General features: G+C 34.3%; 5 protein-coding genes across 5 annotated transcripts; all 5 read left to right on the top strand.

Moving 5' to 3' along the window:
- Positions 1-9,632: 9,632 nt before the first annotated feature.
- Positions 9,633-12,800, top strand: LOC132283272 (glycerol kinase-like). Its single transcript, XM_059785205.1, has 4 exons — positions 9,633-9,915; positions 10,001-10,222; positions 10,756-11,722; positions 12,382-12,800. The coding sequence occupies exons 1-4, from the start codon at positions 9,782-9,784 to the stop codon at positions 12,625-12,627; spliced, it is 1,569 nt and encodes a 522-aa protein (XP_059641188.1). The 5' UTR covers positions 9,633-9,781; the 3' UTR covers positions 12,628-12,800.
- Positions 12,801-15,235: 2,435 nt separating this feature from the next.
- On the top strand, positions 15,236-16,063 carry LOC132281621 (uncharacterized). Its single transcript, XM_059783315.1, has 2 exons — positions 15,236-15,619; positions 15,686-16,063. The coding sequence occupies exons 1-2, from the start codon at positions 15,236-15,238 to the stop codon at positions 16,061-16,063; spliced, it is 762 nt and encodes a 253-aa protein (XP_059639298.1).
- Positions 16,064-35,482: 19,419 nt separating this feature from the next.
- On the top strand, positions 35,483-36,725 carry LOC132286033 (VQ motif-containing protein 11-like). The gene has a single exon (XM_059788287.1). It carries the CDS (start codon positions 35,626-35,628, stop codon positions 36,217-36,219), a length of 594 nt encoding a protein of 197 aa, XP_059644270.1. The 5' UTR covers positions 35,483-35,625; the 3' UTR covers positions 36,220-36,725.
- An 18,204-nt stretch (positions 36,726-54,929) lies between these two features.
- LOC132281620 (protein ALP1-like) lies at positions 54,930-55,577 on the top strand. Its single transcript, XM_059783314.1, has 2 exons — positions 54,930-55,032; positions 55,129-55,577. Exons 1-2 carry the CDS (start codon positions 54,930-54,932, stop codon positions 55,575-55,577), a joined length of 552 nt encoding a protein of 183 aa, XP_059639297.1.
- Positions 55,578-55,926: 349 nt separating this feature from the next.
- LOC132281619 (uncharacterized protein At2g29880-like) lies at positions 55,927-56,918 on the top strand. Its single transcript, XM_059783313.1, has 2 exons — positions 55,927-56,235; positions 56,403-56,918. Exons 1-2 carry the CDS (start codon positions 55,927-55,929, stop codon positions 56,916-56,918), a joined length of 825 nt encoding a protein of 274 aa, XP_059639296.1.
- The last annotated feature ends 4,030 nt before the right edge of the window (positions 56,919-60,948 follow it).

Genomic DNA, 60,948 nt, shown 5'->3' with positions numbered 1-60,948 from the left:
TCTCTAAAGTTTTCATTTTCTCTCTCTATATCTCTACATTTATACCTCCATGCTTTCAAGCTTCCATTTGGGTGAGTTAGGTTAGGATTTTGGTGAAACCATAGAAGGAAAAAATGAAGAGCATAAAAAAGGCTTCCATTTGGCACCAATCTTGCTAGGGCTTGGAGTGATTTCGAAATTAGGCTTGGCTAAGGGCTTGTTTGGTTGCACCAAATTGAGATAGGGGTTGTTTAATGCTTCATATGCCTTTATTTGAATATTGTTCTATGATCCCTCTTGAGTTCATTCTTGTGTACAACTTTGTGAATTAAAATGATGGCGTATTGAATCGATGAGAGCATGCTCGTGGTTAGTGCAAAGATTTGCTTCATTCCATGTTAAGAGTGTGTATTACATGACTTTGGTGTAAAGTTGCTTAAATTGTAAATGCTAGCATGATTTGTGTTGATATGAAATTCTATGATGAGCATGCTTGTATTCATTTCCAAAAGAATGGCATATTGAGACTATGTTGTAAAAAATGCCATGTTTATACTATTTTTGTTATATCAATGAAATTAAGGCATGTGTGTGACATAGTGGAAGAAAGGGAATGAGAAAGGGGGTGAAAAAGAATTTTATACAATAAACTGTATTTCGCGAGTCTGGTGCTAACTTGACCTAGAGGAAGTGCGGTCTGGTGTAGGACGTGAAAAAGTTGTTATTAGTCCCCAAAATGGTTGCCGAATTTGAAACCAAGAATTGTAATCAATCTCGCTTCGATAAAGTCGGTTAGCGGTTTTCAAAATGTAAGTTTACGGCCCATAGAGGTCAAGTTTGGGTTGGTTGAGACCGAAAAATATGGGACATTACATTGCATTCTATGCATACTTGTATTGAAATGCCTAAACACCATTGTTGAGATTGATTTATAAATTAGATGCTGTGAAATCCTCAAATATGATCTAGGTTTTTTTCTTATCCATATTGTGTGCTCGGGAGTCCAAAGTCGATTCTATGCTTTCCATTGCATTCTATGCTTTCCAAAAAGAAAAAAAGAAAAGTTTGCTTTTGAAAAATAAAAAAGAAAAGTTTGCTTTCAAAAAAGAAAGGAAAAAAAAAAAAAAAAAAAAGTTTGCTTTCGAAAAAGAAAAAAAAAAAAAGTTTGCTATTGAAAAATAAAAAAGAAAAGTTTGCTTTTGAAAAGGAAAAAAAAAAAAAGAAAAGAAAAGTTTGCTTTTGAAAAATAAAAAGAAAAGTTTGCTTTCGAAAAAGAAAAAAAAAAAATAATAATAAAAAGAGACTGATTTTACTTAACAATTCATTAATCTTGATTCATTAAAAAGAGACTGACTTGACTTAAAAAAATTTAATATGATAATGAAACCTTATCGAATTCATTAATATATATATATATATATATACATGATTTTGTTAGGATTCAACTACGTGGTCTATTTGTTTTGGTACAAGTTCATGAGACAAATTAAATGCGTTGAACGACAAATTGATTGCAACTTTGATTTTTATTTTTATTTTTTTAGTTTGATTACAACTTGATTTGAGGGTGTCAAATCAATCCACACACCTTTTTTTTTATATTTAAAGCTCAACCTAAACTAATATTATTCGGAAACAAATTTAAAAGTGATTTAAGTATTAAAAAAACACTTTATACAATTCATCACCAAATGTGTAATATTTTTTTTTTATTGATAACAGGTTTGTAACAATTTTACTAATAAAAATACTTTCATCTTTCAAACAATAATTTTAAATGGGCACTAATTATAAAATAACTACTACTACTAATGATATATATTGAGTACATTAAGACATGTTGCTAAAAAATCAATTTAATTTAAAGTAGAAATTGATCAAATTAATCTTAATTCCGAAAAGCATTGATTGTTTAAGTGAAGCATTAACAAGTTCATCCTTTTAGTGGGAAGGAGATACGTGTGTGTCCATATATATATATATATATATATATATATATATGTATGTATATATGGACTAGATGCATTGGAAGTTACCGTATGCCAAGCCGACGACATTAATGAAATAAGGCACACATTTCAAGTGTGTCCGTTCAAACTGAATACGAGTTAATGTATCTTAACATATTAATTAGTAACGTATTTAATGCTTTTCAGATATTTTTTAAGTATTTTCCGTGCGTATTCAACACTTTATTTCATAACATATTTTTACAAGTTTGAACATTAAAATATAACTTTTTTAACAATAATAATATAATATAATTGTTAAAAAAGTATAAATTTTATAAAGTGATAACAAGGGATACTTGTTTTATGTGTGTAAAACGAATTTCTATAATATATTAATGATTTTTTTTTTTTGAAAGGTATGTTATATTAATGATTGAATTTAGATTCATAACATTTTTAAATATATATTAAAAAGTTGACCAAAATTAAATTTATATGTATATAAATTAAATTTATTATTTTGTATTGCCATATCTCATACCCGTATCTTGGTTTTTTGAGATTTTTCGTATCATCGTACCTATATCCTGTTGTATCTGTATCTTGTATTCGCATCTGTACTTCATGCGATATAATGATTCAAGCACAATCAAAAATTTGAACCAGAAATCAGCCTCTCGAGTCTTGACAAAGCTCAATTACCTCTATCGAACAAAGCTCAATTTAATTTCTTTTTGGTCTTGAACCTTTTTCAAACGAAGCCATTAGTGATTTTTTATTCTCAAAAGAAAGCAACTGCTTCATTGCCTAAAGTGACCAATACTACTCCAAATGAGCAGAGGTCAATATTTGTTTTTGTTAAAATGTGATATCTAAATGCATTTTGAAGTTTTTAGCAAACAAATTTGACATGGCTCAAAATGTCTTTGTTAAAGGAGTCTACCAATAGGTGATAATTATTCTCGCTGCTCAATAACTTTTAAGAGGGTATTATATAGATATGATTGTATAGGGTGATATTATAGTGAGAAAGATTGTTACAATAGATAATACGTCTAACATGATGACTAAGGTTATTTTTATTGTCAGGTTCAAATAATTTGTGAACGTGTTCGATGTTTGCAGTTGTTGAGGCCCTTTGGAACATGCAGAGGAGGCAAAAGGAGAAGTTGATATTTTGGAGCTATATTAGGATTTTGTGGATATAAACATAGACTTCAAAGGAACGAAAAAAAAAAAAAAAATCAAGAAATCAAGAAAGGGGTTAAATGTATGTCCAATTCCAGGAATAAAAAAATGAATTTGAATAACTGCTCCAGTGCCTAACGTGACCAATAATAGGCCCTTTGTCAATGCCTATTAGAAAGAACATAAAATTTTAAGATGAAACTAATATGGAAAATTATAAACAAAATTAACATAAACTAAGCAATGAATTATATAATATGAAAAATCATTGATGGTGCAAAAAATTTTGAACGCTGTGCTTTCCATCCTAAACAAACATACTGCTTTGATATCATAAACTGTAAATCTAACATAGATAGAAGATTTTCTCAGTTGTAGAATGAAGAAAGGGTTAAATAAGATTGAGAAAGCGTTTCGGGTTCCAATTGGGGGCAAAAAGACCTAGGATTCAATCCGCATATAAACAGATATATGTATGTAAGTGTCCACAGTGAGCAGAGCAAAATCACCTGGAAGAACAAGGTCGGAGTTTCAATCCACATATAATCAGGTATTAGATCCGTCAAATGGTTCAGTGCCAAGTTTATTGACAGAAAAGCCGAACAAATATAGCAAAGACAAAATATTATCTTCTTAACACCTCCATCTGCTCCTATTTGAACAATTAGGACATCTCTAATTAATATTATTGTATCCTGGAAGTGTTTTGCCAAGTATCGATAGCAAACTTAGATTGAGTGAAAAGTGATTCTACACACCTCAAAGTCACAATTTCAATTTATTGTTTTCCACCATGTAGCAGCTCCATCTATTTGAATTTAAGTAATTGTTCAAATTAACGGATATGACCATTAATCCAAAACCCACATTTGGAAGATATGAATTTAACTCTCTAAAGTCACCATTTGAACAATTAATCTCTATTTAATATTACAATCTCCATGGTTTTGCCCTCACAATCTTCATAAATTGTTTCATTTCATGCTAAGAGTGTGTATTACATGACTTTGGTGTAAAGTTGCTTAAATTGTAAATGCTAGCATGATTTGTGATGATATGAAATTCTATGATGAGCATGCTTGTAGTTGTTTACAATAAAATGGTATGTTTGAATTCATTTCCTAAAGAATGCCATATTGAGACTATGTTGTGGAAAATGCCATGTTTATACTATTTTTGTTATATCAATGAAATTGAGGCATGTGCGTGACATAGCAGGAGAAAGGGGTTGAAAATTAATTTTACAAAATAAACCAGAGGGAGCGCGGTCCGGTGTAGGACGTGAAAAAGTTGTTACTAATCCCCAAATGGTTGCCGGATTTGAAATCAAGGATAGCAATCAATCTTGTCTCGATAAAGTCGGTTAGCGATTTTCAAAATGTAAGTTTACGGCCCGTAGAGGTCAAGTTGGGGTCGGTTGAGACCGAAAAAATATGAGACATTGCATTGCATTCTATGCATACTTGTATTGAAATGCCTAAACACCATTGTTGAGATTGATCTATAAATTAGATGTTATGAAATCCTCGAATATGATCCCTGTTTTTTTCTTATCCTTATTGTGTGTTATGTGGCTCAAAGGAGTCCAAAGTGAAAGCCTTAGGCAACTTATACTGAGTCTCCGTGCTCACCCTTTCCATTAATATTTTTTAAGTTAAGGCAATGATGCGGTTAAGGACGGACCCTCACAAGTATAGTTAGGGTTGACGAAAACACCATTTTGTATTAGATGCTTAAATTGATATAAATTCTTGTAAAACATTGTAATTTTGACCGTAAGGGTCCAAACTTATATTTGTAATCTTTTGAATTATTTTTTTTATTAATTTTGGATATGTAAATGATGAAACTATGACTATTTTTATACATTGAAGTTTTGAAATGAAAAACGATTCAAAAATGTGTTTCGATGTTTCACTTTTTGCATTTATGATGCTTGTGAGATGGGACAGGGGCAAGGAGGTCAAAAATGACTAAACAAGTGTTCGGGATCACGAACGGGGGCGAAAAACCCATTACTGGGCTTATCCGAGCGCTCCCTGCTCTACTGCAAGCGCTCAGCGCAAGCACTGTGGTGCCCAGGACACACCCTTAGAGCCCTCAGGGTGCCTATCGAGCGCTCCAAAGGTGTCCACCGAGCGCTTGGGTTCTCGTGGCACCCTCCAAGCATTCCGAGGACATCGACGGAGCGCTCCGTATTAGAAATTAGGCCCTTTTTTTTTTTTTTTTTTATAAAGTTTTTTGTTGGCCCCGAGCTTTAACGTATAGGTCCCACAAGGTATTTAGGGGGCTTAGATCACTATGGACCAACCGGAAAAACATTTTTACCCTTTTAAGCCCTAAAATGGGTGACCACGAACCAAGTTGTTTTCTTCCATTCATTAATGACTCTAAGTGACTAGATATGACCTAGATGACACTTGTAAGGTTCCCAATGCGTCTCATGGTCCAAAAAGACCTATTTATCTTTGTAACCCTAAGTGGGCCGACTTGAGGACGGAGTTAATTCTTTCATCCGTAAGTGAACCAATTTGATTAATAGTGACCATTATGACATTATTATGGCCTTTAGTATACTATATTGGTCAAAATGACCATTTTACCCGTTGATTTTCCCGGGTCGGGTTTGGACCTAGTTAAGGATCCGAATCCTGGGTTTGGGTCGTTACAAGATCCTTCCCAATCACCAAACCACATTTTCGGCGTCTGTTGATTCACACGCCTGTGTATTTTCAAGTAATGCCCAAATTACCCTTTTGAATGATTATTATACCCCCGGCAAAAGTGCAAAAAACACCCATAGACTATCAAGAAAGTGAAAAATAACCCCTTGAACTATCTAGAGTTGCAAATCAAACCCTAAACTATACAATATTTTATTATTATTATTTTAAACTATTATTATTATTACTACTATCACCACCACTACTACTATTATTAGATCTTATTATTATTATTGCTACCACCACCACCATTATTATTATTATTATTATTATTATTATTATTATTATTTTATTATTATTATTGCTACCACTACCACCACTATTATTATTATTATTATTATGTGAACTATTTTTTTTGATAATTTATGAGCTTCCATAAACCGTTTGTAGGTATATAGATCCATCAAGCAACTAATTAAGTAATTTATTTTTGTTATTATTTTAAATAATAATAATTATCACTATTACTACTACCACTATTATTATTAGTTATTACTACTATTATTATTTTTTGATAATTTATGAGCTTGCAAAAATTGTTTATAGGTATATGGATCCTTCAACGAACTAATCAAGTAATTTATTTTTGTTATTATTTTAAAATTTTATTATTGTTACTACTATCACTACTAGTATTATTATTGTTGTTGTTATTATTATTATTATTATTATTGGCCCCTGAAGGGTATTATGTGTATTGCATATTTCTGATATTTTATAACTTTTATATAAATTAATAAGTGGAGGCACTTTGATAATTTTGACTCTATGGGTGGTAAAATGTGATTTGATGACAGAGAGAGTCGTTTTTCACAACTTTTTATGTACATAAGAGGTTGATTTACAATCGAGATAATGTAGGAGTTATTTTTTAATTTTGGTGATTGTATATGATTTTTTGCACTTTTGCCACAAAATTTAGTAGGGTAGTTTGGGATTTTATCTTTAAATCATCATTTGATTCCTTATTAAAATTCCAAACTTCTCAACATCAAATCGGCCATAAAGTCGGGGGCATCTACGCACGTAACGCACGGAACACGGATCCACGGAACACGGATCCTCTCCATAAACCATCTTTCTCCGGTTCTTTCCAAACTAAATCAAACGGTTGATATTGTTCACTTACTTATACTATACCGTTTTGGCATCAAACGAACCAAACGTTTTGTGCTTTTTTTCTCTCTCCTCCTCCTCCTCTTACTTTCTCTCTCTACACCCCCTGCCATCTCCCTCGAAAAACCCAACCTATCTGTCGCCTTCTTCGCCGGTAGCGACTTGGTCTCCTCATGCACAAGAAGAGTATGCCGGAATTAAATAGGCATACCGAAAATGACATCATAAATAGATAAATGACAACCCTAAAACCTCGCCCAAAGATCTTGAACTGAATCAAGTGTGTCTCACTGGACAAGGATCCTCTTTATTTGCACAGTAGTCCATTTCTTCTATTTTTGTGAGTAAAAATGCATCTCAATATTTTTTTACGGTGCATCTCAAACATAACTGGTGTGGCCATTCTGAACCACTCATTTTAAAATAGAAGAAATGACACACTATTTTGCTGGAGGTGATTTCACCGTCTCACCATCCAGATTGACTCCCATTGTACATGGCCCCCACCTAATAAACCCAATCTTAATACGGTCACAGGGAACTGCTATTATTGCAAAGAAAGTGTGAGAAGAAATATTAATATATGTTATCCATTGCATATGGATGAAGTATTTTTATTATTTTTTAATTTCTGAATAATAAAAATAATTTATATAATTGAAGAAGTAAATTAATGTGTCTTAATTAGATATTGATTAGATCAACAGTCATTTATTTTAATTAGATATTAATTAGATCAAAAGTCATTTAATTTGGATACCGTTTAAATTTTATATGTCACAATAGACCACCCACAAAATTTAAAATTTGTGCTGGCGTAGTGTGACTGTACAAAAAATATATATTTTTAGTAATTAAAATTGGATAAATTTGAAAAAGGAAAATGTCTATTATTTTTTTTTAGTGATTTAAATTTTGATAAATTTGAAAAAGAAAAATGTATATATATTTTTTCCAGTAATTTAAATTTGGATAAATTTGAAAAAGAAAAATGTCTATCCACATGTTTTTTGGTAAGTTTAATTTGGATACTTACTATCACACAATATATAATTGCACCTTAATCATCTTAAAAAACAATAGTAGTTAGAAAAAGAAATATATAATTTAAATATTTACACTGGTAAATTTTAATGGCATTGGATAAGTTTCACGGGTTATATGGGAATTTATTTATTTACTTTTTTTGTATTCACATGATTAAAGTCAAAGTGATGGTTAATATCGTTATAGAAATTTTAATACCAAGTGGATGAGCGACAATGAAGTGTGAATGTAATTTGATCTACATTTGAATTCGATAATCCGTTAGCTTAACGAATTGAATATGAATTTAATTTATTCAATCCAAATTTGATCTCTTTATAGACCTAGTTCGAAGTCCTGTACTGTTACGGCCTTGGGGTATGCACCACATATATTAATAAAGTTTTTCATCTTATTATTTACTTAAAAGAAAAAGAAACAGTATTAGTTTGGAGAAAGTTGGATGGTTCGGGAGAGTTTTGCACAATTTAATCAAAGATTTATTGTCAAATTTTTGGGACATTGTTGTTGAGATGAAAAATTAGAGACTGGTTTAATTTATATATATATATTACTTAAAAAAAAATTACATCTTTATCTCTCTCAGTCTCTCTATATTTTTTTTTCTTTTGTCTTTATCTCCGTATATATTTGAGATAACGCACATTTCACTATTTGGTTTCTTATTTTTTACTACTGAAATTTTATTTTTCGCACAAAAATTGAAGTACTACAATTTTTTATACTATTGAAAATTTATTTTTCGCATAAAAATTGAAGTACTACCAAATGCAGTAGGGTAGTTTGGGATATTAATCATCATTTGATTCCTTATTAAAATTCCTAATTTTTTCAACATCAAATCCGCCATAAAGTTGGGGCATCTATGCGCAGGAAGAGTGTGCCGGTCAAAGTCCAGATGCAACAACGTGAGCAAAGCATGACCTTCCACGTGGATATCATCACCGCAATTTAATAGGCATACCGAAAACGACGTCATAAATAGAAAAATGACAACCCTAAAACCTCGAATTCCCCGCCCAAAGATAATAATAATAAAAAAAAGGTGTGTCTCAGCTTCGTTGATCCCATTGTACATGGCCCCCACCTAATAAACCCAATCTTAATACAGTCACAGGGAACTGCAAAGAAAGAGTGAAAAGAAATACTAATATACTTTCCGAAAAAAAACGAAATACTAATATATATTATCCATTGCATATGGATGAAGTATTTTTATTATTTTTTTATTTTCGAATAATAAAAATGATTTATATAATTGAAGAAGTAAATTAATGTGTCTTGATTAGATATTAATTAAGATATTTTTATTTTTAGCAATTTAAATTTGGATAAATTTGAAAAAGGAAAATGTATATATTTTTTTAGTAATTTAAATTTGGATAAAATTGAAAAAGGAAAATGTATAATTTTTATTCAGTAATTTAAATTTGGATAAATTTAAAAAAGAAAAATGTCTATCCACATATTTTTGGTAAGTTTATTTTGGATACTTACGATCACAAAATATTATTAACACCTTCATCATCTTAAAAAAACAATAGTAGTTAGAACTAGAAAAAGAAATATATAGTTTAAATATTTTACACTGATAAATATATTTAATTTTGCGTTGGATAAGTTTGAGGGGTCGGATAAATCAGGTATAAATTCCCTAAGAAAGTCCCTCATTGCACGTACTATGCCTTCCTAGTTTTCTTCGCATCAAAACTTTCATAATCTCACCCTCTCCGTGTACCCCATATTCATACAAGCGTAAAAAGAAAAAAAAGGAGGATGTCAGGAGAGGAAGTGTTTGTTGGGTCAATCGATCAAGGAACCACAAGCTCCAGATTCATCATCTACGACAAGAAAGCTCGCCCAATTGGATCTCACCAGGTTGAATTCACTCAGTTCTACCCACAAGCAGGGTAATTATATACCTACTTTTCTCTCTCTATATATACACGTGTGTATTTATGTGTATTGATAAAGCTTGGTGTTTTCTCTTTCTAGATGGGTAGAGCACGATCCGATGGAGATTTTGGAGAGCGTGAGGGTTTGTCTGACCAAGGCTGTTGACAAGGCAACCGCAGATGGTCACAACGTTGACAGTGGATTGAAGGCCATTGGTGTCACCAATCAGAGAGAGACCACTGTCATTTGGAGCAAATCTACAGGCCGTCCTCTCTACAACGCCATTGTTTGGATGGACGTTCGTACCAGTTCTGTTTGCAGGTATTATTCTATTTATTTATTTATTTATTTTTTATTCTATTTCTTGGATTGTCTAATCTTAAATTGGGTCTTCCTTATTTCGGGGATTTCTGTTGTCTAATTTTAGATTGGGCATGTCTAATTTTAGATTAACCAATTGTGGAACTTTTCAATAGATTAAGCTGGGAAAATCTTATTCTAAACTGCATTTTCATTATTTTTTTGTCCTTGGATGATCTAATTCTAATCTGTTCTCTTTATTTTGCAATTTTACTCCATACACGATTCGCTAATTCTGGACTTGTTAATGGTAAAAAAAAAAAATTATCCCAAACTTTTTAGTAATGGTAAACTAAGAATATTATAAAAATAATACATTGGATTTTAATTGGGACAATATATTTTGGAACAGGCAAAAATGGAAAGGTGGACATATTTTTGTGGGACGGATGGATTTTTAGAACTATATATTTTTTTGGGGGGGTCTAATTGTTAAATGCGAATTCTTCACAAGGCCTGCTTAACTTTTGATGCAATGTTTTATTTTATTTTAGGAAATTAGAGAAAGAATTATCGGGCGGACGAACCCATTTTGTTGAGACCTGTGGTTTGCCCATAAGCACTTATTTCAGCGCAATGAAGCTGCTATGGATGTTGGAAAATGTGGATCCTGTTAAAGAAGCTGTGAAAAAAGGGGATGCTCTGTTTGGAACCATAGACACCTGGTTGATTTGGAATTTAACTGGAGGCAAAGACGGCGGTTTACATGTCACTGATGTCTCAAATGCATCGCGAACAATGCTGATGAATCTCAAATCACTTGGTTGGGATACACCTACATTGGAAACACTAAAAATTCCTGCTGAAATTCTCCCCAAAATTGTTAGCAACTCTGAGATTATTGGGAAGATAGCAAAGGGATGGCCAATTCCTGGAATTCCAATTGCTGGATGTCTCGGTGATCAGCATGCCGCAATGTTAGGGCAAGCTTGCAAGAAAGGCGAGGCCAAAAGCACTTACGGAACTGGGGCTTTTATACTACTCAACACTGGTACAGAGATAATCAAATCTACTCATGGTCTATTAAGTACGTTAGCATTTAAGCTTGGTCCCAAAGCTTCGGCTAACTATGCTCTAGAGGGCTCAATTGCCATTGCTGGAGCTGCTGTACAGTGGCTGAGAGACAGTCTTGGGTTAATTGCTTCTGCAAGTGAGATTGAGAAGTTGGCATCACTGGTTGACTCGACTGGCGGGGTTTATTTTGTGCCAGCATTCAATGGACTGTTTGCTCCATGGTGGCGAGATGATGCCCGTGGAGTTTGTATTGGAATTACAAGGTTTACCAACAAATCTCACATTGCCCGGGCGGTGCTGGAGAGTATGGCTTTTCAGGTGAAAGATGTGTTGGATTCAATGCACAAGGATGCAGGGGAGAAAGGTGAGGTTAAAAATGAGAAAGGCGAGTTCTTGCTAAGGGTGGATGGTGGTGCTGCTATTAACGACCTTCTGATGCAAATTCAGGTCCATCATTCTCTAATTTGTTATATTTTCGTAATTATTATGTATATGACTAGTGTTCATTCATATAACTACCACAGTCAATTTGTTGTGTTCATCTTTAACATCCTTATGTTGATTATTTTTTTAATTCTCTAAAATTAGTAAACGTTACTACAATGCAATTGTGATCTTCTTGACAGTTTTGTTGGTCCTTTTAATTTTTATGCCAAACTTGTACGCTAATCATGTGAACCATGTGAACCAGTGCTGGTCCTGTCTATGCAAGGTGCCGGGATTGTAGACATATGTATTTTGCTTTTCTCTGCTTTGAAAATTTGAAAATTTATAGAATTTGTTATCTGTTTGTGCTTTTTTTATTTTAAAAAAAAAAAAAAAAAAATTGAAAAAGAGAAATCGTTTGAAATTTTCACTCTTTTCCAGGATTTACATGAACCCAATACAAAATTCAATCTATTTGTTAATCAGTTCTTGTTTGGTACGATTATACAGCATTATGCTGTTCCCATCAAAGTTTCTATCAAGACACAGGCTATATAGTTTATGCCTTCCTTTCTACCGTAATTAAAATTTAATTATACTAAATTAATAATTTGCCTTTCATTTCTAATGTTCTGATGTGGACCACACATGTATATAATCGGTCTTCTAACTATTTGCAGGCGGACTTGTTGGGTAATCCGGTGGTAAGACCAGCTGACATAGAGACAACAGCTCTTGGAGCAGCCTATGCTGCTGGATTGGCCGTTGGCATTTGGAATGAAGAGGAGGTTTTTGCTTCCGAGGAAAGGATGAAGAAAGCTGCTCTTTTCCATCCTAAACTAGATGCGGCGATCAGGAAGAAGAAGTGTGATTCTTGGTGCAAAGCTGTTGAAAGAACTTTTGACTTGGCTGATCTATCCCTTTAAACTGTTTTAGGCCATGTTCTGTGCTCATTCTTCTAGTTTATTCTCTTTTCTTTTTCTTTTTCCTTTTATTTTTCTTGTCATATGCTAATATGTATTGTGAATGAAGGACATGCTCTATTGATTATATTGGCATGGTTTATATCATAATAAATGGCAGTTTATAGTTCTTGCGACGATAGCTATCCTTCTTCTATTTAACTCCTCGCAACTGTTGTATAAAAAATGGTCTATTGATGGGGATGGCCATCAATTTTACATGACTGCTGTAGAGAAGCGTGGCATACTTTGAATTTGGTGCAAGGACATATATCATAGGCAGGGATTTCACAAAACTTATCCTCCTGCCTTCTGGTGTGGAGATGCCTGGTAGAAGATCATAGTTTTGAGTTTTAACTCTCTGGCTGCAGCTCTTCTTTGCAAATTGAGTCGTGCTTCTGCGAATAACCCTTAGCTACTTCGTCTGTCATTTCATCTCCTCTCTGTGCTAGATAAAGCCTTCAGCAATTCACATTAATTTGATCAATTTACTCAAACCTAAGGTTCCTGAAATATGATCAATTGTGGCTTTCTCACAATTGCCGAGAGATATACTTCCAACTTTTGCTCATCGGTAGTACGTGTTTAAAAACTTGAGTGTCTGATCTGCACAAGCTTGATGTCTGATCTTCTCAATTAAAATTTAAAACCCAAGAGGCTTCAAAATATTTTTGGTTGAGAGGCTAGGCCTGTACAAAAATGAATGGGTGTGTGTGGCTACTAATGGGCCGTGTGGGCAGGGGAACCCCTTTATTCCCGTTAATACAAGCCCAAATCTAAACAGAAAAATAAAGCCCATCATAATATATTACTCCAATACACTATATATATGTTCATATATATATTAAGGGATGTTTTGCTAATAAAAAATAGGTTCACGAGCATTTAATACTCTTGTAATATGCATATAACTCACATAACTCCCAATATATTCTGAAAATTCCCTAACATTTATTTTAGGAATGAACAAGGATCTCCCTTCAATCACCGTTAATGGAGCAATAAAAATACTAAAATGCCCTTTCTACAATTAAAATTAAAATAGTAAAAATAGTAAACAAAATTCAATTCAATTAAAAATAGTAAAAAATCTAGTCAAATAACGGCATTTTCGGTATTTAATACACTTACTTAGTCATGTGTGAGGCACACTGTTGACCGCCTAAAAGTCCTAATTTGGAACATTTTTAAATTTTAAAGGGAGTTATATACCCAAAATAAAAAAGATGAATGTAATTTGCTCAAAAAGTAAACCTTATGAGGAGTACACAGTCCTAAAAAAAATACTTTACAACTAGTAACTTTTAAATTTGGATAAATTCCATTTACCTCCTTAAGGTTTTTATTTTTTCGTTTTATTCATGAATTATATATTATCATTTTAGGCATTAATAGGACAAAATTGTCCTTTTGTGTCTAAACGTGGTACCTAATGACAAAAAATGGTATATACCTGTACAAAAAGTGGTATCTATGTGCCTAAAAATGATACATTTCGGTAAATGAACAATATTTTTTCATGTCCACTCCAACGTTTTGGTCAACTTTATTTTTTTAAAACTACGAGAGTTTTACTCCAAAATATGTGTCATTAACATTGATAGGGAAAAATAACCCTAACCTATCTTGACCTAATGACAGAGGCAATTAAGTATTGACTAGTCGCCAGACCTCTTCAACTTTCAAGCGATAATATCTCGTTATCAAGGATAACCATTTCTATTGGATGAGAATGGTGACAAATCGTATCAAGGATAAGATTTGTCATGGGGTAAGTTCAAATTTTATCAAAGATAAGATTTCTATGGGATAAACTCCATGGGCTAAGGACGATGAAATTCCCTTATCAAGAATAAGAGAAATGACTATAAATACGAAGACGACTCGGGAATAAGGTACACACAAAAAGATCTCCTACTAGGGAAATTACGATAAAAAATTATTTCTCTCCTACTAACTTGATCGTCGGAGGGTCAACGGCCGGCACCACACCTGTGTTTGACTTTACCGTTTTGGTTTTGCAGGAAACGGTGTCGTACCAGGTCACGGCGAATTTCAACCTCAACAGTTGGCGCCGTTTGTGGGAACGACAATTCCCTTATATTAATACTCAGTTGGGTAGATACGTTTGCAATCCGGTATAGTCACAGAAGGAACATCGTTACAGGGGTCTGGTCAAAGGGAAGAGTTGGGTGAAAACCTAGACATCCCAAATGACCAGGAGCAGCTTGCAGCGTTGGAACAACAGGTCCAAACTCTGAATCAGGGTATGGACCAGTTGATCCAGCAAAATGCATCAATCCTGCAACACCTTGTTCCACCGGTTCAACAGAACTTGCCACGACAAGATCTCTCGAACCAAAATAGAGGTAATAGGAATCCTGAAGGGCAGAATAATCATCCTCCTCGACATGAGACCGAAGTGGAATAAAGCCAGGTAGGGAACCGACATAGAGAAGTGATCCACCCATCTCTTCCACAGAGTTCTCGACCTCATGAAAACACAACTGTCGTTGAAAAGACAGAGGAGATTTCCCACGTTGACCCAGAGATACAAGATCTCAAGGCAAAGATGGAGGATGTGATGCAGGCCATAAAGAGAAAAGGTATTGCAGCCATAGATAGTTTGGTGCAGAAGACCAACTTGCCGTTCAGCTCTTTGGTTATGAAATGCCCCTTACTGAGCAAATTTAGAATGCCCTCAATTAAGAGTTTTGACGGAACTAAAGATCCCATCGACCACTTGGAGACTTTTCAAGCGCTAATGCATTTGCACGTGATGCCAGATGAGATCATGTGCAGGGCTTTCCCAACAACTCTCAAAGGATCAACACGAGTGTGGTTTAACAAGCTGAAGCCAGGGACCATTGAAACCTTTGAAGAATTGAGTAAGCGTTTCGTGGGACACTTCATTGCTGGCCAAAAGCATAGAAGGCCAGCTACCTACCTTCTTACTGTAAAGTAGCAGAAAGGAGAGTCACTGCGAGACTACATTGGTCGTTTAAATACGAAAATGTTGCAGGTAGAGGAAGCAGATGACAAGGTGGCTTTAGCCGCCTTTATGGGAGGACTCCAAACCTCGAGATTTCTCTTCTTTTTATCAGAAGAACCCCCTACCAGCATGGCCGAGTTACTGGTTCGAGCTAAAAAACATATGAATGCTGAAGATGCAATGATGGCAAGAAAGGGGAAAGAAGGGGATGATAAGAAGGCAGACAAGAAAAGGCCGGCTCTGATAACCAAAGATGAAAAGAAAACCAAGTATAAGAAACCTATGATCAACCAGAATGAAAGGGCGTCTCGCTACAAGAGCGCGAAGAGATATACAAATTACACTCCTTTAAATATGCCAATAGATCAAGTTTTTCTACAGATCCAAGATGAACCATATCTGAAGTAGCCACCAAAATTGAAGTCAGACCCAGCGAGGAGACCTCGTGATAAGTACTGTAGGTTCCATAAAGACCATGGGCACGCCACAGAGGATTGCTTTGACCTCAAGGATCAGATTGAGACTTTGATCTGAAGGGGGCACATGCGAAAATTTATTATGGGGAATGACAGAACCGACGTTAATCTACCAAGAGCAGGCCGAGATAACCGCCTCCCTGATCAACAACCAATGGGAGAAATCAGGGTCATAATCAGGGGATGTACAGGTGGTGGAAAATCAAGCTCAGCCCGTAAGGCCTATGCCAGGAGAATGCGAAACTTATCTAAAGTTTGCGAAGTTGGAATACAGAATCCACACCGAAAAATGCCACATCTAGGTGATCCTGTTATCACATTCTCAGATGAAGATATTAAGGACGTGCAACAACCCCATGATGACTCTCTCGTTGTCACCATGATGATTGCTAATTATACTACTCGACGGATCTTGCTGGATAATGGAAGTTCGGCTGATATCATTTTCCTTGATGCATTCAGCAAAATGAATATTGGTAAGGAGAAACTCAGACCTACTAGATCACCATTGGTGGGATTCATGGGAGATAAGGTCTACCCTCTGGGAGTGGTCATTCTTCTTATCACTGTAGGAACCAGCCCGAAATAAGTTCCTGTTATGGTAGACTTCCTGGTGGTGGATTACCCATCTGCGTACAATGTTATCCTAGGAAGAATTACCTTAAACTCGATGAGGGCAATCACTTCGACTTATCACCTCTTGATGCATTTCCCTACAGAGCAGGGCGTAGGCGAACTAAGAGGATATCAGACCACTGTCAGAGAATGCTATGTTGCATCTCTGAGAAAAAAGAAGCAGCAAGAGGCTTTGGTTGTCGAAGAAATTGAAGAACAGGAGCGAGATCGAGCTAAGTCAATTGAGGACCTAGTATGCTTAAATGAAAATGACGTAACAAAAAAGGTGAAGATATGGTCTCTACCCCCCTTAGACTTCATGAATACTCTTGTACAGTTCCTCAGATAGAATCAAGATGTGTTCACATGGTCACATGAAGACATGCCTGGTATTGATCTAGCTACGATCGAGTATCGATTAAACACGGATCCCACAGTCAAACCTATCAGGCAAAAACGAAGAACATTTGTCGCGGAGAGGAACATGGCTATATCAGAAGAGGTGAACAAGCTTCTAAAAGCTGATTTCATCTAAGAGGTCAATTATCCCAACTGGTTGGCCAATGTTGTTTTGGTAAAAAAGGCCAATGGAAAATGGAGATTGTGCGTAGACTTTACCGATTTAAATAAGGCGTGCCCCAAAGATAGCTTCCCTCTGCCAAGAATCGACATGTTAGTTGAAGGAATGGCTGGCCATGAGTTGCTCAGTTTCATGGATGCATATTCGGGATATAACCAAATTTTAATGCATCCACCAGATAGAGAAAAGACCTTTTTTGTCACGGACAGAGGTTTGTATTGCTACAAGGTGATGCCTGTTGGGCTTAAAAATGCTAGTACAACATACCAGCGGCTAGTCAACTTGATGTTCAAGAATTAAATCGGAAGAAATATGGAGGTATATGTGGATGACAAGCTGGTAAAAAGCTCGAAAGCTCAAGACCACCTAGCTGATCTACAGGAGACATTCCAAGTCCTCAAGAAACACCAAATGAAACTCAACCCAGAAAAATATGCCTTTGGTGTCTCCTTAGGGAAATTCCTTGGTTACATGGTAAGTATGAGAGGGATAGAGGCCAACCCCGAGAAAATCTTGGCAATTCTCAACATGCGGTCTCCAGCATCGACTAAGGAACTTCAAAGATTGACAGGAAGAATTGTTGCTCTGAACAGGTTGATTTCCAGGGCAACGGATAGATGCCTGCCTTTTTTCCGTGTGCTCAGGAAAGCTTTTTCATGGACACCTGAGTGTAAGCAAGCTTTTACAGAATTGAAGGAGTATCTCACTTCACCGTCGTTACTATCACGGGCAATGCAAGGAGAGCAGTTGTATTTGTACTTGGCGGTTTCTCCATAGATAGTAAGTTCAGCCTTAGTCCGTGAAGAGGATGGAATCCAAAAGCCAGTATATTATACTAGCCGTGCATTCAGAGGGGCAGAAGAGAGGTACCCAAGGATAGAAAAGTTGGCCCTTGCCCGAGTTGTCTCTGCAAGTAAACTCAGGCCTTACTTCCAAGCACATACCATAATAGTATTGACAGACCAGCCACTCAGGCAAGTCCTCCGCAAACCTGATACTTCGGGGCTACTCATGAAGTGGTCAGTAGAACTTGGAGAGTTTGATATCCAATACAAACCCAGAACGGCCTTAAAAGCTCAGGTACTGGCAGATGTTATAGTAGAATTCACACCAGAAGATAGGCATGAGCAGGGAGTAGATGAACAAGACGAAACTAAAAATACTTGGACATTGTATGTGGATGGATCGGTCAACGCCCGTGCAAGTGGGGCGGGGCTAGTACTTGTTTCCCCCGAGGGGGAATGCATAAAATACGCCATCAAGTTTGGGTTTAGAGCAACCAACAATGAGGCAGAATATGAAGCCCTCCTGGTAGGCCTCAGGATGGCTAAAACCCTAGAAGTTGAGCGACTAATAGCGTATACTGATTCTCAACTAATAACTGAACAAGTCCAGGGGGAATATGAAGTAAAGGATGAGAAGATGAAGACCTATCTGCATAAGATAGAAGATATCAAAGGCTTCTTTAAGAAGTTTTCCATTCATCAGATTCTCTGAGAAGATAATGGTCAAGTAGATGCCTTAGCCCGACTAGCAACCGCAGCAGAGGAGGATAAAGCTATACCTGTGGAACATTTGGATGAGCCTAGCATAATTTGGGATTGGCCACAGAAAATACACCAGGTGATCCAAGGTATGGAATGGGTAGAACCCATTATCAGGTATATAGAGAACAAAGAGCTACCCCAGGATCTCATGGAAACACGAAAGATCAGGATGCGTGCGGCAAAATATTGCCTCATTGAAGGAGTTCTCTACAAAAAGGGATTTTCTCTACCCTACTTGCGTTGTGTCCCCATAGATGAGGCGAATTACATTCTAAAGGATATACATGAAGGCCTTTGTGGAAACCATGCTGGGGGCAGGTCACTAGCGCATAAAGCTATCCAACAAGGATACTTTTGGCCTACTATGAGGAAAGATGCGCTTGAGTTTGTGAAGAAATGTGACAAGTGCCAAAGATTCGCCAATGTCCCGAAACGACCAGCAGAAGAGTTAACCCCTCTTATAGGGCTGTGGCCTTTTGCCCAATGGGGGACAGACCTCATCGGCCCCTTACCCCAAGGGAAGGGACAAACTAAATACGCAATTATGGCTATCGATTATTTCACCAAATGGGTGGAGGCTGAGCCGTTAGCTCATATTGGAGCGAATGAAGTAAAAAAGTTTTTCTGGAAGACAATAATCTGCAGGTTCGGAGCATCAAGGGTAATTGTGACCGATAATGGGAAGCAGTTTGAAAGTGAGCAGTTCCTTGATTTTTGTAATGAACTTGGTGTCAAAGTTTATTTCTTTTCTCCTGCCCATCCCCAAGCCAATGGGCAAGTTGAGGTCACGAATAGGACAATACTAAAAATGATCAAGACATGCCTAGAAAAGGCCAAGGGCTTGTGGCCTGAACAACTACTCGGAGTTTTATGGGCCTATCGCACTACCGTAAGAACCCCCACTGGGGAGACCCCTTTTGGGTTAGCTTTTGGAAGTGAAGCTGTGATCCCGGTAGAAACAAAGGTTGCTACCTTCAGAACCAAGTATTTTGAACCTCAACAGAACGAGATGGAACTACGGTTAAACTTGGACTTGATAGAAGAAAAAAGAGAGCAGACCCAAATCAAGGTTGCAGCTTACCAACGGATGGTATCCAAGTACTACAATGCCCGGGTCAAGCTAAAGAGGTTCGAGCCAGGGGACCTGGTGCTTCGCGAGGTTACCCTGGCTACTATGGTGAAGGGGGAAGGAAAGTTAGCTCCCAACTGGGAGGGCCCCTATCAAGTAACCCAATGCAACAGACTGGGGGCATATTGGTTAGAGACACTTGGTGGGAGCCAATTTCTCCACCCATGGAATGTAGAACATTTGAGGAAATATTACCAATAGGTACAGGCTATGTCTTATTATCTCACTTTTAAAAGTGATAGTATGTTTTTAGCTTCAATAAAGCAGACCAATGTTTAATGGATGCTGATTCTCGACTATTGAATATTGTTTTCGATAAGTCTTTAATAAAATTCGTATTTATTTCACGTGTTTCTACTGCTGATTACGTTATTAATGAATTTAATAAGTCACGAAAGGACTAGTAAAGTATTAAGTCCATTTCTTTATTAAAAGAAATATTCCCTTACTAAAGGGACGAGCTGGCTGAAGCTCGTAAAAAGACAATCCTTCAGAAGAAGGACAGGCTGAGTGAAGTCTGAAAAAGTAAAAGAAATTCTGCATACAGAAGTAACGAGTATGAAGCAATATCATGAAAGACAAAATGTCGAAAGAAAAATAACTATTCTCTGAGTTGAGAGATGTCAAAAGAAGAGCAACTATTCTCTGAGTTAAGAGATATTCTGAACAGTTCTAAGGGATCGGCATGCTAAAAAAAAAAACCACCTAATTAAAATATATATATATATGACTGTTACTATGGAGTTCAATCTTTCTCTTCACTCTCCGCCAGAATATCATACATAGAAAAATCTATATCTGGACGATCTTTGCTGACAAGAGCTTTGAACTAGTCAAAACCATCACAGCAAGCCTTGGCTATGAGCACCTTGAACTCGTTAGAATTTTTAAAGCTCTCCACGGCAGCTAACTTCTCAAGTTCCAGCTTATTGAAGTATTCTTTGGTAAGTCTCACTTTCTCATCTTGAAAGTTTAATTTCGCATTAGCCAAGTCATCTTCTTTATTTTTAAGCATAGAAGTAACATCTTCGTATTTAGCCTTGAGGGAAGCCATCTCTAGGGAAAGCTTTTCATATTCTTTTGCAATAACAACAGAGTGTGTAGTGCCCTATAAATCAATACATAAATAAATAAATAGTGGCAAATAGTTGAAAAAGAAAGAGATGCACATGATAAGGGTAAAATCTCACCTGGCTAATTAGATGAAGAAATTTCCTTGAAAGCTCAGATGCTGGCAGGTTCTGCAATCTGGCAGCGTCGTCTTTTACTACCATTTTATGTAACCTATCATATGCGACATTAGCGTTATCGAAAATCGACTCCCCTTGGGAAAATGCCTGGTTGGTTGATACCGAACTAAAACTCTCGAAACTCATAGGAACCCGCCAAATCCACTGAAACCTAGAGATATAGGAGTGGGACCTGGTAACACACCAGGGTTTGAAAATTTACTATGATTTTGCTCTCCTACCCTTCTTAATTTCTTGGAAGCAGGAGTAGAGGGAAGATTACTTGACCGGACTTGGGCTAGGAGCCTTTTACTTAGTTTCTGGCTTACATAAAGAGTAGTAAGGAAAATATTTAATAAAATATTAACTAAAATTAGTAAGTTTACGTATAAATACCTTTGTTTTTCTTACCTTTCTCTGAATGGGTGAGGGATTCAGTTGAGCTAGTAGCTCGTACATACAATTCTAGAGTTTCCTCCGTCATAAGATCACTAAAGGTCTTCACTGGGTGTGCAAGGGCGTTACCAACATATTCTTTTTCTTGGGATGAGAGAGCTGGTTTCGCCTTAAAGTCTGGAAAATGGAATTGTAAGTCGCAATTCTCTTTTATATATATATATATATATATATATATATATATATATATATATATATATAGTGAGTACTATTCACATGAATAGTATCCGTGGGAATAGTACTCGCGGGTACTATTCACAGGTTATATAAAAAAAAAAATAATAATAATAATAATAATAATTTTGTGAATACTATTCACATGAATAGTACCCGCGGGTACTGTTCACAGTAAAAAAAATTTTGTGAGTACTATTCACATGAATAGTACCTACGGGAATAGTACCCGCGGTACTGTTCACAGGTTTAAAAAATAAATAAATAAATAAAAATAATTAATTTTGTGAATATTATTCACATGAATAGTACCCGCAAGTATTCTTCACAGGTTAAAAAAAAAAAAAAATTGTGAGTACTATTCACATGCATAGTACCCACGGGTACTGTTCACAGTAAGTTAAAAAAAAAAAAAAAAAGAAGAAGAAGAGAAAAGAAAGAAAAAAAAAAAAAAAACATATATATACATTGTTATATATCATACCTGCAGGGCTTGAATTACTCCAAACACTGGGAAATTTCCCGTATGCACCGAAAATAAAAAAGAAACGACTCTTCCAGCCTTTATTATTTTCAGGAGCCGCAGCAAGGAAGAATATCTTCCTTGATCGACACTGAAAGTACCAAAATTTATCCTTTTTCTTCTTGGGATAATAAAAATTCAAGAATTAATTTACGGTTAGACGACCATTGCCACACCTTCCCCAAACAATCAAACAGCCTATAATAATTCTCCAGGAATTAGGGGCAATTTGAGAGGGAGCTATCTTTAGATAAGAAATAATTTCTTCTACAAATGGATGAATCGGAAAACGCAAGCCCGCAGCAAAAGTCGAGCCCAAACGAATTGAAGAACATCTATCTTCTGGCTTGGGTTTGTGAAGGTGAATAGATGGAGGAATGGAATATTTGAATCTACAATTCTGTAAATTCTCATCCTTAATTAAGGATTCTCCTTCACGTGGAGGTTGCTTGGAAAAAGCAGTCCTTGGTCTTGAGGAATAATCAACACCAGATTCGTCAGCATAATCAGGATCAAGTTCTTCAACACTTTCAAAGGTTGAGTCTTCAGATTGGGATTCAATATTCAAGTTATTTTCCTGCACGGACATGATGAGATATTGGATATCGCGAAAATAGTGAAACCACTGTGGAATTACACCGATAACCCGGTAGAGACAACTTGACCCAATTACGTGTCTACAACGATCCACAAGAAACTCACAGTTAAGATCCAGTTTAAAGGATTTCAGACAAAAAAAAAAAAAAAAAAAGGGAGCTAAATAAATAAATATATTTATTTATTTATAGGAAAATTCTTTTTCAAGTAACAGTGAAGTTCTTGTAAAGGAGTCCTACTACAATATGGAAGGAGCTTATAGTAAAAAGGAAAAAATAAAATATAAAAAGCATTTCCCTGGTCCAAAACGTACCCGGAAATAGGGGGCAACTGATAGGGAAAAATAACCCTAACCTATCTTGACCTAATAACAGAGGCAATTAAGTATTGACTAGCCGCCAGACCTCTTCAACTTTCAAGCGATAATATCTCGTTATCAAGGATAACCATTTCTATTGGATGAGAATGATAACAAATCGTATCAAGGATAAGATTTGTCATAGGATAAGTTCAAATTTTATCAAAGATAAGATTTCTACTGGATAAACTCCATGGGCTAAGGACGATGAAATTCCCTTATCAAGAATAAGGGAAGTGACTATAAATACGAAGACGACTCGGGAATAAGGTACACACAAAAAAATCTCCTACTAGGGAAATTACGATAAAAAATTATTTCTCTCCTACTAACTTGATCGTCGGAGGGTCAACGGCCGGCACCACACCGGTGTTTGACTTTACCGTTTTGGTTTTGCAGGAAACGGTATCGTACTAGGTCGCGGCGAATTTCAGCCTCAATAAACACCATTTATATGTAATAATCCATATATATATAAATATATATATAAGGGTCCGTTTGGTTGAAAGGACAATATTGTAACTTCACAAAATTTTCTCAAGAAATCAATTTTTTTTTTTATGTTTTCAGGAATGAAATTTTATGAGGAAATTAGGTGGTTACGGAAAGTTATTTTCTTCAAAATAAACAAACTCCTAAAAAATTAAAAAATATATATATAGGGGTTCATTTCGGTAAGATTATTTTATTTTATTTTATCAAAAGGCATGCCTTTAAAGCCTAGGTGCCAGGCCCTTAAGCAATTGTTAACCCATTCATTACTAATTTCTTTTAACCATTTTAGTCCATGACATGAAGGAAGCATAGACAAGCATTTCTAATGGGTCGTGAGGGGTGGCTGGTGAATGAAAACAAGGATTTTGATGGTGTTAGTCAAATGTGGCAGCAGCTAACAAAAGAGCTAATGATGAATACATATATCTTTGGGGCATGGTGCAAAGTCCATTCAATCAAGAGGTGTTGTAACAGTAATGAAGTGGCAGCAACTAACTTTCAAGGCATTACAAAACTTAAAAGAGAGATAAATTTAAAGAACATGGAGCAGATCCGAGTTTTTCCTCTTTCATTGCTGCACAATCTCTCAGTCTCAAAGAAGATTAATTGTGGTTCCTTCTTCTTCTTTTTTTTCATTTTTTTTCCATTTTTTCTTTGCAAGGAGGGGAGGGGTAAAGAGAAGGCTCAAACTTGGCTCCCAAGCACCAATGGGGGAGATGCCCAGCACTAGACTACCAAGGCTTTCTTGATCATGGTTCCTTTGTATGTGTAGTTTTTGGTAGGGATCCAACTTGGGCGGCGTAGCCCAATCCAACTTGGGCGGCGTAGCCCAGCCCAACCTGAAAATTTTAAAATTTGGACAAGATCTGCCTGAGCCCAGTGGTCTTCATTTGAAGCGAACAAGTCAAAAAACAACAGTAAACATGTGGCCTCTGGAAATCCAATTTTAGAACAATCATTCAAGGCGATGGACTAAAAAGTAAATGGCAAGTTGGAAATATATTTAGTCTTACTATAAGTATTATAAACAAGTTATTTAAGACAATCACTGCAAACATGAATGGCATATCCTTATTATAGTTTTTATTTATTTTTATTTTTTATGGATTAGTTTCAAGATCCATAACTTTAATATTGTGTTTTGGCTAATGGTGATATTTTCGGCAATTGGGTTACCCATTGGCCATTGCTCACAAAAATGAATCGGCGTGTCTGGTCACTAATGGGCCATGTGGGCAGGGGCACCCCTAAACTTAAGCCCATAAAATATTTTAATATGGACCCTTTAATCCTGTTAATAAATGCCCAAATCTAAATAGAAAAATAAAGCTCACCATATATTATGTTGTCGTGATCATTTTAAAGCTCACCCTCACTTTCTCTCTCTGTTCTTTGTTCTAAGAAATATTGATCATTTCTTGAGTCTGCTAAAAAAAATGGCATCTTCTTCTCCCCGGAGTGAGTGTGAGTGTTTTTTCCTTCCTTCTGTGTGTGTGTGAGTTTTTTTAGAACATGTACTTGTTTCATTTTTCTAAGAATATTGTTATTGCTTCCACGAATTCTCACTGCAGAATCAGTTGTTTAGATATGTGATGTTGAGGAATTTAATTTGTCATTAAACATTTTAAAAGAAATTGGTTTTAATTTGTTGTTTTATTTGACCGAGAGTAATGCTAAAGCCGGTGGGGTTTAGTTTTGGGGTTTTGGTATGCCTGGTTGCTTATGTTATTGGGGGTTCTGCTTATTTTCGACCAGCTTCTTTTCTTGTTTAATTTGTTGATATTGGAGGTGATTGATATAGATTTGTTTTGTTTACCAGGGAATCATTGTAGTAGTGATTTGCTAGCTCCCTATGGGCATTTTCGGTTTTAATTAAATTCCTTTTTGTGGCCTAGTAACATGGTTTTACTTCTTTTTTTTCTTTTTGTTTTTTTAAACACAGGTATACATACTTTTTGGGAAAAATAATTAACTTCGTTTGAATTGAGGGATTTAGAGGGATTTGGAAAGAAACGATAGGGAAGGACAGTGATGAGTGTGTTTGGATGACATGAATAGGAGAGAAAAGAAAGGATGAGAAAGCAATCCCTCCAAATCTCTTATTTGGAATCCCTCCAAAATTGATAAGATTTGGAGGGATTTGGAGAGAAATGGAGCAAATTACAAAAGCAACCTTGAGAGAAGGGGCAAGCTTGGTTGAGAGACAGGGTAAAATGGTAAATTATTCATTTCTTTTTTCTTCTTTTTTTCTATCCATCCAAACAAAAATATTACCCATTCCTTTCTTTTTTCTCCTATCCATCGAAACATGAATATTATTATATCTATCATTTCCTTTTTTTTTTTATTTTTTTTTCTTCTCGTAATCCTTTTATTTCTTTTCTATACTGTGTATCCAAACGAAGTCTAAAGGTCACCGAAATGAGTAGAATCGAAAAGAGAAACAGGTATGTTTTGATTATCAGGAAGATTATTAATACGTTTTTTTGTTTTGGGGTGATGACGGTGGGCTTTGCACAGCGGCTAGGATGTCTTAATGCGACTGTAGAAGTCATTTATCCATTGCAAATGGATGGGATGTGAGAAAGAACTTTTCGACGATGAACAGGGAGCAGGTCTAAATCGGCGATGAAGCGGGTCTGGATTGAACCGACGTTGATCAGGCTTTGCAAATCGGGTCTGCTAGTTAGTTTCACTGTAGACTCTGTAGTAGTTGGTCTTGCAACTGGGGTATGAGTATTGGGTTTAATTGCAGAGGTGATTGGGTTTGGAGCTTCTCAATTGGGTTTTGTTGTGGTAATGGATGTGGTGGCGTTGGTGTGAAGTGGCGGGGCAAAATTGACTTTTCACTCATTTTTTTTTCTACTAACGGTTGGTTGTTTAACGGCAGGGGTAACTTGCTACCTAAATCAAAAGATTAGGGGGTGTCGCTAAAATATTAAAACTTAAAAGGGGTGTAAGTGAGATATGGTCAAAGGTCAGGAAATGTAGGTAGGATTAGCCCTAAAATTTACATGACTGATATTATAAGAAAACCCTGGCGTAATGCTCTCATGATAGATGAAAACTGCCACTCTGAATTGGGTGTAAAGACTTATCATTTGTAGGAAATTCACAAAACTTATCTTTCTGTCTTCAGGTATGGCAATGTCTGGTAGAAGACCATAGATGCGACACGTTTTGAGTTCTAACTCTTTTGCTGCAGCACTTCTTTGCCATTTGAGTTTGCTTCCGTGAATCTGCTCACCTAAATAACCCTTAGCTACTTTTCCCGATATTCCAACTCCTCTGTGCTACATAAAGCCCTCGGCAATTCACACTCATTCCATCAATTTCTGGGTTGAGAATTTGAATCTCTAGGGAAAATGGTAGTCATGATTTTGAAATTGGAAGTTTTGTCTCTCTCAATGTGTTTTAAGAATTAAATCCCAAATGTTCCATTATCTTTTGAAGCTTCATGTCATATTGATTTTCGCTATTGCAAAATTTTGATCAGGTACCACCAATTTTGGTTTCTGTCCATTCATCACAAGATTTGTCCGAGCCCAGTGGTACTTCATTTGAAGCCAACAGGTCAAATAACAACAGTAAACATGTGGCCTCTGGAAATCCAATTTTAGAACAATCATTCGAGGATATGGCCTAGAAAGTAAATGACAAGCGCAAATCTAAACAAAAATAAAAAATAAAGCTCATCATAATATATTACTCCAATAAACTATATATTTGTCAGTATCTCACGTAAACTTTCTCTATATTTCATAATTTCACTTACTTTCTCTGGTTAGTGATGACCGTACAACTTAAGCACAATAATAGTATTATTTTAACGTTTTATTTATGAATTATATACTATCATTTCAGACATTAATATGGTAAAATTGACCTTCTATGTATGATTCCTTTATGAAGTATGAGTATGCTACCGCTGCCCTTTTGGTGTATTAGTGGTTCTTTGTGGCATAGGAGTAATTGCGAAAAATTGGATTAGTTTGTTAGGCAAGATGCCATTTGCACAAAAAGACTTGCACTCGCATAACCAAACCACACCTACTAATGCCTAAAAGGAAGCCAAAAAGTGATTCTGGAATTTGTCTTCAATTCGTCTATTAATAAATGACTTCTCTGTTTTCCTAAATTAATAAAATTTAAAAAAAAAAAAAAATTCCCTCTCCTTTTTATGTTTTTCGTTTTAAATATTGGGAGTGAATTATGTGAAGGCCAATGGAATGTACATAATGTAAAATATTGTTATCACTCTAATCATTTAGGGCAATGTACTGAAAACCTTTTCGACTTATAACTTTTTCCGGTAAACTCTTATCTATTTTTTTACTAAAGAACCCAACTTGACTTATAACTTTTTTTCCCATAAATCCCCCTTATCTAATTATTTACCATAGAACCCCTCTCAGTTATTTGAAGGGGGTAAAAGAGTTGATATTTGGATCAAAATGCTCTTTTTATTTTAATCTTATTTCTCCCGAACTTAAAAAATTCATATCTCTCAAACCGTACATTTAAAAATTGAAAAATATATATGTGCGGAAAGCTCATGAAATAAAGATTCCAGAAATATAAGATTTGTACAACAAACCTTCATAATCAGAGAGAAATATGTAATTTATAAATCTACTCCAACAATCTTATTTTATTTTTATAAAACAAAATACTCAAGATATTTACAAGAAAACTTTAAGAATTATTCATTTACATACAGAGCCAAATATATAAAAAAAAATTAGCCCCAACAGAGATCGATTTCATGGGATATCATATTTTGCGTCAAAATATTTTCATTCTTTTATAGACTCACCATTTAAAAATAAATGATTTCTGTTGGGGCTAAATTTTTTATATATTCAGCTCCATAAGAAAATAAATAATTTTGAAAATTTTCTTATAAATAACCCGAGAATTTTATATAAAATAAAATAAAATAAGATTGTTACAGTAAATTTTTAGATTGTCTATTTCTCTCTGATTATGGAGTTTTGTTAAACAAATCTTATATTTCTGGAATCCTTGTTTTATAAGCTTTCTGTGCATATATTATTTGCAATATTTGGATGTACGGTTTGTGAGATATGAATTTTTGAAGTTCAAAAAAATTAAGATTTAAATAAAAAGACATTTTTGTCCATATATCAACTATTTTATCCCTTAGATTGGGGGGGGAGAAGTTGAGGGGATCTTTGGTAAAAAAATATAAATGAGGAGAATTTACTAAAAAAAGTTACATTTGTGAGTATACTTTGCCCAATCATTTTAGTCAATGAAATCAATTCCTAGTGTTTAATAAACTACTACATGATTAAAAAAAATCACATAACTCAGCACATTAATTGACCTTCAATTGACATGGTCGGTCAAACGACATTCAAATGTAACAAATAATTTTGGATTATTGATATCGCTTTTTAGAAGGCAAATAATATAAAAAATATGTGTAAACAAGTATAATAATGACAGTGAAAGAAAATGCATTTTTGCTGCTTAAAAACAAATGGAATCGCTTGTGAGTTGTGAGTTGCCTAAACCACATATTAAAGCAACCCAAAATGTTATCAAATGAAAAAAAACATAAAAAACCTTTCTTTTGCATCACATGCCTAATGAATGAGGGGCAATAACAAATTGCCTCAAAAGGGCTCTTTCATTGCTATTGGTCCTGTCCAAAAAGAAAATAAAAATTAAAAATTAAAAACAAGTGATTGGTGTGGAAAAGAAAAATTAAAAGAAGGAAAATTTTACTTTCATTTTTTAAGCCCTATGAAAAAGCATAGAAGAGAATTTATTACCTTATCCAAAATTTGAAAAGTCAATCTTATTTGAGTAGTGCTATCCCCCTACTATTAAAAAAACCGACAAAATACGATTCTAAAGCGTATGTCATTGTATGGGCCAGTTGTTCACAAGTAGTATATAATCTTCTTTCTTTTTCTTTTTATTCATCTTCGCACCAAAGCAATCAATCATGCATCATCTCTCTTCCATTCACGACAAACTCTAATCGTGTCTGTATATTCATCAAGTCCGTTTAACATACGCAAAAGTTGCTACTTTGATTATTTTTTTCTATGCATAAAATTAAATTGAAATTAAATAATTCTCTAAACCACTCAAATAGCTAATTCTTTAAAGAAATAAAAAAAAAATAAAAAAATACATATGATCAATGATCTCAAATTCAATCCAGGCATGTATTACCCAAATTCAATCTAAGAATCGCCTTCGATTCGATGTTGTTCAAGTAGAAATAAAAAAAATACATATAATCAATGATCTCAAAATCAATCCAGATATGTATTACTAATTCAATCCAAAAATCGCCTTCGATTCGATGTTGTTCAAGTTGATTCATGATGAGAATTGGGGTAAGATAGTGGTGTTGAAGGAAACATTGAGTACTTGCCAGAGAGATCACTGGTAGGTGCGATGAAGTTGGAGACAACGAAAACAAGGTCAAATCTGGGACAGAAACTGATCTCCGATAAGGTGAAGAAGACGAAGATATGTGAAGAAGGAAGAGATGATGGTGAAATGATTTTCAGTTTAGTTTTATAGCCCTAATTGCTTCATAAGGTGAATTTTCAGCCCTATATTTTTTTTTCAATAAAAGAGAAATTGGGATATATCTCTGAGATTTTGAGACAATTTAGCCAGCAGACGATGGATCTCTATCACCAAGTCATCGCTGCCACTGATGAGTTCTAATGACAACAACAGAGGAAAGTGTGCAAATAAGAAAGAACATTTTGTGATTATTACGTGGCTTGCCACGTTAGTATTTTTTTACTTGTGTTGTTTTAAGTCGTCAAATATATGTTGTTAAAATTATCATTTTCCATCTTATTTTATTCACAAGTTCATTAAGAATCCACAACACCCACAGACTTCATTAGTGGAGTAATAGAAAGCTTACACTTGTCCCCAAAGCAAAAGTCCAGCCACTAGAGAACACAAAACTTGGCTCATAAAATTAATTAATTATTCTATTTGTTTAATAATCAATATTTAATTAGTTAAGTGTGTGGTTTGGAAGAATATTAAAAGTTTGATAGGTTAGTTAGAAATCCCACTTGACATTGCTTGGCAACCTGGTCTACTTTGCCATGATATTGTCTACCACATAAGACTTGTATGATTGAGTGTTCCCTTGGCATCATCTTTCATTCTTCTACTTGGGAAATCAAGTTGATGACATCTTATAGTTATGAGTTACTTTTTGACTACAGAAAAGGGATTTGGCCACTTTTCTATTTTTTAAATTGAAAAGTGCTCAAAAGTGGGCCATCCATTCGTTAATGGGACGGCTAGGAACTGGACACGTGGCCGATACCCAGTTGACTCTTGAAAAACTTTGTTGAGGTGGGATATATATAACTCATGGAAATTTTAGGGACAACAAGATGGACTTATTCTAATCTTCATCAACACAACATTCTCATTTTCTTTTTATTAGACTTTGGACATGCATATATTCATTGCATCAATCCTATATTCTATTCCTATACCTGAAACAAACATTACTCTCATTCTCTCAATAATGAAAAGGATAGTAGTGTTGTTTCTAATTGAAAAATGTTTTGTAAGAAAGGCAGTCACAAATAACAAATTTGATGGACACAATATGTCGGACTTGACAAAATTTTGTGTCTTAGAACTTAATTCCAGTCAAAACAAAAGTAAAAAATAAAAGTGGTTGCCAAATAGACTCTTAGTTAGCATAGCCTACTAGTGTCCTTTCAAATTTAACAATTTTTGTTTGGCTTTTCAAATATAAGTAATGTCAGTTTATTCTGATTATTCTAACATATTTATCTAGTCGAAGGAGTTTCTACACATTTATCGCAGTGAATAAGCTCAAACATGGCCTCCCATTAACAGCATCAAAGGAATAGGAACCACCCTTAAACCTGACAAATATTTTGGTTTCTAAATTGTTGTCATGTGTGGTACAAAAGATAATTTATGAGTGAGAAAATAGCAGTTGTTGTTGAGGTGGAAAACTTAAGCCATTGTTCTTAAAATGATTTAATTTGGATTGGTATATTAGTCATTCGTTCATGAACTAGTCTCTCTCTCTTTTTTTTTTCTTTTTTTCTGAAGTTTAATTATTTGCACATTAAAATTGCCCCTAGAAGAAATCGAAATACTCCTTTTTCGAAAAGAAAAGGAAAATAACCTTCTTAGTTAACCTTGCTCTCATTAAACAGGTATTTAGAAATGTTTTTGCAAGCAGCCCTGCTCTTAAAGTTTTGGCTAGGAATGGAAATTAATGATTAAAACTTAGGGTGCCAATTTCCGAAATTAAGGTATACACAAGACAAAATTGTGACAGTTCATATGTGTGACAGTTCATATGCATCGCCTAGTGATTTCCACAGTGGGGTCAGGTGTGAAGTTTGGACCACTTTCACAGTTTTAAGTTTTCAGAATATATATATATATATATATATATATATATATATATATATATATGTTGGATTGTCAAACCAATGCCTGTAAATTAGTACCATAGAAATAATTTTCAAATGGGTACAAGTAAAATTTGAAGGTCACTCTTTAATTGATGCATTAGTAAAAAAATAAGCTTGGTCGAGGACACTTGATCATCTGCTGTATTAACTATACATTGTTTTAGCAATAAACAACATAACTTTAATGATAAAAAGAGTCATTTTTAAAGATTCAAAAACTATTATTGTCACAACAATTCTTACTTGTAAAAATGAATATATATGTTGTTTAATTAATTATTTAGTGACTTTAGGTCATAAAACTCTCAAATTCAAAGTCAAAATTTGAAGACTAACATAGAGAAGAGAAGAGAAAAGAAAAGAAAAGAAAAGAAAAGAAATCAATAAATAATCTTTTTATGTGATGGTGTAAACTTGTAATTTGTGATATGTTTAAGCATTACAAGGTATTAAGAAATGATTTATTGAGGCGTAAGAGTATACGGTTCAAAATTATCACCTTTTTAATGTTAATGTGTACAAAGTATGTATGTAATTAATGGTAGCAACAAGCCAACAACTAACTATTTAAATAAATGTTTCTTTCAATATTGCTTTTTTAAACAAGTAATGCTATCAATTTAAAAATAAAAAATTAAGCGTGAAGAAAAATATTGTAACAAAAATACTTACAAGAGGATTATTTTTATAGAGGCCATCTAGCAATAATTTTCGGTATCAAATTCAATTGTTTGACTGAATTATATGTTACCATTAAATTCATTAAAGTGAATTATTAAAAGTCATTAAAGTGGTCCACTTTAACACATATGAAAGTTACAAATGATTCGGTCACACAATTAGACTTCACTATTTCCTTTCAAAATGATGTTTCTAATAAAAATTTGAAAAAATGAATAGTAAAAAATAATGTAGTATTTTTAATTCTCTTTCAATACTTTATTTAAGATCCTTACTAGTAAAAAATAATATATCTATTTTTTTCCTTTGGAAAAAAGGGAGAAGACTGCGGGAAAATGCAAAGAAGAATTCCACGAAGGAAGTGAGAAAATGTGAAGCCTACCTAACCATCCCAAGAAAGCAACAAGGAAAGAAAGTGTAAAGCAAAGAAACTGCAGAGAAACAAACAAAGGAAAGCCAGAAAATGGAGAACTGAAAGTAGGCCTTTTTCTAATTGTCAAAGTTTATTTCACCACGCAATGTTAGAGAGAGAGAGAAGAAAATATATATATATATATATATATATATATATATATATATATATATAAATAAAAAATAAAAAAGATAAGATAAGAGAGAGATACAAAGAAATTTACCATGATACAGCCCCACAACACACCAAAGAAGAAAAAGGGAAGAAAACAAAGAATCACAATTTCACACACACAAACACACACAGCTCTGACCTGTCTGCCTTCCTCGTTTACCGTTCTAATGCCCCGCTGACTCTGTCATGACTCATCATTCAATGCCAGCTCATTACCCAAGCTCTTAGCATAATTACCCTTTTTTTTCTTTCTTTTTTTTCTTTTTTTTCTTTTTTAAATTTCAAACTTTTCAACTTTTTCCATTGTCCAATCCATTTTTGGTTTGCTCTGAGTTGTTGTAAATGTAATATGGAGAATCTTAACTACAAATAAATCCATTTAGTTTTAAATTTTTCAGGCTCATCTTGTGTTTAGAGTAATTAAATTTCAGTCTTTGCCACTATTATTATTTTTTATTTGATTAGATAATTTTCATAATGTTTCACCATGTTATTAATAAATTTGTCTGAATTTTTTTCAAAACCACCCTATATAATATTATTGTATTTAAATTTAAAAAATTATGAATCATCTTATCAAACAGAAGAAATTGAATAAAAATTAATTTCGCAAGAACATTGATAATTCGTATTTGTTAGCATATTTAAAATCTGAGTGAAATATGACGAGTAGGAATGTGAATAATATATTTATAAGGGAAAATTATATTTTGGTGACCAAAATTAAACATAATTGTTATATAGTGATCTTAAAGTCAAGAAAAGGCGAATAGTGATCAATCTTGAAACTTAATTGATATTAAGTGACCATTTAAGGATAATTTGGTCAAAAATAATTAAAAGTTTAATAAACATTTTAAAAATAAATTGTAGATGACAAAATTGCCATCCAATATAAATAATAAGTCATTAAATTCATCCTCCTCCTACTCTCTCTCTCTCTAATCCAACGTTTTCTTTTTTCCTTTTTAGTTTATAATTTACCAATTTAAAAAATTAAGATTTCTTTACCAACATTACCTTTTTTTCACCCTTTATATATTTTTCAAGGCTCTCAATCATCTAATATTTTCCTTTTTAGTTTACAATTTAACAATTTAAAAAATTAAAATTTCTTTATCAACATTATCTTTTTTCCATCCTTTATTTATTTTTCAAGGCTCTCCAACATAAACGCTCATAACATTTATAGTGGCAAATCATACTTTTGAAACACCCTTTAACAATTACTAAAATTATGAAATTAATCAACAATAGTTATTTTTTCTTGAACTATAACTAAGTAGTATTAAAAATTCCTAAAAATTACAATCTTATATCTTAAGGAAGATCTCTCAAACAAATCAATTCGTAAAATATAATAACTATATCTTGAAAATAATGAATAAGAAGAAAATTTACAATTTTCTCGTCATGTCTCTTAGAATCTTGAAGAAAATGATATATAATATCCATCATTAGTTCTCTCCCATCTTGATCTTCTTTTCAGAGACTCACCCTAATAATCTGTTGTCTTTTTATTAGTCAATTTAAGTAAGTGTTTATTTAGGTTAATGTAGAGGGTAAATTTATCTACTTATAAAATAATATATTATAAGAAGGCTATTTAGGTAATAAATCATCAAATGGTCACTATTCATCTTTTTTTGACTTTAAAGTCATTATATAACAATTATATTTAATTTTGGTCACCAAAATATAATTTTCTCTATTTATAATTTATGTAAAATGAAACATAATTAATATGTTGGTATTTATCAGGTCAACCACTTGATTAAGAAAGCTCAAATGACTAATTGAGTAGTAAAATCGGAGTGGTATTAGCAACACACAGTTTTTGTTGCTATTATGTACAGTTTACTAATCTTCTTTCTTCTGACTCTTCCTCCGTATATCTGACATTTACAACACTCGATGCCCCATAAAGAAGTGTGAGCGGGAATCTAACACTTTCTCTCTCTAAAAGCCGAAATAAAACCCCCACATTTTATGCCTCTCTTCCCGCTTTCGTTTTCAGTCTCTGTTCACTCCAATCTCTTTCATGGCTTCTTCTTCTAACCCTAACACCCACAACAAAATGCTCTCACCGTCAACCTCCAGACCTTACGACCCGACCTCGACACCCAACACCACCTTCGTCCAAGCCGATCCGTCAACCTTCCGGGACGTGGTCCAGAGACTCACCGGAGCCACCCATGACCCGTCAGCCCACAAACTCCCCGTCACATCCCCAGCACGCTTCGCCGGGAAAACCACCTCCGGCGAGATGGGTCCCCGGAGACCGGCGTTCAAGCTTCACGAACGGAGGCAGAGCGCGAGAAAACTCGAGATCCAGCTCAACAACGGTGCCGGGTCATTCGGTTTGGGTAGTGACTCGTGTCCTAGTACTAGGCAAAGGAGCTTTCTAGGGTTTGGTGGTGAGATGTTAATGGTGTCACCTGTGTCACCTCTGGATCTGTTTATGCGCGGGAGTCCAAGAACGCCTAGGTCACCCTCGGAGGAAGAAGACAGAGCCATTGCAGAGAAGGGTTTTTACTTGCACCCGAGTCCACTCAGCACGCCCAGAGGATCCGAACCCGAATTACTCCCTCTGTTTCCTCTTCACTCACCAAGAGATGATTCATCCTCTTCCTAAATCTTGCTCACCTACCAATAACATAATATATATATATATATACACTGCTATGGGTATTTTTTTGTTTTTAATTTTATGTGTTGTGTTTTCATGGGTATCAAACATGTTGATGTGTTTGTGAAGAAGTATGAAATCGGAGGAATGTTGTAGAATGTTTTACACGCGCTCTAACTGCGCGTGGCTTAGTACAGTTCACATTATTCTGTTATATACCCAAAATGCCCTGGAAGTTCTTACATGCGAAAAACAAAAGGAATGCAGTGCTACATATTTGTGGTGTTTTATTTCATAGATGAACCTAGTTAAGTAGAGTTCGAGGCTGGTTAGTTGCTCTGACAGATTTTTACATTGTTTCGGTGGATTACAATTTGATATGTAAATAAAATGTGTTAGTTTTATTTATTTGTTTGTTTATGTTTATTTTTTTACAAGACAAGTTGTGATCGACGGTATTACGTAATTTTTGTTAAACAACAGAAATGCAGTGTGCATATTAGTGCTGTTTAGTGGAGTGAGTTTAGTGTGAATTGTAAGGAATATGGAGAACTATGTTCCGATTCTAGTGTACTTGGAATTGTTTGGGTCTGGTGTTTGTGAACCTTCTAAGTTTGAAATATTGATTCCGATTCTAGTGTAATAGAAATAGTTGAGTATTTGCAGTGAGATTTGATAGCCCAAGTATTTATTTCTAATGTGGGTTAAGACTGTTTTAGTGTTGAAATTGCACTCTGTTTTACTATTTATTATGTACGTAATTTTTGTGCTTACAAGACTGGTAGAAGTGCGTAATAAATAAAACAAATTGAATTGTCAAGGCGTGACAGACCGTGCGATTTATTCACAATAAATGAAGTGAATTGCGTGGCTACTAGGTCACCGGCTGGGATTTGTCCTTGTGAATTTAATTGGGTTGTGGCAGGAGACTATTCAGTAATGTCATTATTGTTCACCGCAAGTTTGCAACAAAAACTATTTTTTTCCAACGGTCTACCAAATGTTCACACACACACACACACTCCCACACACTCTCTCTCTCTCTCAATTTAGATATTCTGTTTTAAAAATAGTGTTTTGTGAGGCAAAATTTCAGAACATGACATCTTTTTTGGGATAAGAGTAATACTGTCAGAAATGGCAACAATAAAGGAGTAGAATTCAAATCTATTCCAAGGCACTTTACAAATAATTTAACTCATTGAATTAAAATTCAAATTCTCGATCATCAAATAACAAAAATTATCAGTGGGTATGATGGTCACTGTGAGAACAATACCTCGGTGTAGCGAGCATCCATTTGAATTTAGCCACTTAGTGTAATTAAAATGATAGGGTAACAAAATTATTAGAACCATCAAATATTTTTAGGTTAATTATAACGACACTTCATGATATTTGACATAATGACAGTTATATATAGGGGTGCACACGGTCCAATTTGGATCAAATTGGGAGTTTTTTGGGACCAAATCATTTATAACGGTTGCACTATTTTTGAAATCAGACCGAACCATAATTCTCATGAAACCAAACCAAACCAAATCACGAAAAATCGGTTTGGTTCGGTTCGGTTTGTCGGTTTCAGTTGATTTCCTTTTTATTTTATTTTTTAAAAACAGAATTTCTTATTTTTCCATGTATATAAGACATCAACCGGGAACCGACAATTTAGTATATATATTTATTATATATATATTTTCTGATATAATTTGACAAACACTACTATTTCACTTTAGTGTCTAAAGAACCAATAATCTTCTCTGGTCCCTAATGGTTATGCTTTATTTTTGCACCATGTGGTCTCTGATTGTGTAGTTTTTTATTGTTTGGTAATTTTCATATGATGTTTTTTTTATTATGGTCCATCATTTCGTTTTCTTTCTCTCTATTTGATAGCTTTCATCATGGCCTGAGAAAAGTTCAAAGAATATGTCCAGCCAAAACTATAAGTTATATAATGGTTCGGTTTGGGCCGGGCCGGTCCAGCAGGACCCCAAACCAGGACCGGACCGTAAAATTACGGTTTCATAATTTTAGGCCCAAGACTGGACCAAACCGCTATACAACAAGTCCAAACTGTCCTGTTCAGTTTGGTCCGGTCCGGTCCGGTTTTTCGGTTTACCGGATTTTTTGAACACCACTAGTTATATATAAGTTGGCCTATTTTTAGACGAAGATACCTCCTTAGGTTTGATAAAATTAACAAAGACACCCCAATGGTCTAGACACAGTGAATTGACATTATTGCCCTTTAACCCCTTAAATTATCAATTTGCCCCCAAAATAATTCTTTTTAATTGACTATAATACCCTGAGATCCACCCCCACTCATACTAATAAACCAAGCACCCACACTCCATCACACCCACTACTACCACTACATAGCCTCACCATTGTAACGACCCGAACCCGTGGGTCTGAACCGTTAACCAGGTCCTTACCCGAACCCGACGTTACCTAAGTCATTCCCGTCCTTTTTGATGTTAAAACTTCATTCTAAGGCCATAATTGTGTTCCACAACGGCTCAATACAAATTCCCAAAACTTAGGGTAGATTACAATCAGAGAAAGAACAAAAAAACAGAGCAGATGCACTTCGGTCGACCGAAGTGGGGCTTCGGTCGGCCGAAGCAACCTACCCTGTACCGGTCGACTGAAACAGGCATTTCAGTTGGCCGTTTGTGACTTCAACAGTGACTGAAGTCTCTAGATGAACCGGTCGGCCAAAACAGACATTTCGGTCAGCCGAAATGGCTCTGTGTACTATAAACCTACTACTGGATTGCTGTGAATTGTAAAAGTGTACAATGGTCCATGCTAGAGTTTAAAACTGCCGAAATGGCTCTGTGTGCTATGAACCTACTACTGGATTGCTGTGAATTGTAAAAGTGTATAATGGTCTATACTAGAGTTTAAAACTGATCCAAAATCTATTCTATCAGGTTGCAAAATGACTTTCCACATCCCATTCAATTAAAATACAAGTTTTACATGTCTAATACATGATCCTAATGTGATTTACATGTGTTGCACCAACATTGTATCAAGTTTACAACAATTACTAGCAATGAGTCATAATTACAACCATAAGCTACAAAAATTTATACATGCCATACAAGGCTTTGCAAAATGGGATCTAATTACAAAAGGTAACCAAAAGTAGTCTTCTAGTCTAAGCTAAGGCTATGGTGGATTGTCGTTTCCCATTTCTTTTCCATGTCCTGAAAAATGTTAAATATAAGGGGTGAGCAAATTGCTCAGTAGATGGTGCCTAAGACACACCTCTTGTGACCCCATGAATCCAATCAATGAATAGAAATATAGAAAACGGGATCATGCTATGCCGGGGAAATACAACATCAGTTTCAAGTCCAAATGAATAATGCGATGCTATGGAATGCTATGCCATGCTATGTCGCTCCCCATTTTCAAAACCAACCATCACTTTTCAAACTGTTAACATAACCCGCCCCTCGGTGACTCCTCGACGACATGAGAGAACGATTGGCTACTGTCCTTGACCCTTGGTACCCCCGCGACGTCATTTGGGGCCCAGATAGCTCAACCACGCTAGGGTGATTTCCCTAGTTCCTTCTAGGTCATATTAACGCCATGGACCATTGGTACCTCCTCGGCATCCGGGTTTTCTCAAAAACCCTTTTGTCAAAACCTCTCCCAAAAACCCTTTTTTCATCTCTTTTAAAACATCATTCCTATTTCTTTCCCCATGCCTCTGCATGTATGCATCATGCCATGTCAATAATCATCATTCTACAACTAATTCAAATTTAAACTAAATAACATGCTTTACAAGAAAATTCTAAGGAAATTACAACATTTTTTTCATTCAATCATAATCTAGCATGCATATAAAACATGAATTTAACCCATACAAGTATGCAATTTCAAGTATTTTCAACTAAACACATAGCCACATGCTCCATTTACAACAATTTATTCATTTTGGAAGAAATTCAACATAAATTAACATGTTAGACAACAATTTAGGAGGAAAATTTACAAAGGAACAAGAAGTTTTATGGATTAGAAACCTCTACCTCAATTTTGTAGAAAAATCCTCAAAATGGGTCCAAAATTCAAAATTCCTAAAGTGAACCAAATGATGAATTGCTTGTATCAATGAGTAGATCTCGTCAGGCTCTCCGTTTTGCCGCAAACGGCACCCAAAAATTCCAACAATTGAGAAAGTAATTGAAGAGTGAAGTTTGAGATCAAAAGAAAAAGGAAAAGAGAAGAAAAGTGTGGGGAAGAGAAAGCCTACAGGGAGAGAGAGAAGAAATGAGACCAAATTGGTCTTTTGGCCACAAATTAATGTTAGTGGGGTGGGTCCCACCACTAATGAAAAAAAAATTTCTTTTAATTTTTCCTCCACAAATTATACATATATGCACATTTACCACATAGTTACCACATAAAACATATAAAATAAAATATGAGATGCAAATGATCCCAACTAAAATCCCCGTACACAACGATTTCGGTAACGGGTCCCACCTGAAACTATCTGGCCCGAAAAACGAAAAAAATGAAAAAATAACCACCACTTTTTTTTCAAAGAGTTCTAAACTCAATGAAATGCCCCAGCCAACTCAAAGACACACCCGGCACACACCATGGTGTCCGGTACACAAAACGAGAAAAGACGAAAATACCCTTGCCAGAAACAGAATATTCCGAAAATGAAAAATGATAAAAATTGAAAACATTACAACCATAGCCACCACCACCTATATTATTGAATGCCAAATTCTAGTCAATTAAAAAGAAACTTCGTTGGCTTAATTTAATCTTTTGTTTCATTGTTGACTTTTGACTGGGTTCATTTAATCTAAACTTTGTTGAATAACATTTGATTAGTTTGTAGTTAGAATCTATGATGACCGTAGTTCAATTTAGAGGAATTTATTTTGCCAAATTCTGTTCGTGTTATGTAAAGTTTTCCATAATCTTAAAATTACCGATGTGCAGACCCTTTAAGTAATAATGTGCACAATTTTTTTGTAAATTCTTTAGCAAAACTCTGATTCCATTTCCTGGAATTATTGGGTTCATTTTATGTTCCCACAGTATATATATTAACAAATTATTGTTGAAAACATTTTATTGTATCAATAGAATCGGTTGGACAAACAGATTCATACGCCCTCGTCTACCTTGCCAGTGGCCAAGATGGATCATCTCCATTGACGATCCACGATGGCAAAATTAACGACAACAGCGGTGCTGGTGGTGGTGAGTGGTGATTGGGTTGATTTTGATTTGGAAATGTGAAAGCCTTTGTGGTAGTTGGGAGTAAGAACAGAAGGGTCTGTCGTCGCCAGCGTAGGACCAATAGTCTCTGATGGCCACTAATCAATTAGGGTTTGATTAGAAACCTAGGCAGTAGTGAGTGGTGGTGGGTGAAATCGAAGGGGTAGGTTTTTTCTTGGGTTATCTTCAATTAGGTGGCGGGCGGAGGTTGGGGCGTCGATGAGGGTGGCGGCGGCTGGTGCTTTCTCTTCCCCACTACTCTTCCATATATATATGTATATATATGTGGGCAATAATGTATATACTGTATATATAAAAGGGAAAATTTGACTTTTCACGAGTTCTGATATTTTACAATAAAAATGAATTAATATTGAAGGGTCATCTCGTCTTTTCTAACGTTTTAAGAGCTTGTTTGGATCAAAATTATCATAGATGATGTCTTTGTTCAAAAAATAGTTTAGTAATATATGATTGTCAATATATCAAACTTTAAGAGTGTCGTTGTAATTAACTCAGTATTTTTTAATATAATGATTGAACTATCCTTTTGTCTTCCATAGAAGACATTACTAACACTATAGTGCTCCTTTGGTAGGAGTGAACGATTAGGGAGGGAGAGAGGGAAGAGTTTCTCCTGTTTGGTAAAAGGGAAAGTTGAATGGAATGGAAGGCTGGAAGGTCGAGCCAAACATTTTATCCTTCCAAGGCCGATAGACTAGAGGAAGGAAGACATGAATGTATCATGTGAAGTTACATTAACCATCATTAATATATATATATATATATATATATATATATATATATATATATATGTGTGTGTGTGTGTGTGTGTGTGTGTGTGTGTGTGTGTGATAGGGAAAAATAAATCTATCTTGACCTAACGATAGAGGCAACCAAGTGTTGACCAGCCGCTAAGATCTTTTCGGTGATCAACGATAATATTTTATTATTAGAGGTAACGATTTCCATAGATAAGAATGATGACAAATCTTATGCAGGATAAGATTTCCATGGGATAAGTCCCATGGGATGAGGATGATGAAATTCCCTTATCAATAATAAGGGAAACGACGATAAATAGGACGACGACTCGGGAATAAAGTACGACGAAAAAACTATTATTAAATTCCTGCCTCCTTTTTAGATCTCCGGTGACTAACTTGATCGTCGGAGAGCTCTTGGCAGGCACCACACCGGTGCTGTCAAGATTCATCGATCTTCTCCTCTTTCCCTTGCAGGTAAACGGTGTCATATCGGACCGTGTGAATTTCACCCTCAACAATATATATATATATATATATATATATATTATCCCTTATATTCATTCAAATAAACACTCTTGTTGATTAGATTGTAAAAATAAATTTTAAAAAATATTTTAATGTGTAACACCAGAATGTGCCATAAAGATATGTTAGCGCGTGATATGTATGTAACTTTTTTTTTTTATTTTGGGGAATATTGTATACTGTAATTGTATGACTGAAAGCGTGAAGCACATATTTAAAGTGATGTGTGAAATAAATAGGATCATAGCTCATTGTGATATACTCCTATATTACTGTAAATGCATAAAATTAGAGCTTAAAACATTTGTTATTGTGTTATAATATGATTGTTAAATTCAAATGGTAGCGCACTGAGGCAAAGCCAACTACCAAAGTGTCACCCCCCTTTCCTTCAGAGTTTGATCAGAATGCTAGCGCAATGCTTAAGAGGTTAACCAAGTTTTGATCCTTAACGAAGGCACGGAAGGTTCCTAATCTTTCTCCATATTGCACAAGTTCAATCCATTTATGTTTCTGTCTATTTTCTACGTTCGATATTTCATTTACATGTAATAAAATACATCAAAAAGTTTAAGAAACCAACTTTTCCCTACAAAAGGCAAAGCCAGAGCCAGAGCGATAACGAGGAATTGGTCTTGCATGAGCGATGCTACTAGCTAGAGAGCTAATAATTATACCTAGTGACTGTTGAGTTTGAATTACACATGGTACACTATAAATAATAGGGTTGTTTACTCAATTTAATCATGCAATTAACCTCTCAATTCTCTTATTATTATTTCTTAGTATCAATTATAAATAATTTCATTGAGATGGAATTTATACTACTTGTTATGAAATTATTTGTCAAGAACTTAGTAGCAAAGTCTTTAGAGAATAATAACACTTTATGGAAAGTGAATACATGCGTTTCAATGGAACAAAAATTTGCTTTTTCCTTCAACGTCTCTTTTCTCTCCTTGGTTAAACTAACTTTTCGGTTTTGCTCAAAACACTCCCACCTGCCACTCCACCACCATAATCTTTCTCCATTCTTGGTTCTTTTTCTCCTCTGCCTGCCCTCTTCCATTGTCATTCCCTCTCGCCTCTCTTAATTCGTTCTCCATTACCCTTGGAACTGTCTGATTTATAAATTTTGATCGGTCATGTATACAAGATATAAGAAAGTGAGACTCTCTACTTTCTAATGGTAAAATGATCAATCAAAACTTGTAAGTATCGTTATTCCCTCCATTATCATGTATAGGAAGGGTGCATACGGTCCGGCTCAATACAATTCTTGACGGGACCAGAATCTTTCTCAACGGTTCCTAAAAATTAGAATCGAAACCAGAACCTAACCAATTGGGTTCGGTTACGGTTCCCTTTTTTTATTTTTTATTTTTATTTTTTAACAATACCTCGGATTTTTCCCCATCCTCTCTGAGGGTTATATTAAACACTTATGTTACGTTTGGTGTGCAGGAATGGAATGGAATGGAATGTTCATTCCAACCATTCATTTGTTTGGTGTGCAAGAATGGAATGGAATGACCATTCCAATGGAATGAAAATCAATTCCAAGGAATGAAAATCCATTCCATTATTAAACCTATGGAATGGCCATTCCATTCCATAGTAAGATTAAAGTTTTTTGTAATATTCCCAATAAGCCCTTCATCACATTCCAATAAGGCAAAAATATTTCGCATAGACCAAAAATCTTTCACATTTCTAGAGATTCTTTATTAGACGTGGTAAAGGTCTTTCACCTTTCCCCTCTTCCGAATATACACAGAGCTGTCGATAAAAAGTTGCAGAACCTTCAACCAAATTGCAGGTATTAATCTCAATATATATATATTTTTGATAAGTATGTATTAATCTCTTTATCTTCTGAGTATGTCACTTTTTTATTTTTATTTTTTTATTTAATTTTTGTATATTTGTGTTGAATCGTTTGTGTGATTTCTCCATCTTTCTCTCTTTGAACATTTACGTATGAAGCAACGATTACATAAAATAAAAATTAATAGTCACATAAAATAAAAAAACAGTTTGGCCTATTGACCTACGACTTCAGTGCTCTAGTGGTTGATCTTTGTGACGGTAGAGAGGTTTATTAGCAAAATTCTTTAAATTGATTCCTTTCCAGAAGAGAGGTGTGTGATTGCTCTCTCTGCTATGGGAAAGACAACCGACAAGCTTTTACTGGTATTGGCCTATATTTTATTTTTGACTTTTCAATTGATCTGTTACATGATTATATCCTTGCATGGTATTTTATTTTACTGGTTATAAAGAATATATATGTATTCTTTATTCATTCCTTCCAGCAAGTTCTTGTAGGTTATTGATGCTATTGATAATTATTGATCTGCAAAGATTTGAAAAGTTTGTCACTATGACATTTATGTGTTTGTTTTCAAGTATTTGTCTGGCAGTTTAGCCTCTTTCCATGTGGTAAATGCAGTATCTCGAACCTAGGATTTGTTGTAAATGGAGTGGTTTCTTTTTAGTTTATGTTTGACTTTAAAATTATACAAATTTGACAAAATCATCATTCAATTTCTATGTGGAATAAGATACTGTATAGGCAATTTGGCCTTCATTGACAATGTTTGGAGTAAGAATTGCTTATTTAATTGACACAGAGAAGAATTCTTTTGAAAATTTGTTGTTATCACATACTGTTTATCTTTGTGCTCCCATAATATATATATATACACACACACACACGTACTATCAAATAAATAAATTTTAGTAGTGCCTTAGAGCTTTTACTACTTAGAACTTGCAGCCTCTGTCAAATTTTAGCTTTAGTTGTTGAATAATTTGCTTTTTATTCTTATTTTTTGATCTATATTTAAGGTTTATAATATTGCATCTCATAATTAAGTTTAAATTTATGCAGTTATGGCTCGTCTAAGTTTAAGGACAAGGAAGATGATAAGGAAAAAGAAATTAGCAACAATAAATGTATTTAGATTAAATATATTGTATGCGGTGAATTAGTGGTTTCATTTAATGTGCTCCTTGTTAGACTTCTGTAATCAAAGGCGATCATTAAACTCGAGATATGTCGTGTAATACCCCTACTTTAAAAAGGGATAAAATTGGAATTTAAATGTTATTTTATGTGCATTTTTATTTTATTTATTAATTTTATGAATAAATGTTTATTTGTGTGTATTAATTGATTTATTTGTTAATTATTTATTTGCGTTTATTATTTTTGTTTAATTGTCTTAGTTGAATTATTTAACATTATTTGCATTAATTGACTTAATTGGATAATTTGATTTAATTGATTTATTATTGTTTATTTTAATTAAGGGTATAATTCTTTATTTGTTGGTTTATTTTAATTACTTGTTTTATTTATCTTATGTGTTTTAAGTGATTCGTTGCTTCCTTATTTGATTTAATTAATGGGTTTAAATTAATTGTTTATTAAGTATTTAATTTTTGAACAGGGTAATTATGTAATTTCCATTAACTAGGGTTTTAGATACGTTTTAGTTAGGGTTTTTGGAGCCGTCTCATAAGCATCTGATATCTAACTAAACTCAGATTAAGTTTAGGGCTTTATCTCAATGTGACAAGGATTAGGGTTTTAGTATTTAGTTTATAAATACTCCATTATGCGTTAAGCTAGGGTTTTACGATATATCACATAGCATATACACGTAGAGGGTTCTGCAAAACACAGAGAGATGCAGAGTAAGGGTTGATATAACAGAGCAAATTGTGAGTTCTCGACTGAGGTTTCAAAGCCAAACCTAGGAGAAGGGAAACACAGAAGTAATAGGAGGCTAAGCAGTATTTCAGTGTGGCCAGAACAGAGGAAAGCAGACCAACTATTACAAAGGCAAGTTCTATCTTCCTCTTTCCCTTTGAGCCGTGTTCTGTGCACCTAGATATGCTCTAGGGTTTTAAGGAAATTAATAACTAAATCATTCATGTATGTTATACATCAAATTAATCATATGTATGCTTTGAATTTTTCTGTGATGGTTTCTGCAATATCTGTTACAGTGCATGCAAGTTGGTTCAGTTTTATGTCCTTTAAGCATGAGGGTTCTGGTCGTAGTTTTGTCTCTGTTTTTATTGCAACCACTGTAAACTACGTATGGAAAGACTACGGGAGTTATGTAAATCTCATAGGAGGGTTGCTATTAATATTTTAGATCTCTGTTGCTTTTAGCTTCGTTGTAATCTATGCATGAGGTTTCAGTTTTGCACAAGTTTACTTCTGTTAATTGATTTAAATTGCTATAATCAAACCTTGGGGATGCTATCAGGAGGGTATTAGATCCTTTAGATCAGTTTAAGAAACAAGCAGAGGGGTAGGAATTGATCGGAGAAGGAGCAGATTGACGGAAACGGAGCAGAGACTGAACTGGAGGCTCTCAAGAGGGAGAGAGCCGGCTCTAGGAAGTCAAGAGCCGGCTCCCCTTCAGCAAGAGCCGGCTCCTAGGGGATTGGAGCCGGCTCCAATAGGGGAAGAGCCGGCTCCTCCATTCCAGAGCCGGCTCCAATTTATTTTTACGTCCAGAAAGTGGTTTTAGGGCTCTGTTTGGTGTTTTGAGCACTGTTTGGGCTTCTGAGTGATTCTAATGAATTGTAGGGACTTAACAGAGGATCTAAGTAGTTAATTTTAAGTGTTATTAAAATTAATGTTGCATGGTTTAAGCCTTTAAGACAAAGGATGAAGCAGTGTAAAAATTATACAACGGTGTATGCTACTAACAGAGAAAGGAACTGAATGGCTTGATTAAATTTTAGAAATTTAATGAGACTTCACGGGGGGATTAAATAGTTAATTTTTGGGTGTTATTAAGACCCTAAATTAATTTAAGGTTAATTCTAAATTAACGGATCAAACTGTATAACACTTATGTACAATTATATACGGTTGGTGGATGAATGAAGTTTTAAATGCTTAAGCTTATTTTTAGGCATTCCAGTGGGATGTAATATATTTATAAAATGGTCTTAAATATATTATGGGGTCATTGATGTGTTAGATGTAATCTATGCAGGCTCTGGAAGTTGGTTGTTGATTTATTAATTCATCCCCTGCAACTATATGGTTAATTGGTTGGATTTATATTGCTGAAACATTTAAAAATCTTCGGTGATTAATTGGATATTGGTTTTGGATTTTAATTTACTGTAGTCTGTAATTTACATGGTTTTCGTTTTAAGTTGTTGAAATACTAAATACTATTCTACAATAATGTGGATGGTTGGTTTTGGACTATAAATTACATGCTTATTATTTATGCATTGTAATTTACCTGGAATTATGTATTGGAACATAATTGCTGAATTCTTATACTTAATTCGGTCAATTATTTGGAATCATATATTGGATTATAATTGCTGAATTCTTATATTAAATTTGACCAATTATTTGGAATTATGTATTGGATTTTAATTGCTGAATTCTCACATTAAAATTCTGTCAATTATCTGGGTTTGGTTTTGCATTGTAAATTACTTGCTTATCATTTGAATGTTGTAATTTACATGGATATGGAGGATGGTATGCACCGGTATGGGACGGTGGCATACTAGGTATGGTTTAGTTCAAAATGCTAATTCCTACCTTATGGATTTTAATTGGTGAACAGTATGACTGGTTCTATCAATTATATGGACTTTGTGGATTGTATGCACCGGTATGGGACGGTGGCATACTAGGGACAGACTGATTTAAAATACTCAGTCCTACCTGTTTTGGAATAAGGGAACGGGTTGTTAAATAAATCCTCCTTATATATACATAAGTCGGTACGGTTGAATACGCCGAATGACTTATTGGATTTCTTGTGAATGGTTAGGAACGGAGTTTAGATATATATGTTTATGGTACCATGAGTTGAGCTTGAGTCTCAAACTTGTTGGTTAGGGTGCGTATATGCAGTGGACGTGTAGCTGGTTATAGTAGGTTGGGTGTACCCTGTTAGGTCTAGGTACTCATGCCCACCTTTGGGTGCGTATTCGCATGTTGCCTTCTATTCAGGTTGAGACCCCTACTGTAGTTCAGTGAATGTCCCATAGTGTGGATATATATATGTATGGACTAGATAGATATTGTGAGGTATCTATGGTGTATCTGCGTATCGGGTCACTGTATGGATTGCAGTTAGATTAGAACTTGCTAGTGGGCCTGACCCACCCTTTTATTATTTTTTTTCAGGTGTTCGTCAGTTCTGGGCTGTAGAGCTTGATCGTGCTGAGCAGATACAGTTATTCACTCTACTGATGGCGTAGGATTTTATTTCATGTTAAGACTTGGGTTTTGTTCCAGTCTTTTGAGTACCATTGGATATTTTTAGGGGTCCACTAGATGGATTCCCGAGTTGTATAAATTGGAGAACGATTTCCATTCGTGGTGGATCAGTTGTATCAAAAATAGTTTTAATTATCAATGAAATTATTTATTCTGAGGTTTTCAATTATTGGATTATCATTCTAGATTCTTTTCAGCAAAATTTTATTCATTCTTGTTTTCTATATTGTATTCTGTGTTCATTAAATTGCTAATTGTTTTGATATCCTCGGGTAATCGGGCGTGGGCCTGGCCAACCCGCATCCGAAAATCCGGGGGTATCACAGTTGGTATCAGAGCACTCCAGGTTCTAGTGTCCTTAGGAGTGTTTTCGTTATAAGACTTCCGCGTTGCGTCTCTTAAAACTTAGAGCCATGTTAGGATTCGTTGTACTCTTGTTACGGATCGTTAGGAGGAACGGATGTCAATTATATTCCATAATTATGGAATGGTTGGCACTAGGAGAAGGATGGGGTCCAGGACGAAAGCGATACGGACCTAACGGAGTAAAGGAGTATGTTGTCGAGTTCTTTGCAACAAACAGAACTTAGAATTGAAGGTTTAGTTCCAAGATTAGCATTGCTTAGAAAGTGTACGCCAAGGAAGGAATAAGGGGTAGGTGGTAGGTCACCGTTTATCGGGACCAACATAATTTCAGTTGTGTTCAAAGAGGAGAGAAGTGAAGAGTGGGATTCTGAAGAGGATCCTGAGGAAGAAGATTTCGGCGTATCTAAGAAAAGGGATATTGAAATTTGAGGATGATGAATCGCACAAATGCGTTTTCATTCACAAGTAGTATAGTGAATGATACTGGTAGAGTTGGTGTGAACCAATCTACCTATGGACGAATTTTCGTATCATGTCTTAAGGAGTTAATTGAAACGTACTCTTTGGGAGTTTGGGAACCGGACGGAGTTCTTGTCAGAACAAAGACGTGAGTTATATCACATTCTGGAGCGTATAGGAATTTGGAAGTAACGTGCTAAGTTGCTTTAATAAAGTCACGATAGACGGTTTGCGTATTAGGTGGATGAGGGTTAAGCCATTGGATATTTGCTTAAGCAAACGATTGTGCAGTTAAGCTACGGTTAATGGATCAGTTTCAGGGTTGGATAATTACCAACGAAACTATGGAACAGACTTTTGCGAACTTGAGTTCAAAGGAAGTTTCTTCTTTGGAATGGAGGATATCTTAAAAAATGATTATATTTTGGTTGTTTTATGTGTTGTATGTATCTACGTGTTTCATTTCTGTTATTATATGTGTCATTTTGATTGTTATGTGTTTCGCTTTTGATATTACGTGTTCGTTTTTGTTAATTAATCCGGATTAGGAGTATGGATTGGTCGGGGACACAAGTATATGTTCACTTTTGGATTTCGCATTAGTTCTACATGGCACTTAAAATGGAGGAGATACTTGGGATAGGTATCCTAGGTTTTTATGGGAAGTTGTAAGTGTTTTTCACTTCTCATATTGTTGGCACAGGGAGGATAGTATGATAACGTAAAAGGTTTTGTATTTTATACGGTGCAGACTTCTTACCTGTTGGTTTGACATGGAAGCGGGGGGTTATACAATTAGACCTTAACTTCATTTAGGGATACGTTAGAGAGATATACTCTTCTTTGTAGTGGATTACGCACAGTTTGGAGGCGGTAATAGGATATGGTAACTAATTCCATTCATACACTAACGATTTTTCTGTTAAGGAACAGTTGATTGGGTTGTCTTCCATATCGGAAGCAAGGAGCGTGATTAAGGAAGGTCAGTTTTTATGTCTTAATTAGATTGAGTTTTTTTTTTTTTTATGGAAGGTGTTTCTCTATTTAAGCAGTAACCTATCGATTTGTGTTTTCAAACATTGGGATGGGATAGATAGAAGTTTTACATATCTATGTTATGGAACTTGTAGGGATATGGACCTCTACCCTATATCAAAATTTGGGTACGGATGAGTAGTTGTTAAATACAATTTACATGTTGGATAATTTTTGTGTGTCATGTATATCGGACATATATATTTTCTTTACGGATTTGGAAATCAGTGGAGCCCTTACACGGAGGCAGAACCCACAACGGAATGGAGTAAAACTAATTCAGAGTTTCGTGAATTCCGAGGACGGAATTCCTTTTGTTAGGGGGGAAGAATGTAATACCCCTACTTTAAAAAGGGATAAAATTGGAATTTAAATGTTATTTTATGTGCATTTTTATTTTATTTATTAATTTTATGAATAAATGTTTATTTGTGTGTATTAATTGATTTATTTGTTAATTATTTATTTGCGTTTATTATTTTTGTTTAATTGTCTTAGTTGAATTATTTAACATTATTTGCATTAATTGACTTAATTGGATAATTTGATTTAATTGATTTATTATTGTTTATTTTAATTAAGGGTATAATTCTTTATTTGTTGGTTTATTTTAATTACTTGTTTTATTTATTTTATGTGTTTTAAGTGATTCGTTGCTTCCTTATTTGATTTAATTAATGGGTTTAAATTAATTGTTTATTAAGTATTTAATTTTTGAACAGGGTAATTATGTAATTTCCATTAACTAGGGTTTTAGATACGTTTTAGTTAGGGTTTTTGGAGCCGTCTCATAAGCATCTGATATCTAACTAAACTCAGATTAAGTTTAGGGCTTTATCTCAATGTGACAAGGATTAGGGTTTTAGTATTTAGTTTATAAATACTCCATTATGCGTTAAGCTAGGGTTTTACGATATATCACATAGCATATACACGTAGAGGGTTCTGCAAAACACAGAGAGATGCAGAGTAAGGGTTGATATAACAGAGCAAATTGTGAGTTCTCGACTGAGGTTTCAAAGCCAAACCTAGGAGAAGGGAAACACAGAAGTAATAGGAGGCTAAGCAGTATTTCAGTGTGGCCAGAACAGAGGAAAGCAGACCAACTATTACAAAGGCAAGTTCTATCTTCCTCTTTCCCTTTGAGCCGTGTTCTGTGCACCTAGATATGCTCTAGGGTTTTAAGGAAATTAATAACTAAATCATTCATGTATGTTATACATCAAATTAATCATATGTATGCTTTGAATTTTTCTGTGATGGTTTCTGCAATATCTGTTACAGTGCATGCAAGTTGGTTCAGTTTTATGTCCTTTAAGCATGAGGGTTCTGGTCGTAGTTTTGTCTCTGTTTTTATTGCAACCACTGTAAACTACGTATGGAAAGACTACGGGAGTTATGTAAATCTCATAGGAGGGTTGCTATTAATATTTTAGATCTCTGTTGCTTTTAGCTTCGTTGTAATCTATGCATGAGGTTTCAGTTTTGCACAAGTTTACTTCTGTTAATTGATTTAAATTACTATAATCAAACCTTGGGGATGCTATCAGGAGGGTATTAAATCCTTTAGATCAGTTTAAGAAACAAGCAGAGGGGTAGGAATTGATCGGAGAAGGAGCAGATTGACGGAAACGGAGCAGAGACTGAACTGGAGGCTCTCAAGAGGGAGAGAGCCGGCTCTAGGAAGTCAAGAGCCGGCTCCCCTTCAGCAAGAGCCGGCTCCTAGGGGATTGGAGCCGGCTCCAATAGGGGAAGAGCCGGCTCCTCCATTCCAGAGCCGGCTCCAATTTATTTTTACGTCCAGAAAGTGGTTTTAGGGCTCTGTTTGGTGTTTTGAGCACTGTTTGGGCTTCTGAGTGATTCTAATGAATTGTAGGGACTTAACAGAGGATCTAAGTAGTTAATTTTAAGTGTTATTAAAATTAATGTTGCATGGTTTAAGCCTTTAAGACAAAGGATGAAGCAGTGTAAAAATTATACAACGGTGTATGCTACTAACAGAGAAAGGAACTGAATGGCTTGATTAAATTTTAGAAATTTAATGAGACTTCACGGGGGGATTAAATAGTTAATTTTTGGGTGTTATTAAGACCCTAAATTAATTTAAGGTTAATTCTAAATTAACGGATCAAACTGTATAACACTTATGTACAATTATATACGGTTGGTGGATGAATGAAGTTTTAAATGCTTAAGCTTATTTTTAGGCATTCCAGTGGGATGTAATATATTTATAAAATGGTCTTAAATATATTATGGGGTCATTGATGTGTTAGATGTAATCTATGCAGGCTCTGGAAGTTAGTTGTTGATTTATTAATTCATCCCCTGCAACTATATGGTTAATTGGTTGGATTTATATTGCTGAAACATTTAAAAATCTTCGGTGATTAATTGGATATTGGTTTTGGATTTTAATTTACTGTAGTCTGTAATTTACATGGTTTTGGTTTTAAGTTGTTGAAATACTAAATACTATTCTACAATAATGTGGATGGTTGGTTTTGGACTATAAATTACATGCTTATTATTTATGCCTTGTAATTTACCTGGAATTATGTATTGGAACATAATTGCTGAATTCTTATACTTAATTCGGTCAATTATTTGGAATCATATATTGGATTATAATTGCTGAATTCTTATATTAAATTTGACCAATTATTTGGAATTATGTATTGGATTTTAATTGCTGAATTCTCACATTAAAATTCTGTCAATTATCTGGGTTTGGTTTTGCATTGTAAATTACTTGCTTATCATTTGAATGTTGTAATTTACATGGATATGGAGGATGGTATGCACCGGTATGGGACGGTGGCATACTAGGTATGGTTTAGTTCAAAATGCTAATTCCTACCTTATGGATTTTAATTGGTGAACAGTATGACTGGTTCTATCAATTATATGGACTTTGTGGATTGTATGCACCGGTATGGGACGGTGGCATACTAGGGACAGACTGATTTAAAATACTCAGTCCTACCTGTTTTGGAATAAGGGAACGGGTTGTTAAATAAATCCTCCTTATATATACATAAGTCGGTACGGTTGAATACGCCGAATGACTTATTGGATTTCTTGTGAATGGTTAGGAACGGAGTTTAGATATATATGTTTATGGTACCATGAGTTGAGCTTGAGTCTCAAACTTGTTGGTTAGGGTGCGTATATGCAGTGGACGTGTAGCTGGTTATAGTAGGTTGGGTGTACCCTGTTAAGTCTAGGTACTCATGCCCACCTTTGGGTGCGTATTCGCATGTTGCCTTCTATTCAGGTTGAGACCCCTACTGTAGTTCAGTGAATGTCCCATAGTGTGGATATATATATGTATGGACTAGATAGATATTGTGAGGTATCTATGGTGTATCTGCGTATCGGGTCACTGTATGGATTGCAATTAGATTAGAACTTGCTAGTGGGCCTGACCCACCCTTTTACTCAAATAGAGAAATTCTATTACAAACTAGTTTATGCAAGTGATGTGACTTGCATAGAACAACTTAGGATGAATAGGCAAACGTTTACCAAATTGTGCTCCATGCTTAAAAGTATAGTTGGGTTAAAAGATACCCAAAATATGTTGATAGATGAACAAGTAGCAATGTTTATTCACATTCTTGCACATCATGTCAAGAATCGGGTCATTAAATTTTGATTTCAACGGTCAGGAGAAACTATCAGTAGGCACTTTCAAGATGTGTTGAATGCTCTCATGCGTCTTGAAGGACTCTTACTTAAAAAACCAGAGCCGGTTCTTGTTAACTCAATTGATGAGAGGTGGAAATGGTTTAAGGTAATTAATCTTTATTTTTATTTTTTTGAAAGAATATATCTTTTATTTATTAATAACCATAATGACTTATTTTTTTCTAAAAAAAAATTAGAATTGCTTTGGAGCTTTAGATGGGACACACATCAATGTAAGGGTACCTATAAAAGATAAGCCTAGATATAGAACACGCAAAGGTGAAATTGCTACAAATATGTTAGGAGTGTGTTCACAAGACATGCAATTTATCTACATATTACCTGGGTGGGAAGGGTCAACTGCTGATAGTAGAGTGCTTCGAGAAGCAATGGACAAGAGAAATGGATTTAAAGTTCCTCAAGGTAAGACTTTTTTTATTAAAAAAAATAATATTTACACTTCAACTAAATTTTAAATAGAATTTCCAATTAGTACACTTATACTTGTCACAAATATAGGTTACTACTATCTTGTTGATGCTGGGTATACAAATTGTCAAGGATTTCTTGCACCATATAGAGGACAAAGATATCATTTGAATGATTGGAGGGATGGACACCAACCTACTACTCCTCGAGAATTTTACAACATGAAGCATTCTTCGGCAAGAAATGTGATAGAGAGATGCTTTGGACTACTTAAGATGCGTTGGGCAATTATAAGAAGTCCTTATTTTTATTCGACTACAACACAGACTCGAATCATTTTAGCATGTTGTCTATTGCATAATCTTATAAGGCAAGAGATGTCTATAGACCCATTAGAGGAAAGTTTGGAAGAACAAGAACATACTCTGAATGAAGTACATGGTGATTCAATTACAACAATCGAAACATCAAATGAGTGGAGTGCATGGAGAGATAATTTAGCAACCAGCATGTTCAATGAATGGATGGCAGCTAGATAAAGGAGATGATAATTTTTCATATCAGTTTATGTTCTTTTTAAATTTATGTTTAATGAATGGATGGAAAATAGACAAGGAATCCAGATAATTTTTTTGAAAAACGTTCTTATTTTTTAAGAATTATTTTTTAATTTGACATGTTACTTTTTATGCATAGGTTATTATCTATAATCAGTTATTAATTAATTTTTATATGTCTTGGTTGATATATTGGTGAAGTTTTTCTCTTTCAAATTTACATGTGTGAATGCATTTATTAGTTGTGAAAATTATATGTTATATATATCTTGTACATGTTAGGATGGAGTTTACACAAGATCAAATAAGAGGAGCAGGTAAAAATAAACGGATGTGGACAGATGAAGAAGATATGAAGCTTATTAAGGCTCTTCTCGACTTACATAACACGGGTCTCTATAATGCCGATCGTGGATTCAAACCTGGCCATGTTACAGCTGTGGAGAAAATACTTGCAGTTACTTTGCCACATTCTTATTTAAAGGCAGACCCCCATATTAAATCTAGAATGAAGACATTAAAAACCCATTTTGATGCTGTGCATGATATGCTGCATGGGCCTAACACAAGTGGGTTTGGTTATGATAATTTGAACCATTGTGTGGTTGCTGAGAAATATGTGTGGGATGCTTACCTGCAGGTATTTTTTTGCCTTCATAATTTTATTTTTCTCTTTCATTTGTATTATGATATTCTTTTCTTTCTTTTTTTCATAATTTTGTATTATGATATTCTTATAATTGCTATTTTTTATAAAGTCACAAGAATGCTGCAAAATTTAAAGACAAACCTTTTCCATATTATAAGGATCTATGCACCATATTTGGAAAAGACCGTGCTACCGGAAATGATGCTGAAACAGCTGCTAATGTTATGGAAAAATTGGATAAGGAATGGATGGACAACGAAAATGAGAATGAAAATGATGATGTTGGAGATGGTTTAGATGATATTGACGCATCGATTTCATTTATGCAATCTCCCACAATTGGAAAAACTAATGAAGTGAGCTCTAAAAATAAAAAGAAGAGGAAATCTCAAAGTGTCGCAGAATCATTGTGTGAAGTAGTGAAACAATCTTCAACTTTGACTGGCTCAGATATAAAATCAAGTACTGAACGCCTTAGCCAAGCTATTGAAGATGCTTCAATTAATGAGTTGAAAATTAGGCTGCACGAAGAATTGATAAAGTTACCAAGTTTGAACAAAATCGATCGAGCAAAAGCTTTGGTTCAAATTGGTCGTGACCGTGACTTGATTCAAATTTTTTTCACACTTGACGAGGATATGAAGGAAGAATTGGTGAAGACAGTCATTTCGTGAAGATTTTACTTAGGTGGCCCTTTTTGGATATTTGGCTAAGCAGGTTTTGAATTTTTATTATGAATGCTTTGGATAATTATTTGGTTAATTTTGTGATGATGGGTATGTGGCACTTTTTGGTGATATTTTGTTTAATTATTTTGATAATGCTTTGGACTCCTTAATATTAATTTGTTCCTGCAATGATATTAACTTATGATATTAGTTTGATTGTGACCCACAATGAAAGAAAGACTTACCTAACAAGTATAGATTGGGTAAGAGACCTGGTCGTTCTCTTGTTTTTTTTTTTTACTTCAAATAAATTTTTTTTTTTTATTATATATTATTGAGATTGATATGATTAAAAATATATATATTTTTTATTTTTTAGCCTTTACGTCAACTTTTTAGGTTAAGTATTCAATCATGGTGGCTACGGTTTTGTGCTTTCGTCTTTTGGGAATTTAGATATTTTCCCTTTTGCAGTCATTTATTAAGATTAATATCTCATTAAAAATAATATTTTATTTTATTTTAAGATTTTTCTTTTTCAATGGCAGTACTGGGCATCTTATAATATTCTATAATTCATAGTCAGAATTAAAAAGTAATGTAAGCCAATGAAAAGGGCATTTTTGAGAAAAATCATTCCATTCCAGATTTGATAATAGTCAACCAAACAATAGAATGGTAATACTCATTCCATTCCATAACGATTTACCGTGTCACACCAAACATTAGAATGGTAATACTCATTCCATTCCATTCTTATTCTCATTCCATTCCAAGTTGCATTCCATTCCATTCCTGCACACCAAACGTAGCCTTATGGGTTAGAAAAAAGGCTTAATGCAACGGCGTGACTACGGCCAATTATTATTTATTTTGGAGTAGGGCCAATTTATTAATATTAGGAGTCGCCACCACCTAGCATAGGATTATAACCAGAGTAAAGGGTGGGTTTGATTATGCATGGGGAAGGTGTTAGGCACCCCACACATCCGTGAGATACGGTTGTCTTATTTCTAATTTGCATTCCTACGTTAATTTATTTATGTAGTTTAAAATGTTACTAAGAAAACTCATATATTCTAAAGAGAATTGTATTTTAAATATGTTTCTAAGGAAACTTGTAATTAAAGAAAGTATATATATTTTTAAGGAAGCTTATATTTGAGTAAGGTATATTTCTACATAAATTTGTATTTTAAAAATGTTTCTAAGGAAATTTTTTAATTTAAGAAAATATATATTTGTTAATAAGGAAACCGATAATTTAAGAAAGTATGTATGAACCTTGTGTGCTTTAAGAAAGTATGTATGAAACTTGTGTGCTTTAAGAAAGTAATATTTAAAGAAAGTATTTTTCTAATGTATTATTTTAAATTTTGAAAAAAATATTGTTTAGGAATAATATATTATATTTTGAAAGTACGATTTCTAAGGAAAAGTACAACTTTTAGAAAATATGGTCTTTATGGTCAAATATCTATACGTACATATATGTCTGTATAAAGTAAATCTTTGATCCTTTTAGAAAAATGACTTTTAAGAAAGCTTTATTTTAAGAAAACTTGTTCTAAAGAGTTTTATTTTAAGAGAAAATATTATTGTTTGGAAAAGATATAATTTTAGTATTATATTGAAAAATATATGGTTTTAATATTATTTAATTTAGAAAAGATACTACTTTTAGGAAAAATATTATTTTTTGAAAAATATAGTAATCTTTGATTTCTAATAAAGTATTACTATGTTGAAAGAAATTTCAAAATATATATATATTTTTTATTTGAAAATATATGACCTACAAACAAAATATTTTATTTGGATTAGGAAAACTGATACTTAGGAAAATTGTATTTTAGGAAACATGATATTTGAAAATGTTTTATTCTAAGAACTTTCATTTTATTCTTAAAAAACAAACTAACTTTTTAAGAATACCAATTTTAAGAAGCATTATTATCACATTTTTCTTTAAGAAGGACAGATATGTTGAACGTTCTTGAATCAATACTTTTGCTTTAATCAAAATTTAGGAAAGATGCGTTATTTTGACTCTTTAGGAAATGATATTAAGAAATTTTATATTTTAGTATACATGATTTTTGGGAGAGTTTTGTTTTAAGAAACTTTGTTGTTGGGAAAACTTAGCTTTTGAAGAATATATGATTATAAGATAAAAGTTTATTTGAAAAATATGATTTCAGATAAACATTATGATTAAAGTGAATTTTACTTCTAAAAAACCAAGAGCCTAATAAAGTTGATTATTTAGGAAATTAAAATGATTTGTTTAGAAAATATTATCTTTCGCAAGATATGAGTCCTGAGAAAAATGTTTTTTTAGAGATTATAAAAATACAATTTTGAGGTAATACGATTATTTAGAAAATATAATTATGAGGAACATTTCTGTTAAAAAATAATTATTCTAAGGAAAATAATTACTTTGAAAAAAATATGACTTGCGAGAAAGATAACCTCTCTTTTTTTTTAGAGAAAAAAAGATTACAAGAAAATGATAATTAAGATGATTATTTAGAAATATGATTCCGGAAAGCCACAATGTTTTATTTAGAAAATACTATTATTAGGAATACTTTTTTTTAAAGAAAATATATTTTTGACGCAAAAAGATTATTTAATTTTAAAAAATACTATTATAGAAAACAAGCCTATTTCTTTTTTTTCTAGTATTTACTAGCGGATTTGGTCTTTCTTTCCCTTTTTTTCTTTCTATAGTGAAGATAGTCGCACGTAATGACAGATCACGGCCATATTATTAAAAGCTTGTGGTAAGAATGGATTTCGTTCTAGTGCTCGAAAATAATATTCCAATGCTTTCGTATGTCTATTCATGTTTTAGAACGTGGAAAAGCAATAGTCCTTTTAACAAGTCATATCTGTATATCTTCACAGCAAACAATTGTGTACAAATATACAGGCAGTGACACGAACCCATGTTGTTAAAACCATGATATTACCAGCACATGGAAATCAACTATTTTTTTTTATCATTACTAGTTATGATATAAACATCCTAAGTAGAATCTATTTAGCACTGCAGTCCAAATTTCATATAATAAGCCATGGCCATAAGAAAAGAGATCACATATAGCATTCTAAATTACTACCTTTGCATGTAAATCATATAAATTGAATCAAACACAGGAAGACATAAATTAAATTAGAGATATGCGATACCTTCAATGTAGTCTTTGGAATTACCAAGAGTCACCAACATAGCCTCTTCAGACATAAATGGTGCAGCATCGGGCTCGTACGCGACTACAACAGACGGATGTGGTGGTCGGACCGACCCCTTTCAAGGTAGAGACTGAAAGATTTTCTGAGAGGCAGATTGCACTCGTGCCTCATCTAGCGATAACCTCAGCCTTTTAATCAAGTATGGAGATTACAGGAGGAGGCTTATAAAATAATGGGGAAGGATTGTAGTTGATATGTTGATGGATTGAAATATTGGTGTATGTAGTGTAGTGTATGGGTCTGTGTAGAGATGGACGAGGTCCATCAGTGTAGAGATGGAGGTCTGGCTTTATGTAGTTGCTACGGTTTTTTTCTTATCGCGCGCCCCCTCCCTTTTGTGAAGTGATTTATAGGACATGATAGGCTTGGTGAACCCGTATTCTTGCTGAGCAAGTCCATTTTTTTTTGGAACTTTGGACTAACATAACACGTGATTTGTGAGAGTAATTAGTGGAATCCTATATCCCGAATTTTCCGAACGTTACTAAGGAAACTTATATTTGATTATCTATTTTTATTTCATTATTTATCATATAAATATTGTATTTATGATAGAACAATGCTTGTCTTAGGCTGGATAAAAAGGATGTTTCTTATGATAAAGTGGCCCAATAAAACATCAATAAGTGTTTGAAGTTTCAAAAGAAGAAAAAAAAAATGATAACTACAGAGAATAAAAATTTATCCTCCCACTTTCTCTCACTCAACAATATATATTACTTCTGTATTTTAAATCAAAATCAAACAATGTATCTTTTTAATTTTGTAAATAATC

The sequence above is a fragment of the Cornus florida genome, unplaced genomic scaffold (genome assembly GCF_030987335.1).
Source record: "Cornus florida cultivar Cherokee Brave unplaced genomic scaffold, ASM3098733v1 CherokeeBrave_3.0.0_Hap2_Chr11, whole genome shotgun sequence".
Lineage (NCBI taxonomy): Eukaryota > Viridiplantae > Streptophyta > Magnoliopsida > Cornales > Cornaceae > Cornus > Cornus florida.
The sequence above is the reverse complement of the archived record's forward strand: the minus strand, read 5'-3'. Positions and strand labels throughout refer to the sequence as shown.

Bases quoted from the DNA above. Each gene is read 5' to 3' on its own strand.
- LOC132286033 (XM_059788287.1), top strand. From the start codon at position 35,626: ATGGCTTCTTCTTCTAACCCTAACACCCACAACAAAATGCTCTCACCG.
- LOC132281620 (XM_059783314.1), top strand. From the start codon at position 54,930: ATGCAATTTATCTACATATTACCTGGGTGGGAAGGGTCAACTGCTGAT. The intron at 55,033-55,128 runs GTAAGACTTTTT...TCACAAATATAG, and splicing joins TGGATTTAAAGTTCCTCAAG to GTTACTACTATCTTGTTGAT.
- LOC132281621 (XM_059783315.1), top strand. From the start codon at position 15,236: ATGGAGGATGTGATGCAGGCCATAAAGAGAAAAGGTATTGCAGCCATA. The intron at 15,620-15,685 runs GTAAAGTAGCAG...AAAATGTTGCAG, and splicing joins CAGCTACCTACCTTCTTACT to GTAGAGGAAGCAGATGACAA.
- LOC132283272 (XM_059785205.1), top strand. From the start codon at position 9,782: ATGTCAGGAGAGGAAGTGTTTGTTGGGTCAATCGATCAAGGAACCACA. The intron at 9,916-10,000 runs GTAATTATATAC...TTCTCTTTCTAG, and splicing joins CAGTTCTACCCACAAGCAGG to ATGGGTAGAGCACGATCCGA. The intron at 10,223-10,755 runs GTATTATTCTAT...ATTTTATTTTAG, and splicing joins CGTACCAGTTCTGTTTGCAG to GAAATTAGAGAAAGAATTAT.
- LOC132281619 (XM_059783313.1), top strand. From the start codon at position 55,927: ATGTGGACAGATGAAGAAGATATGAAGCTTATTAAGGCTCTTCTCGAC. The intron at 56,236-56,402 runs GTATTTTTTTGC...CCATATTATAAG, and splicing joins TGTGGGATGCTTACCTGCAG to GATCTATGCACCATATTTGG.